General features: G+C 41.3%; 1 protein-coding gene across 8 annotated transcripts; it reads left to right on the top strand.

Moving 5' to 3' along the window:
* Positions 1-16,540: 16,540 nt before the first annotated feature.
* Positions 16,541-49,838, top strand: LOC143880301 (HAD superfamily, subfamily IIIB acid phosphatase). Of its 8 annotated transcripts, XM_077383171.1 has the most exons (6): positions 16,541-16,708; positions 18,310-18,387; positions 37,491-37,647; positions 42,343-42,744; positions 43,926-44,138; positions 49,515-49,838. In XM_077383171.1, exons 3-6 carry the CDS (start codon positions 37,520-37,522, stop codon positions 49,690-49,692), a joined length of 921 nt encoding a protein of 306 aa, XP_077239286.1. In that variant the 5' UTR covers positions 16,541-16,708; positions 18,310-18,387; positions 37,491-37,519; the 3' UTR covers positions 49,693-49,838. The 8 variants fall into 8 exon arrangements, with proteins under 8 accessions (XP_077239286.1, XP_077239287.1, XP_077239285.1 ...); XM_077383172.1 differs by lacking the exon at positions 37,491-37,647 and having other exon boundaries at positions 16,542-16,708; XM_077383170.1 differs by lacking the exons at positions 16,541-16,708; positions 18,310-18,387 and adding an exon at positions 36,536-36,704.
* The last annotated feature ends 22,251 nt before the right edge of the window (positions 49,839-72,089 follow it).

The raw sequence follows: 72,089 nt of genomic DNA, 5'->3' as shown, positions 1-72,089 counted from the left end.
GATCCATGCATAATATCATGAAAAATGGATACAAATTTTTGACTGCTACTTAGTATCGGCAATGGGTCTGAAAAAGTATCTAAAAGGGTGAAATTGAGATATTTGCACCCTGTCAAAGTAAGGTATCTAGACAGATGGATCTTATATGAATCGTATGATGAAGTACCTCATGAGTGGATATATAGGAATCCAAATCTACCGAATCACTCATGTTTTGATCTTATACATTCTAGGTCTCTTCGTTAATCTGGGTTTGAATCCTACTGAGAGGTCCACTAGAGATCAGAAAGTGTTGAAGAAACAACAAGATGTTTCTTTTGTCCGATCCAGTCGATCGGAAAATAAAAAAATGGTTGATATATTCAAGATAATTATGTATTTACAAAATATCGTCTCAATTCATCCTATTTCATTAGATCCGGGATGTGCTATGGTTCCGAAGGATGAACCGGATAGGGACAGTTCCAATAAGATTTCATTCTTGAACAAAAATCCATTTTTTGATTTATTTCATCTATTCCATGACCGGAACAAAGAGGGATACATGTTACACCACGATTTTGAATCAGAAGAGAGATGGTTGTAGGGGAACCCTACCTTCTCTGATCCATTCGACACGTGCAATTTCTTTTCCGTCGATACGCCCTGCAATTTGCACTTAAATTCATTTTGTATCAGTTTATTTAGTTAATTCAATAGCTTTTTTCATTGCCTTTCGAAACGATTGGGTTGTAGGTGTAACCAACCCGCTATTAAGGATATGGCAGAAAGAAATAATAGAAAAAGAGCTCCAGTATAAAGATCCTCATTGGTGCGTAAGCCAATTGTAGAATCCGTTACTTGAACGAAAAATAGATCTTGTGGAATCATATTGAATATTTGACGATATATTCTTTACCTTGCTAAAAAATCGATCCTTGTTTTCATAGAGTCCAATAAGCATATATTGGGTTGGTATGGAAATGGGATCCCCAATAGCTGGAGACAAGAGATTCATATGAGAGAACATAAGTAAATGAGCCTCTGCTTGAGCTTGGAGGAAAGAAAATCTTTTTCAAAGATTCTTTATGAATTTCTAAATGAAAATGAAACTGAGATAGTTACCTTTCATAAAATTCTAAGGATAGGGGGAATATCAATCAATGCTATATGATTCCAATATGTATGGTCTATGAGTCATCTCATAAAAGGCAGTGTGATAAAGCATCAATACGGATTCGTTTATAAGTAGATGAATCCGGTTAAGTTCTGAATTAGTTGATGGTGCAAAAGGGAGTGGCGATGCCATACGCAAAAAGGAAGAGACTCATAGAATGGCCTTTCAACCAATCAATACGACCTCGTAGAGCGGATTTTGCTAAAACTCGAGCAGTTTCTTGAAAACTCGCTTCGAATATGAAACTTTGAGTATTCAGAGATGCCCTGGTAATTCTTTGAAACAATTAAGGATCACCGAAGTAATGTCTAAACCCAATGATTCAAAGCAAAGATAAAGGATACCGGAACAAGGAAACACCATTTTCAATTGTCTCAACAATTTTTCTTTCAGTTTATGCCTATTGGTGTTCCAAAAGTACCTTTTCGGAGTCCTGGAGAGGAAGATGCAATTTGGGTTGACATATATTCTGTTTACTGAATATAAGCTGTTTTGTTTCACTCATATAACTATCTGGTTTAGTTCATCAACCTAAATGGTTAATAAAAAATCAAGATATCTATTCAATACATTCAACCTCCTTCCTAGAAATAAAAGTTAATGTTCCAATGAATCACACGTAGAGATATTGATAACACACATGGAGTTAATGGTATTTCATAACTAATACATTGAGCAACAGCTCGTAGACCACCTGAAAAGGAATATTTATTATTCGATCCATATCTTGACATAAGAGGTCCAATAGGAGCAATACTAGAAATGGCGATCCACAAAAAAACACCTATACCGAGATCGCTTGAACAAAGCGATAGCCAAAAGGAATTACTGAATAACTTAGTAGAATTGATATGACCGCTATGGATGGCTCGATACTGAATAAACGAATATGTCCTCTAGATGGGAGAAGATCCTCTTTGAAATGCAGTTTTGTCCAATCCGCTAGACCTTGAGGAGTTCCCAAGGGACCAGCATATTCAGGCCCAATATGTTGTTGTATCCCTGCAGATATTTCTCTTTCTAACCACACAATCATGAGTACCCCTATTGTGATCCCCGATACAGGAGTAAAAATAGGGACAAGCATCCCTATAAGGCCATAGCCTTCTTTTAAAGATTCTGATCTGTAAAAAGAATTGATAGCTTGACCCCTGGAACTGGAAGTGCATAATGCGGAAATTAGGTGATCCAGATTCATCGCAGCTATCAAAAAGCAAAAGAATTTCAATCTTTGAATCGAGGGTTCATATGTAACCGTTGGATACAAAAAGGGGGCGAGGCACCCATTTGTTTTTTTTTCAATAAATGGTTCAAATCATTTTATTGATATGAGTGTTCTATATTAGATAAATTGCCAACTCTCGAAATGTATTTATTGCTCATTTTGGTCGACTCTCCATCATCTTTCTTTGGCTGAGTGGTATGTACTTCTATGGCGCCTGTTTTTCCAATTATGAAGCGTGGCTAAGCGATCCTACTCACATCGGACCCAGTGCCTAGGTGGTTTGGCCATCCCATTTAATCCGATTGGCATGCCCCTGGCTCTGAAATGTCTCCTGGGAGAGGAAGAAGAAGAACATGAAGCTCAGAATTATGGGTGTATTCAATACTTCCAAATAAAGGGGGAATTGATCCATGGTTGATTCTGTAACATATAAATAGGAATTGCTACCTCGTGAAAAAAAATACTTCTTTCTTGGAATTAGCCACTCCATTTCTTTTAGGAATAAATTATGTGCTAATACCTAAAGCAGTGAACCAGATACCTACTACAGGCCAAGCAGCTAGGAAGAAATGTAAGAAACGAGAGTTGTTACTTATTCATCTATTTGTTTGACATCTCCTTCCTCCCTAATCAATTTGTTTGCCATCATCAAAAAGGGGGGAGAATGTAAACCCAAGGGTTCCCATGGGTTAATCATTCACCTTACCTTCTTGTTTTGATGCTAGCAAACCAAATTGATTAGCATTTTTGGACTAATGTGTTGCTTTGAGGTGTTGTGCTATATACAGGATTTTTTTGCCATAATCGTCATTACACAACTCATTTCAACACATGACTTGTGGATCAAGAAGCAAATGAACTAAGAGCCTGCATCTACAGTGAAGACATCCTCATTTAAAGATGTTCGAGTCAAGAAGCTCGAATATGAAGATCCCACAAGTTCCTAGCAAGTGTCAAGAAGGAGCTTGGAGTTGAACATGCCTTAGTGACACCTCATGTACCATTCAACATACATTGAAGATTGGAGGAGAAGTCATATGAGCCATATCAAGTTGAAGATGTTCACTCAAGCCAAAGAAGTCCAAGGAAGTGCAAAGGAGCGAATGCATTCCAAGAAGACTCATGATATACTCTTTTAGAATGTATTTAGAGTCCTCTTGATTTTATGTAAAATTGCACTTTCAATAGCTTTTCAAATGATTTTCATACCTAAATTTTTATATCTTTGGAAATCATTAACACACGTAAAATGTGTTTAAAAACCTAGGACTTAAGCCCAAAGACTATGGCCCAAAAGCCCATAATCTTTAAAATTACAATAGAATTTTACTCAAGGTCGGTCGACCGGGGTGTCCCGGGCCACTGCGGCAAGGTAGCTGGAAATCCAGCACTTGCAAGTAAATAGCGGGCCGATAGACCGGGGTGAGCCGGGCGACCACGAAAATGGTTTTGAGGAATCAAAACCATTCCGTCAAGGGTTTGGGAGGGCGATCGTCGTGGGTCAGTCGACCGCGATAGGTTTTTGCGCTTAAATGTTGAGCGGACAGGTAGCCCTCGTCGGGCGAGCGCCATGGGGCCGTTCTACCACGACGGTAAGAAATTTGAAAATATAAAAGTGCGCCTGATAGGGGCGGGCGACCGCTGTAGCCCGGTCGACTGCTAGGTCTGGCAAACTATCCGTTGGAGCTTTCACATGTTGACTTTTTCAACCCAGTTTTTTACAGTTTTACCCCCAAACGGTCAGTTTTTCAAATACACTATCAAAACCTATCTAAATAAGCTTCTGAACCATTTTGAAAGATCAAATCTTATCTTTTTTAGCTTAAACTTTTCTATCAAAAGCTAAACCTCTTTGAGCTTGTATTTTCACATCTTATCAAGAGGAACTCCATAGGCTTTACTTTCTATTCTTCCTTGGAGTGTTAGTGAGCTATAAAAGGTTGTAATCCGCCTATCAAGAGGCAATAGAGTTCTTTTATTTTTTTATTTGAGGGTCTACTCTTCGGCCCGTTAAGAAAGATGAAGACATTGAGAGGGTCTACTCTTCGGCCCGTTAAGAAAGGTGAAGACATTGTAAGAGGGTGTGACCCCTTCGTACAGAAAAGGGTTTGTTCCCTTTGGAGTTGGAGGAGTTGGGTGTATTGCTTGGAGATTCACCCTATTGAAGAATCTCACTATTTTAGTGGAGCGCCCAATGAGGTAAACTTGGAAGAGTGGAGTAGGTCTTGTGATAGACCGAACCACTACAAATCTTGTGCCTTGTGGATGCTTTCTCTGATCCTTTCCTTTGCACATTGTGGTGATTGGTAAACTCCACCCTTTTCTTGTATTTATATTTTATTAAAACAAGGGTTAGAGTATATAGGCTTAAAGTAACATCTAAACCCTAGACTTCATTATATTGATTATTTTAACAAGGGTTAGATTAACTAGTGCTTAATTAACAAATTAATTTCTAATAATCCAACTAATATCCCAAAATTTTTAATTGACCAATTCACCCCCCTCTTGAATTCTCACACCTACATTTTATATTGTTTCTTGTAAAGTTTTTGAATTTCCTTGTGAGGAGACAGATATCTTTTCTCATTGCGTTGAGATTCTCCTTTTCATTCTCACTTCCACTTCCATTGTCTTGTTGTTGAGCTTTGAAAGCTATACTCTTAGTGCGTGTTTGGCGTACCGTTTAAAACGCCGTTTGGCGTTTGAAACACCGTTTTGAGGCCAAACGGCCGTTTGGGAGTGTTTGGGTGCGCAGCCTCCGTTTGAAACGCCGTTTGAAACACCGTTTTGAACCCTCAAAACGGTGTTTTGCAAACGGAGGGGAAGAGGTCCGTTTGCAAAACGCCGTTTTGAACGGAGTTTTGGGTTTTGGGTTTTTACATGTTTACCCTCACCAAACCCATTTTTACACCTTTGTTTTTTTGGAAGAGCTTACATTACACCGTACAAAATCTCTGATTATGATTAATTTGGAAGGATATTATCATAAATTGTAAGTCTCTCTAAACAAAATTTGAATTGGGTTTGTTCCGATTATCTTTTTTTCAAGCCTAAAAAAAGTAAGAAATTTTAGAAATATTTTTCCTTCCCTAACTTTTCCACAAAATTCTTGCCATACAAATATGACCATAGGGGCCTTCTATACATGCACAATTCTTTGAAAAAAGACCTCTCTTTTACTGGATTACACGTCTCGTAATGGCTCCGTGAAAGATAGGCAGTGGGCGGAACCAGAGTTTATCGGCCGACCCACCGACAAATAATCTGGATGTGAAAGATAGTGGGGCCACCTGCAAAATTATGAGGATATCGTGTATTTATGAGTCAAAAGGTGGGTCCCACTTTTTTAAGATATGATAGTGGGACCCACTAGTCCACTACCCTACCCATCACCATGTGAGAAACTTGTCTGTTTTTTCCTGAATTGAAAATGATTTCCCACCTCCTCTTTAGCATACCCTATACCTTTTGTTTTGTATTTTTTTGGCAATGATGTTTAATTTTAGTAGTGTTTGAATGAGATCCTAATGACCTTTTAATATTTGGCCTAATGAGAGAGTAGTTGAGTTACATTGAGGCCAACCAAACAATGCCCTTTTTGGTCATTTTACCACTAAAACTCTGTTTTGTGGCATTTGTAACCAAACACACAATACATCCGTTTGCCGTTTAATATGCCGTTTTGATCTGGCCAACCAAACATGAAAACGCCGTTTGGCAAAACACCGTTTTGAACCAAAACACCGTTTTGCAAAACGGCGTTTTAAACGCTATTTCAAACGGTACGCCAAACACACCCTTAGTGTCCAAGTCTTTGGCTTCTTCAATGGTGGTTGTCGTTGGGTCCCAAGTCTTTGGGAGTGATCGGAGGATCTTGTTCACCATTTCTTCATTTGAGAATACTCTACCTAGACCTTCCAACTCATTCATGATATTAGTAAATCTAGTATACATTTCGGTGATGGACTCACCGTGTTTCATTTTAATAGCCTCTAGATCACTAAGAAGTAGATTAATTTTAGTTTTCTTCACTTGAGTGGTCCCTTCATGGGTTACTTCAAGTGTAAGCCAAATCTCTTTTGCGGTTTCAAGGGTGGAAACCCTATTAAACTCTTCCGGAGAGAGAGCGCAAATGATGGAATTCATAGCCTTATAATTCATAGTGAATTGGGCCTTTTTGGAGTCTTTCCAAGTCTCACTATCGGTGGAGGATTCAGTATACCCCTTCTCAATAATCTTCCAAAGGCCAAATTCTTGGCTCTTTAGATAAATCTTGATCCGGGCCTTCTAACAACCATAGTTGGATCCATTGAAGTATGGTGGCGTAGATGAGGATTGACCTTCAAGGTATTGTGAGGAAGAAGATGAGGTTTCCATGGATCTTTTCTCTTTTAGATTTCAATTTAAAAATCTTTAGTCAGAGCCTTAGCTCTTTTACCAATTGAAATCCCAAAGGGCAACCCAAGAGGGGGGTGAATTGGGTAATTTAAATTTTTACCTAAATTACAAGGGAGTGTGAGATTAATCCTAGATTATTCTAACCCTTGTTCGATTAATATTATAAAGCTAAGAAAGAGATTACCAATCACCAAGAGAAGGAAGATGAAGAGTAAAGAGACCACACAACGATTTATAGTGGTTTGGTCACAAACGGACCTACTCCACTACCAAAGTACTTGGTCTTTCCTTTGGATTTTCCTTCACTGTGTTGAACCTCCACTAAAGCCGAGTCCTAAGCCTTACAATAAATGGCCTCCAAGGAAACAAACCCTCTTCCCAATCCGCCTCCAAGAACACCAACCCTCTTTGCTAACAGAAGCAAAGGGAATGGCTTCTCTTCGCAAGTAAAAGATGAATACGGAAATGAAAATCTCTCAAGCCTCTTTAAGGCAAATACAAACAATAAGTTGCTCACCAATTAGTCCAAATGATTACAATTAAAAGTCCTATGAAGTGCCTCTTAACAAGAAGTATATGTACAAGTTTAAATGCACAAGAGGAAGAAGAAGAAATCATTTTGAATGCACAAGCTCTAGGTTCAATAAATGATGTGTCAAAATGTTCTTTTGGGTAAAAGATAGGGCATTTATAGCACAAGTAGTAATATTATTGTTTTGGGGCACAACCGTACTTAACTGGACAAGAATCTACAAGTCGCTCGAGCTCCAACGGTTATTTTTCCAGACAGGCGCGGTCGGCCAAGGTGTCACAGTTGCCCGCCCTTTCGAGCGCTCACTTTTTTCTTTTGAATTACTAAACCGTCGCGGTCGACCGAGGTATCGTGGTCGCCCGTCGTCAGCTTTCTGGACTTTTTATTTTTTGTCCAGAAACCTATCCACGGTCGGCCGAGCCTATGGCGGTCGACCGTCGTGAACTTTCTAGATGGGCTCTGAATTTTCCAAGAGCTTATCCGCGGTCGACCGGCTCTCTATTGTTGGGTAGGTGCTGGGTTTCCAACAACCATCCCGCGGTCGACCAGAGTATGGCGGTCGACCGGCCCTGTTTTAAAAACTTGGTTTTATATATCAAATCCTTAGGGCTTTGAGCCATGATCTTTGGGCTTTTGTCCTATGTTTTCAAATGCCTTTTTGAATTTGTTCAAATGCTTTTTGAAATCCCAAAGGGCAACCCAAGTGGGGGGTGAATTGGGTTATTAAAAGTTTCAATCAAATTTAATTAGGTGTTTGAAAACATTACAAGTTTAAATCTAACCCTTGTTCAATTAAGCATAATCATAAATAAAGGTTAGATGTTACCAAACACCCAAAGTAAGCAAGAAGGAGAGCAAGGAGACTACACAAAGATTTATAGTGGTTCGGTCACAAACGGACCTACTCCACTACCCAAGTACTTGGTCTTTCCTTAGGATTTTCCTTCACTATGATGGGATTCTTCAAATGTCGAATCCCCAAGCTTTGCAATGAACACCACCTCCAAGGGAACAAAACCTCTTTGCAAAAACACTTCCAAGAAGATCAACCCTCTTCGCACACCGCCTCCAAGGAAATCACCTCTCTTCGCAAACCGCCTCTATGAATTAACCCTCTTCGCTAACCGCCTCCAAGGGAATCACTCCTCTTTGCACCGGATTCACTTTTGGTGTAGTTGGGCCGAATCGTAGACCCCGATTACAATGAGAAGGAAGAAGATAAAGCTCACTCAATGCTTCTTGATAGGCTAATACAAACAATGAAAAGCTCACAATCTCTCCAAAAGATTACACCAATAAAGCCCTATGAAGATCCTCTTGTTGAATATAAATATACAAATCAAAGCATTGAAGAGAATTTTTAAAACAACCTTAGATTTCAAAGTTTAAGCTCTCAAGGATGTGAAATGATCTTGCAAAAGATTATTTAGAAGGTCAAGGATAGGGTATATATAGCCCAAGTAGTAATATGACCGTTTGGGGGCAAAACCGTAATAAACTGGGAGAGAAAAATCAAGTCGCGTAGGTCCCAACGGCTATTTTGCCAGACGGGCGCGGTCGACCGAGGTGTCATGGTCGCCCACCCTTTCGGGCGCTCACTTTTTATTTTGAATTTCTAATCCTCTGCACTCGATCGGGGGTATCGCGGTCGCCTGCCGTGAGCAATCTGGACAATTTATTTTTGGTCCAGAAACCTATCCGCGGTCGCCCGACCCTATAGCGGTCGACCGGCCTTGTAAGTTTGGGTAGGTGGTGGAGTTTCAGCACACTCCCCGTGGTCGCCCGGGAGACCCCGGTCGACCGGCCCTGTTTTGAAAACTTAGTTTTACATATTAAAATTTTAGGGCTTTGGGCTATGGTCTTTGGACTTTTGTCCAAGATTTTCAAACACATTTTAAGGTGTGTGGATGGTTTTCAAAGATGTCAATTTTGTTATGAAAACCATTTGAAAACATTGAAAGTGCTAAAATATTTAACAAGAGGACTCCAATACAATCTATAAAATGTAAAACCTCAAACTTGCTTGTGGTAGGTTCTGACCCTAACTGGAACATGATATATCTACAATTTCCTTTGTATTTATCATTGGTATCAGAGCCAATGGCAACTAACAAGGAAATAATCGAGAAACTAGAAAGCGATGTTCAAGAAATCAATGATGGCATTTGCCCGGTTGGATGCTCTGGCAAGAGTTGAAGCTCAAGTTACTTCCGAGCGATTCCAGCGTGTTGACGAGACACTGAAGGAAACAACACGAGACACTGAAGGAAATAATTGGAATGCTATCTGACCTACGCATTTAGCCTGAAAGATCATCACCCAGTGCATCTCACGTGGGATCTTCTACTCGACCCACAATTGATTAGCACGGGAGTACTGGCCACCATGTTGATCCTCGCTATATCAAGATAGATTTTCCACGTTACTCTGGCAAGAATCCAACAGAGTGTCTCAATAGGGTCTCACAATTCTTCAAGTATCAGGGCACACAAGAAAATCAACGGGTAACATTGGCTTCTTTTCATCTTGAAGGTGAGGTTAATCAATGGTTACAATGGCTGCAACGTTGTTATCAAGATGAAGGGGCAGATATCACATGGGGCATATTTGAAAAGGAATTGTTAACTCGATTTGGGCCTACTGACTATGAGGATTTCGACGAAGCGCTATATAAAATTAAGCAAACTGGCACCCTTAGAGAGTACCAACAAGAGTTTGAACGCTTAGCAAATCGTGTTGTGGGCTGGCCTCAAAAAGCTTTAATTGGTACATTCCTTGGTGGACTTAAGGAGGAAATTGCTGGTGAAGTTTGCATGTTTAAGCCAAAAACTGTACAGGAAACCATGGAATTTGCTCGAATGAGAGACAAGCATATCTCCCGTCAAGGCATTCTTCTAGGCCACCAAATCCAGTGGAGACAACCTCAGTTATTCCGCAACCAGCAACTCCTGCAGTGAAGAAGCTCTCGTGGGATGAAGTACAGCGTAAGCGTGACAAAGGATTATGCTTTTACTGTGAGGAGCGCTTCAGACCTGGTCATAAGTGCCGACCTCCACAGCTGCTATTAATTGAGAATATTCAGCCTGTAGAGGACAAGCTGGTTGTTGAAGATGACCTCGAGCACATCAAGGGTGACCCAAATACAGAAGAAATAAGCCAACTTCAGCACAGTTTTTCCAAACTTAAACCTTGAGGACAAGGTTCCGCTTGATGGGGGCAGGAATGATAGGTTCAGTTATGGAGTAAGTGGGTGTACAGGTGTCAAAGTCATGTCTAGTAGTTTAGTGAGGTGTGATGTTGTTACCTAGTCTTATGCGAGTAGTGGAGTCTGTTGAGTAGTGGTCTGTTTAGGAAAGTAGTGTCTAAGTGTTTGTATGTGTATATTAAGATGTGTTGGTGAATAAAAAGGCAGAATTGAAAACCCAACAAACTTGCTTGTGGTAGGTTCTGACCCGAACTGGAACAAGATATATCTACAATTTCCTTTGTATTTATCATCCATCCTCTCTGCTAGTACCCCTTAGGCAACCAAAGATTGGCAGTCAATCTCTGGTTCGCTCCCTGAAGCTAACAATTCCCTTCAAAATACACCGTGGAGCTCACTTTTTGCTCAACCAACTTCAAGCCTTTGTTAGAATCTGGATGAATTCGAAGACACATGGGCAGAGGAATTAGAAGTTTAATTTGAAGATGAAGTTATTTTGAAATCAGAAAAGAGGTGGGAAAACTCCTTGGTTGGATATTTTTTAGGGAAAAATCCTTATTTCATAGCTCTTCGAAATCATTTGCAGAGAGTGTGGAAAATTGGACCCCTGATATTTGCCTTGAGAGGCTCTCCTTGTCCTCTGTTCCCATTTGGGTCAGATTTCCTGAACTCCATTTAAAATTTTGGAGTCATCAGGGGAGAAGTAAAATTTTCCTGAACATGGACGCTCAGACAACCAACGGATCTAGGCTGAGTTACGTGTGTTTCTGCGTGGAAGTTGAAGCAGGTGCTAATCTCCCTCAGTATCTTGATCTCAAGACCTCTTCAGAAACAACCCGTCAAAAGATAGCTAATGATTGGCACCCTTTGTCGTGCCTCAAATGCAAAACATTTAATCATTCAAGTGCAAACTGTCCAACTCCCCATCCACAATAGGAGACTAGGAAAGAGTGGAAACATGTGGTTAAAACTAAAGCCTCGCTTGAAGCAAAGCTTGATGAAACTGAAAAAGGGAAAGAAAAGGTCGATCTTCAAGCAGAGCTAGAGGAATGGGCCAAAGATTTGAGGAATAAGAAAACCTCGAGTGCTGAGAGGGGGATTCAAGCAGAGGTAAAAGAAGAAAAAAGGAAAATCATAGTGCCAAGGATAGAACTTTTTGAATTGGTAATACATAATCACCTTCTTCTTTCGTTTCTTCTTTGAAATCCCACTAGGCAACCCAAAAGGGGGGTGAATTTGGTGCTTTATAAAAACTTTCCCTTTTGAATACTCTCACTAAAATCACCCTAGTTTTATACCTTTTTAATTAAATTGAAATAGTTAAGCTTAATCAAATATCACAAATTTATATAAGTTTAAAATCCCTTGTTAAACAACACACTTAATTAGGAGATTTAGTGGCCTAATTAGCAATGTAGAGATATTTAAGTAAAATACCAATGCTAACTTACTCAATTCTAAATATGTAATGCAAAGCATAAAAAAGAGAGTGAGAGAGGGGTGAGACATAGAGAAATATCATTACAAGTGACACAAAGATTTATAGTGGTTCGGCCAATGGCCTACTCCACTCTCCTCAATGTCGCACTTGAGGATTTCCACTATTGAAGTCTCCACCACGCTCTTCTCCAAGGCTTTTACAACCCAAGGGAATTAAATGAGGATGCCATTGCCACCTTTACACCGACTCTCCTACTTCACCGAGTTCTAAGCGCTTCACCCAAGGGAATTAAACACGGATGTCCTTGCCACCGATTCCAAACTCTTCAAGGAACTAACACGGGGTTCCTTTCGCCAAATTTACAACGATGAAGAAGTTAAAAGCTTTGCCTCTATGTAGGCTACAATGCAAGTTGAAGCTCACTACAAATCTCTCAAATAGATGTATATAGTATAGCCTAATCCACTCTCAAATGATTTCTCAAAATCAAGGCACAAAGAGAAGTGAGAGAGAGAAAACCCAAAAATGATGGCCAAATAATTTTTAAGGGTTTGTTAGAGTTTGACCATGTTCATTATCTCTTTTAGACCATTTGAATAGGTATATAAAGTCCCAACTCAATATGACTGTTTGGGGGGCAAAACAGTCAAAACTGTGTCAAACAGTCTACTTGGTTGCTCAAGGTGTTGAGAAGAAATGAGAGGAGAAAAAGGTTGGAGCAAATAGAGTGGTTTTCTCTTGGGCTCTTAGAAAGCTTTTTGTGGTGAAGCAAAAGGGGTTTTCCTCATCTTCTTGTTTACTCAAGGTGTTTTCTTCTTCCATTGTTTTTCTCCATAGAGTTTTCTTATATGCAAGAGAAGCATTGTATTTGAGGGTTTTCCAAATAGATTTTACTCATACTCGGTGTAGAGATTTGATGGTGTTTCGGGGTTGCATAGAAGGTTGGGAAGAATGGTTTTATCGGTGGATTTTACCGGTGGAGGTAACATTGTACTATTTTGGTTATAAATATTGGATTGAATGTTGCCTTGTCCGTGGAGTAGCCCATCGTGGTAAACCATGTATATTCTTGTCTTCTTGTTATTGTTTGTGATTTGCTCTCCTTTGTGGTTATGGCTTGTTGGCATATATTTTCTCCATCTTGTTGTGTAAGATCTTGGGTATTTTCGTGTGTTCGCTAAATTGGCGGATGTTATTGGCGGTGGGTCTTAGACCCTCAACAGAATTCAAGCCAAATACTCCAGCCTCCTTGGTCAAGAAATTCAAGATGAGCTAGTCGATTACTCTCTGATCTAAATGAAGATGAAGTCTTGTGAGAATTCCGCTTTCGGCTTGTTTTGACTGATGGGTATGGAGGCTGTTTTGCTATTGGATTCGCTTTTTCCAGGTCTCCTCTGTGTTGTTGGTTGCTTCTTGAAGCTGGTGGGTTGCCTCCATTTTTGTTTTAGTTTGTGGGCTATTTGGTGTTTTTCTTTGTTCTTTTGTTCTTGATGCTTCCTATTTGTTCCTTGTTGTTCTCCCCCTTTTCATTGTTGGGTTGCTGTTGATTTTTCTTGTTTGGCTTGTGCTTGTTCTCGCTATCTCGTGTGATAGGGGTTGCTCTCAATCTTCATGCTGTATCTTTCTTCTTTTTGTAATATATCTGGTAGGCTTCTGCCTAACCCCAGCTTAATTATTAAAAAAAAAATATCAAAGTCCTTCCATACATCCAATACCGCATTCACCATATAAATTTCTCCCATGTGATATATTGAACCACCATTATTCTAATTCATTGCCTCTAGTCTGGCAGAGATCGGGAATAAGAGGTCATGTTTGAAATCATGAAAAACAAACATTGGAATATCTCCTTATCCAACGTGAGATAGGGGCAAAGATGATGAGAGAGACCTTTTATTTTTTCCCCAGGTTCTTACCCCCTCTCACACTCAAGACTCTCCGTCACTCTCCCCCATTGGAGTCTCCTGCCGTCTCGACTCATCTCGAACTGTGGGTGTGGAAAATTTTCATGATTTTTTTTTGGGAAAAATACACTTAGACCCCCTATGGTTTCTGACACATTCAACTTAACCCATATTGTTTAAAAAGTTACAGTAGACCACCTGTGGTTTCAATTTGTGCAAGGTAGACCCACTCAATTGACGGGTTCGTCCACAGATTTAAGGGTTAGGATGATCCTATGGAGCTGATTTTTTGGGTACACCCTATCTATGTCAGGGCCCATCAAATGAACGCTTTGGATCATCCAAACAATGTGGGCCTACTGTGTTTTTGGTAGGCCCACATTGTTTGGATGATCCAAAGCGTTCATTTGATGGGCCCTGACATAGATAGGGTGTACCCAAAAAATCAGCTCCATAGGATCATCCTAACACTTCAATCTGTGGACGAACCGTCAACTGAGGGGGTCTACCTTGCACAAATTGAAACCACAGGGGGTCTAAGTGTATTTTTCCCTTTTTTTTCATGGTTGCCAAACCTATCCTGAGCTGTTGAAAAAAAAAATATGCCTTTATAAAAGGCATATTTTTTTTTTTCAACATATTAATTCGTCAATTCACCAATGACTATAGATCATCTGATAACAATAAGATAAATGCAATGAGTGTGATCTTATATGGTGTGTGGCCATATAATCCAGTATTTTTCAAAAGGTAGTGTACGAGCAACTTCATAGGATGATCTAAACTGTTCATTTCTTCGGCCATAACTTAAATAGGCTGTGCGCCAAAAGTCATTTACATAAGATATCCTAACTCTCCGATCTACAGGACTTCATATTTTGAAAACCTCCATAGATCGGAGGGTTACAATCATCCTATGAAAATAATTTTTGGGGCACATCCTATTTATCTTTTGGCCCAATAAATGAATGGTTTGGATCATCCTATGAAGTGGGCCCTACAATACTTTTTGAAAAACACTGAACTATACGGCTACACCTAGGGGTGCAAGTTTGGCCCTGTGAACCCTGACCCGCCCTGAGCCCCAACAGGGTCAGGGTTGGAAAATCCAACCCTAAGGGCAGGTTGGAAAATCCAACCCTGAGGGCGGGTTTGGGTGCATTTGTTAGGTCCTGACTCAGGGTCGAGGCGGGTCGGGCTCAGGGTTGATACCCTGGGCCAACCCGACCCGGCCCTGTTTACACTTTCCCCTGACCCGCCCTGACAGACCCGACCCGACCCTGCCCGACCCGGCCCTGTTTACACTTTACACCTGACCCGCCCTGACCCTACCCGGCCCTAATTCTGTTTTACACTTTACCCCTAACCTGGAAATGAATATTTGATGACCTGGGAAATGAATATCTAACACAGCTATGAGAAAAAACATGATGAAACTTTGAAGGAAAAAAGCTTGACCTTGCAAAGCCACTGCATTTGATGATAGAACAAAGACATCAAATTGAAACTCCCAAACCTGTACTACAAATTAGCACATGAGCTCAAAGATACAACTAGATGCAGGATGCAAGATGAATAAAATAACACTAAAAGAAATGGGCATAAAATGTTCCATTGATAGTATTTAATTCAAATGGAATCATTGATAGCCACTTGTACTACTGCAGCACTGCTCCTCATTTTTTTTTCTTAGAGAATTATTATAGTGAGAATAAGATCATGCACGAGATAACTACACCATATTATATAATATTAGATTTTGGGACATGGTCTTTGTCTGACTCGTAGGTGGGATTAAGAAGAATTGATATTTTATACTCTGTGTGGCTGTGTTGTCTAGCATTTAAAAAAAAAAATTGTATGCCCATTACTGTTTGGGGCAAAACCATCAAATGGACGGTAAGAATTGACATTTTATATGTTGTGTGGCTGTGTAGTCCAGCATTTTTCAAAAAAGAATTGTATGCCCATTACTGTTTGGGGCACAACCATCAAATGGATGGTTTGGATCATCCTATGGTGTGGGCTGTAGTCCCTAATTTTTCTAAAAGAGGGTATTTGCACTAGGGTCAATCAAGGCTGATCAGACCTGCGCCGAGCCCTACAGGCTACAGGGCAGGCATTGGGTTGAGTATTCTTAGGCCTGATAAGTGTCACGGCCAAGAAATTAGGATCCAGGGTTGGGCTAGGGTTTTGAAAAACCCGACCCAACCCGATCTGTTGCAGCCCTAGCCACACCCATAAAAAAATTGACAATACAAGCGGAGGTCGGCAAAATCAACATGTGTACCCATGGCACACACCTAAGTATATGGAAGACCATCTCAAAACTAAGAAAAAGAAACGCACACACAACTAAATTGATTTACGGAAATGATATCACAACAATGTTTTGATATTTTCGGTAACCTATCTTGTCTTTTAATATTTATTAAACAGCTGTCAAAAGGTTATTAAAGTTCCCAGAAAGCTCTCACAAGCCAATTAAAAAAGAACAGATTTGTAGATATGATTGACACGCCATAATACGGTGGGCTCACAAGTAGAATGCTCCAATCATCTAGAAACAAACGTAGGACAAAGTTATAGTCGCGTCAACCCCGCGAAGCTTCCTAGCAATTAACGCTCGTTGACGTGAACGACCCTCGTTATGATAATTATATGCCCCCGCACTCTCTTTCTCTCGTTGCATTCTGACGCTATTTCCACTTTCCGAATAAATTTCACAGAGCTTTTGCAGGTTTATTTTCCGGCATCACCTAGTGCTCCGGTCAGTGCTGTTTTCTGACACCTCCAATTTCTGATATCTGACGCCACCCGCACCACGGGAATTCACTTCATCTGGTAAAGAAACTTACTTTTGGACTACATAATGGGGTCTGAGATCCCCACCACCATATTTTGATAAGGGATTTGCTGAGCTCCATCGCAAGAGGGTTTTCGCGGCTGGTCTGTTGCACGTCCGACCAGCCACCTCGTTGATGAAGACAACATGTGCGAGAGACCAGCGGCGAAAACCCTTTTGCGATGGACGCTAGCAATTCCCTTTTGATAATGCCACTAATCACTTTGTTTACACTTTTCTAAGAAGAGTTTTTTTGGACTACGCAGAAAGCCAATTTCGGGCTCATTTTTGCATGAGAGGGTTCACTTTTTAATAAATTTTGTCCGATTAATGTGGCTTTTCTCTCTTGCAAAAGTAAGATGAGAATTGGCTTTCCGCAAAATTCCAAGCAAACACTTCGGAATAAGCTTGGAGAATGAAGAGAGTAGTATCATTATCAAAATCTGGATTTGCAGATATATCAGTTCTAGAATGCTAAAATGATATGGCTTCTAGGCTTGTTCCCTCTGTAGGCTCCCCTTATGCCATTATTAAGTGAATGGGTCCGTTTGTGGGACGATGACCACAAAGTCAAGAAATATGCAAAGAAAACGAGAACACCTTGATTACATGATCTAGACCCTTGTTCCAGCGAGCCTTATTTAGAGTTCTGCCAAAAAAAAAAAAAAACTTAACATTTGATTTTTGTAGCCCTTCATCTTAGGCATGGGATGTCAATTGGATATGAGATCAACACCATGTGGGTAGCTTCAAGATGTTCTATAAGATCTTTTTTTTTTTTTTCACATGCATGTACGCCTATGTGACCATCATATGTTACCATTAACCGAGGCCGTTTTGATACAAGGATTTTAAAATTCGGGATTGTAAAATCCTGAAATTTACAAGCTAAAACCGGATTTTATAAGCTAAACATGGACTAAATTTTCAATACTGCAAAATCCAGATTTTAGCTTGTAAAATTTATGATTTTACAATCGTAGATGGTTTGTCGCATGTGACCAGCCACCTCGTGAAATGGTCTGACATGCGACAAACCAGCCGCGAAATGTCTCATCCTAGATTAGAAAATCCATGTATCCAAAGGGCCCCGGGGTGACATTCAGCCTTGTCGTTGTCGGAATAAATTATAAAAACTAGTATGTTTACTTGACTCGTGGTACACATACTGTGGGATTAGGGCTGATGTCTTGGTGGGGTCACTGGGCGTGGGCCATATCCTCCAATTTCAATCATCTTAGCCATCGAATAAGTAGTCTTGAATCTTAACGAATATTTTCTTATTAGACAATAATGTTAGGTTGTTTTTTCCAAAAAAAGGCAAAAAATAATTTCTTATAACATATATAATTTTTATATGTTTTAGAATTCTAAAATTGAGGTTGCAAAGTAAAAAGTGTAATCACAGTTGAGCTCTAACATTTTGATAAACTTTTGTTTCATTTTTATTTTTATGCTTTTTTTAATGGTAGTATGCTTCTTTAATTATTATTATTAGTTCTTCCACTAAGTTATAGATTGCATTTCCTTTATTTTGTTTTTATGAAGAAATATTTTCTTCTAAATATTACCTTTTATTACCCTACGTTCTTGTAACCAGATTCTGCGTCATGCACATGGCACATGTGGACCATGACCAAATGAGATCCCCTCCACTCGATCAAGGGCTACTTTGGAGGTAAATTTGATAATCTTTTTTTTTTTCAAAATCAACGGATTAGGATTCAATCTTCATGTCCAATGTTTCTTTTCCCCCTATATAATGTAGGGATAATATCTGAACCCCCTTGTTTTGATATTGGCAATCCTTCCTCAAATTTGCTAAATAGATTTTAAACCTAGCTCTCTAATTGTTCAATGATAGTCATTTGGAAGTGTAATTTTAGCGTGGGAATTACAAAATATAGAGTGCTAATATAAAAAATGTTGAAAAAAATCTTCCAAGCAAATCCGATCCGATCATGCACAGGCAAACTGAAAAGTAAAAATAAACACAAACCACAAGATGAACACCGAGATTTTACGTGGTCAAGCCATGTTGCCTACATCCACGGGTGAGAACATGATCTTCTACTATAAGAAAGTAAAATTACAATGGATTATTCCGAAAACCACAAACTCTCAACCAAGACCGAACACAAGAGAAACCTGAGAGAAAAAACCCCCAAGAGAAACCCGAGGGAAAACTCTCTCTCTCTCTCTCTCTCTCTCTCTCTCTCTCTCTCTCTCTCTCTCTCTCTCCTCTATGTAGCCGCCACATAAAGAGACTCCCACCATTTTTTTTATCATGTGATAGAAAAACTTTTAGAACTAGATTTTTCAAAAACATAAATCAAGTTGTTTCTAATTTTGTATTCCACTGAATTCAACAAAACTGTGGGAAACAAGGCAATTTTCCCAACAATCTCCAACTTGACTTATTTCCCAAATTCTCCATTGATGTTGCCACTAGGTTGTTGTCGTCGCGAACCATCATTGGCCTATTCAAGTACAACACACCATCGAATCACCCTACTTTTGTCCCTACCTAATTTGATCAACATGGCCAATGCACATGTGTAGCTACCAACCTGTTGACTCACCCGATCAATCGTGGAGAGGGATCTCGATCTATCCTCCCCATCGCAGGTACCGTCACCTCCACACTATTGTCTACAACTTGGAAACCTGTCTTTGCACTAACTATGAAAGAGACCCTACATGTGTGCACGTTACTCTATTTCTAACCATCCATTGAGATCTTAGGAATACTAGTTACCATGTCCTTGACCATATGATAGCATCTGATACACTCGGTATCCGTCATCTTATCAGGCTTTCTATTTTTTCCCTTCAACGCCTTAGCCATGCTCCATTGAAAAGGGATGGCCTTCACCCTCATCTCCGTAGGGTGAAGCTAACCTTTCCATTAAACCTATCGATGTTAAATTGGGTAGAAACTGATTTTACCGTCATCTCAGATCACTCGTTCGACGATACTCCATTCGATGTTGCAGAGCTCCATCTCGAGCAAGAATTTCTCGAACAATATTTCTACCCTCAAAGATCGCTCTAACCTCGATCCAAGTTCTGCACCCACGATCGCTTCACCTAGCCATTACGATCGTTCCAACCTAAGCACAGATACCACTTATTGAGAAAATCCGTTAGGCAAATCTGATCATATCGTTCATAAGTAAACAGAAAAACAAAAATAAACACAAACCACAAGATGAACACCGAGATTTTACATGGTTTGTCCAATATGCCTACATCCACTAGTAAGAACACGATCTTCCATTCTGAGAAAGAAAAATTGCAAGGAGTACAATGTATTGATCCAAAATCCACAAACCCTCAACGCTTTCCCCTCCTTCTCATCCAAAGAACATACACAAGAGAAACTTGAGAGAAAACACACCAAGAGAAATCCAAGAAGAAACTCGAGAGAAAACTTACTCTCTATCCCTTTCTCTCTTTTCTCTAAGAGAAACCCGTACGCAAAGTGACTCCCTTTGTTTTTTATCGGGGAATAGAAGAGATTTTATAACTAGGTTTTTCCAAACACCAAAACCAAACCATTTCTGATTTTGTATTCCACCGAATCCCACAAAAATGTGGAGAACAAGGCAACTTCCCCAACAAAAATAATGGGAGTGCAAATATCATCTCCCTACAAATGGTTTTCGAAATGTTGCATTTTTGTTTTTTCAAGAAGTATTTATTTGACATGAAAATTGTATGTCACTAACAACCGCCCTCATCCACATTATCACAATCATTTGAAAATTAGTCAATTGCAAATGAAAATTTAAGAAAAAACCGACTAATAATTGAAACTGAGTTCTTCCCATTACATCTGATGAGTAGCAAAATCTTGATATGCCATGGTTGTTAAGAAAATCCATCGCGTAATATCTAACATGATCATGCACAAAGAAATGGAAAAGTAAAAATAAAACCAAACCAAAAGATGAACACTGAGATTTTACGTTGTTTAGCTAAGATGCCTACATCCCCGGGCGAGAGCACAATCTTCCATTACAAGAAAACAAAATTACAAGGATTATAACAATTTTAACCTGCAAAACCCACAAACCAGCAAACCACAACCTTTTCCCTTGCTTCTCAACCCTAAACCAAGTTCGTACATGAGAAACCCAAGAAAATCTAAGAGGAATCCAAGAGATCTCTCTTTATCTTCGTCTTTCTCTCACCATGTTCTTGTGCTTTCAAGAGAACACCCTCTATTGATTTATGTTGCCTCCACTCTATTTGTTGTCACACCCTTGATCGTGTGATATTAGGATACTTTTATATAAAGGTTTTACAAAACCTAAAAAACAACACATTTTCATGTTTTGCCTTCCCACCATATGCAGCCTACAATCCTAGTCAAAATAGGAAAATGGTGGCGTAAAACAAGGCAACTTTTCCAACAATCTCCAGGCTTATAGCCACCTAAAGATTTTTTGTTGATGTCATCACTGTTACCCTATCACCGCAAACCGCCATTGGCCTTCTAATATACTAGCTATACACCATCAAATCATCCTGGTTCCAATTCTATCTGACTTGACCAACACTGCCAATCCACATTTGTTGCTACCAACCAGTTGACTCACCAAGTAAACTCTGAAGAGGGATCTCGATTTGTCCTCCCCGTCATAGGAAGTGTCACCTCCTCACTATCGTTTGTAACCGAGAAACCCACTCTACACCAAATGCGAAAGAAACCCTGCGTAAGTATTTGAAATCCATGTGTCATTCCCAATTGCTCATCAAGATCTTAGGAATACTACTCATAGTATCCCAAACCAAATGATATAATCAGTCACACTTCTCTCATTTCATAAGAACCATACAGCCATGTGTGATTTTCATGGCTCCACCTTCAGTTGAATACCTACAACCCCTGGAGTCCAACTGACTAAGACCTTGGTTTGAAATTTTGGTTTCGGCATATATTGCGGACCTAGTCGAAACTGAAATTTCAGCCGAAATCCTGAAATTTAGGTCGAAATTGGGTAAACATGCTCGAAATGTCGGTTTTTGGGGCCTAAATTACCAGTACTTTTGGCTGAAATTTTGTCAAGGAATAAAAAATTAATATTTTATGTGAAATTTCTGAAATTTTGTACGTTTCAGATATTTCGGATTTCGGTCGTTTCGGTGTCGGTGTTACCGAAATCCAAAATTTCAGATTTCGGTCAAAATTTAAAACCATGACTAAGACACACTATATTCGTCCGCATCTTTGGTGCATATTCAACACCACCCGACATATGAACTGCTCTGTCGAAGATCTTGATCTTCACCGTCCCAATTCCCGTGACATCACAAGCTGACCCGTCACCCAAGGACACTACACCTGCCCATATATCTTAGAATGTATCAAAATATTACTTCTTGGAGCACACATGAACGAAACACCCTCAATCTAAAATCCACTCATCATGAAGAGAAGTATGATTACCTGTGAAGATTGTGAGAATGTCTTCAACCACTTCGCTCTGCTCATCCGTTACTTACCACCATATTGGTAGTTCAATTTTTCGACTTGTCATCTCACTAAGAATAATCCAGCTTGATGTGGTCATATTCTGTGAAACAATAACTTTGCACGCCTTTTCCGTTGACCCTATATCTTGACATGTATTTTCTTGATCCCCTATCAGACGACCTTCCTCTTTGATTCCCACTATGAACAATCAACCCATGCTCTTGAGTCCCATCAAGAATAAGTTTCTTCCTCATCTCATTCAATAAGAGTGACGATGTTGCCTCCTCTAGGGGCACTATATCCTTACCATATAATAAAGTCGTCACTAGGTTATCATACAAATACAGAAGTAAAGTCAGAAGAAAAAGGGCCTTATCTTCTTCTTTTAATTTTTCTGCCACCTTGTGGAGCTATTCTACAAGTTCTTTGAACACAGTAATGTCTTACAAAAGATTCTCTCGTTCCTGCACCTTCAACTTATACAATTGCAATCAGTTGCCCAAGTTTTACGACATGTAAATCTTTTCTAAGTTCTTCCATAATTTAGGCTTCGATTCTTATTCTATAACATTAAACATAATGTTATCTATCATATATATCCTAATTATGTTGACCGCCTTTGACTAAATGTCTTCTGATTCTGCTTCCGTCATTTTCTCTGATTTCTCACCATGTCCCTTCAACGCCTCAGCAAGGCTCTATTGAACAAAGATGTCATTCACCCTCATCTTCCATAGGATGAAACTACCCTTCCTGTCAAACCTCAATGTTGAACATGGTAAAAGTTGAGTTTACTGTCATCTAAGGTCACCCTTGATGCGAATCTCCACATAGAACGAGAACTCTCGAACAATCTTTCTACATCTAATTGAACACTCTAATTACGATCTAACAAGGACACCCACAATCGCTCCAACAGCGACCCAATGATGATCGCTCCAACTGCAGCTCTGATATCACATGCTGAGAAAAATCTTCCAAGAAATAATCGATCTACTGGTACAAAGACAAGCAGAAAATTAAAAATAAAGGCAAACCACAAGATGAACAATGAAGTTTTACATGTTTTGGCCAAGATGCCTACATCCACAAGCAAGAAAAAAATTACAAAGATTACAACAGGATGAACCTGCAAACCCATAAACCCGCAAACAATAGCTCTTTCCCTTGTTTCTCAACTAAGACTGTGTACAAGAGAAACCCTAGAAAACCCAAGAGAAAACTCGAGAAAATCCCAAAATCTCTCTCTCTCTCTCTCTCTCTCTCTCTCTCTCTCTCTCTCTCTTCTTGTGCCTCCAAGAGAACACCCTCTTTTACTTCAATGCAATGTGTGCGGTGTGTTTGTGTGTGAGCAGGCCAATGAGTAGAGTGAATTTCCAAAATTCAATTCGAGGGTAATAAATTTATTCCCTAGGTTTGGATTTTGGATTTCAGACAATTGAGAAGAAGAGGGCACCGTCACTTTTTCCGTGTGCTCTTAATGTCCTTAAAAGAAAGGGCGTTTCAAAACACTGCCAAAATGCAGGCTAAATGTCAGTGCATGTCGAATGCAAATGACGGGATGGAAATCGAAAATCGGTTAGTTAAATTCCCGAAAGAAGAACACAAACATGTGGCAAGGATATAGATTTGAAATTATAGAGAAATGCTCACTAGCTCCATTCCTTCAATGAATCAATTCTTGAAGTAAACCTACAATTAAGGGAAAGAAAAGTACGGTGTGGAAAAGTAAAGATAAATTATGACATGTTTTGAATTGGTCTGAGACCCTTTCTCCCAATGCAGTCATCTCCTTAGATAGTTTTCTCTCACAAATTGTTTGATAGTAGAGGAGAGAGAAAGGCACATGGGGAGTCGATTTAAGATATATGGGAGTCGATTTATCACTCCCCTAGTTATATGCTGCATAACTTCCACTTTAAATTTTGAATAAAACTAGGCACAACTACTTGCAACTTCCACTTTGAACTTTGAATTTCAAAGGTCACAACTAATGAGTTGTCGACACGTGGCCCCGGAAGGGCCCACCACGAATTCAACACCTGCCCAGGGGTAATCCGGTAATTACCTGAGAGTAGGTAAACCTAAACCCACAGAAGGGCCGACACTTGTCCTAGGGTAGGTAATCCAACCACCCCAGGCCTCCCTCTATAAAAGGCCTCTCAAGGCTCAAAGTAAGAGGGTAATAATTTCTAAGCTACAACTCTTAAATTTTTGGCTCCGCACTCCTGCTCATACTGACTTGAGTGTCGAAAGGCCCGTCCGGAACAACGACTCCGGGTTGGTCTTCTGACCTCGTGTGCTCTTGTGCAGGACTCAGTTCCTTCACTTTAGCTCCTTGGGTCCTCCAGCTCAGCTCTTACGTCACTGCCGTATCTGTTACCGATTTTAGGTCCAACAGATTGGCGCCATCCGTGAGACCCGAACTAAAAGCTGTTCGAATCCCCTATACAAAATGGCAGGGCGGAAGAGTGCTCGGGTACCAACTGCATGAACTACCCGAGCTGTAGTACATCGCGGGGTTTGAAGTGACCGAATCGCCTCGTAGGTAGTAGCTCCCTCTGCAACAGCAAAGCAGAGCCCGTCTCATTCGGAACACCTCAATCCCACTCCCAATCAGGATCAAGTGCAAGCTCTCTTTCAACAGATGACTGCTCTTGTCGATCAATACCAATATCTGATCCAAGCGCCTCCCCAGCATCCCCCAGAGGCCCCACGACCTGTACAGGAAAGGTCGAGTGCCCACAGGGGAGAGCCAGTGCGCCCTAGTGGAGACCGGACCCACCACTCCACAAGGCGAGTCCATCATTCCAAAACCAGGCATGCCCATACAGAGCCTCACCACCGCCGAAGGTCACGATCTCGCTCCGCGCAAAAGCACCAAGCCAAGGAAGATCGTGCACCGCGGGAAAGATCCCGACATCATCGAAGGAGTCCGGAAAGTCATTCTGGCTCTGCTGTGAGCCTCTCAGTAGAGAAAAACAAATCATTGGGCCAAGCAGACCAGAGGGCTGATCCAATGCTACGAAGGATAGAAGAGATAGACCACCGCATAGAAGAGCTGGCAAAGGATCAAGGCCGGCTCGCTGCGAAGACATACTCGAGCAAACATCCATTCACCGATAATGTTATGAACACGCCAGCACCCAGAGGGTTCAAAATGCTGACGGTTCCGCAATATGACGGAACCACCGACCCTGTAGACCACCTGGAGACGTTCAAGACTATGATGCTCCTCCACGGCGCCTCTGACGGGTTCCTCTACAGAGCATTCCCGACCACACTGACCGGTGCAGCCCGAGACTGGTACTCGAGGATCAAGCCGAACTCCATTAGCAACTTTGAGGACTTTTGGGACTACCTGGTCTGCCATTTTATGAGCAGCCGGAGGCCAAGGAAAACAACGGCATCCTTGATGGCCTTGCGGCAGGAGGATAATGAACCTCTGAAAACGTTCGTCAGCCGCTTCAACATAGAGGCTCTCCAAGTTTCAAATTTGGATCCTTCAGCCGCCATGAACGCACTTCTCGCAGGGACCAAATCCAATGATTTTCGCCGATCGGTGGCTTGCCAAAACCCGCGCTCACTGGCGGATCTGATGGCTGGAGCCGAGGAGTTCATAGCCGTGGAGGAGACTCTAGCGGCCTTAGACTCAAACCAGAGGAGAACCTCTAAAGAAAAGAACCCTACCAAGAAGCGTAGGGATGACAAGGCCCCCAGAAGAGAAAGATCTCCCCAGAGGAGGGAAGAGAACTTTACCCCTCTCAACACCTCCCAGAGACACATACTGGCAGCGATCAGAGGAGAAGAATTTGTAAGGTGGCCGACCAGGATGATCTCCAAGGAAAACAAGAGAGACAAGTCGAAGTATTGTCGGTTCCACAGAGACCACGGGCACGACACAGACGAGTGCTGGCAGCTCAAGGAAGAAATTGAGCTGTTGATCGATCGGGGATACTTGAAAAAAATAGGTCAAAGATGACGGCCACAGAAGAGAGCGAAGGGAGAAGAGTCTATAGGGCTAGAGCCCTCGGCTGTCACAGCCATCCCTTGCGCGGAAGCAATCTCCCCCACCATCGAGTCCACAGCCGGAGATACGCCGATCCCAGCCCAAGGGGGTCATCAACACAATTATGGGTGGACCGGCCGCCGGGGGCACATCATCTGCTGCTCAAAAAGCCTACGCACGCCGAGTCAATGCCGTGCACACATGCAGCAAAAAGATGAAGACGGAGAATGAAATCGCCTTTCAGATGCAGATCTCGACAACTTGATACTACCTCACGACGACGCCCTGGTCCTAACCATGCTCGTCGCGAACTGGGAGTTGAAGAAAATCTTTGTCGACAACGGGAGTTCGGCCGATATCCTGTACTATCATGCTTTTAAACAAATGATGATAGGAGACGACCGCTTAAGGCCAGCGAACTCCGATCTGTTCGGTTTCTCAGGGGAGATTGTGAAAGTAGAAGGACAGATTGAACTCCCAGTCCTCGTCGGGGAGCCACCCTGTCAAGCCTTCGCGATGGTCAACTTCCTGGTAGTGAGGGCCACTTCGGTCTATAACGCTATCTTGGGACGACCCGACCAGAATCTAATCCGCGTCGTTGCTTCAGCATATCACCAGAAAATAAAGTTTATAACGCCAAACGGCGTGGGAGAAGTCAGAGGAGATCAACCACAGTCCAGGGAGTGCTATGCCATGGCACTCAAGGGCAAAAATGCGTCAGAATTGCTGCCGATTGAGCTACTTGATCTGAGAGACGAAGCCCAGGGGACTCAGCCCGCCGAAGACCTTATCTCCATCCCTCTTTGCGAAGGCGATAGTAAGAAGGTCATTCCAATCGGTTCCTCTCTGGACAATAGCACCCGGTAGAACCTCACCCAGTTTCTTCAAGACAATGCAGACGTCTTCGCATGGGCTCCCGCAGACATGCCCGGCATAGACCCGAAGGTCAGCACGCACAGACTCGGCGTTGATCCAACCTGCAGGCCGGTGAAACAAAAAAGGAGACATTGCGGCAGGCGATCAAGGAAGAAGTGGAGAGGCTCTTGAGGGCCGACTTCATTCGAGAAATCCAATATCCGGACTGGCTGGCGAACGTGGTCTTAGTAAAGAAAGCCAATGGGAAGTGAAGGACCTGTGTTGATTTTACCGACATGAACAAAGCTTGTCTCAAGGACAGCTACCCGCTCCCAAAAATCTACCAGCTTATCGATGCCACCACAGGTCACGAACTATTGAGCTTCATGGACGCCTTCTCCGGGTACAACCAGATCAGAATGTATGAATCAGATATACCAAAGACTTCCTTCATAACAGATCAGGGAACGTACTGTTACCGCGTCATGCCTTTCGGCCTAAAGAATGCCGGGGCCACATATCAGAGGCTCGTGAACAGGCTCTTTAAGGAACAGATTGGCCGCAACATGGAAGTCTATGTAGACGACATGTTGGTCAAAAGACGAAGCGCACAAGATCATGTCTCCACCTGAAAGAGACATTCCAAGTCCTCCGGGAGCATAGCATAAAGCTCAACCCCACCAAGTGCACTTTCGGTGTCAGCTGGGGAAAATTTTTGGGATTCATGGTAAGCCGGAGAGGGATCGAAGCCAATCCAAAAAAGATCAAAGCCGTGGTGGAGCTCACTCCACCAAAGACCATTAGAGAAGTACAACGGCTAACCGGGATGGTGGCCGCACTGGGGCGCTTCATCTCAAAGTCCGCAGAGAGATGCTTGCCTTTCTTCAACGCTGTCAAAGGAATTAAAACAACACTCTGGACGCAGGAGTGCCAAGTCACATTCGAAGAGTTAAAACAGTATTTGTCTTCTCCACCACTGTTGACAAAGCCGGAGCCGGGGGAGGAGCTGCTTTTGTACTTATCTGTTAGCCCCCTGGCGCTGGCAGCTCTGCTGATCCGAGAAGAGTACAACCAGCAAAAATCGGTCTAGTATGTCAGCAAGGTCCTACACGATGCTGAGATAAGGTACCAGCGGGTCGAGAAATTGGCATACGCTCTGATTATGGTGGCTAGGACGCTGAGACCATATTTTCAAGCCCACACAATAAAGGTCCTTACCGATCAGCCGCTCAGACAGGTTCTCCACAGGCCAGACACCTCAGGACGACTTGTGAAATGGGCCGTGGAACTGAGCGAGTTTAATATCCAATACTTGCCTAGGCCGGCGATAAAAGCCCAAGTGCTTGCAGATTTCGTGGCCTAGTGCACCATCCACCAGCAAAGCATAGAATCCAAAGTTGTCCAAACCCCGATAATGGAGAAGGTAGCTACCACCGAGGAAAGAGCAGAGGCTGAGACTAAACTGGTAAGAACAAAAAGCATCCCTGTACCGGCAGAGCAGAGCCCATCGTCTAACGAACCACTCTGGGAAGTACATGTGGACGGATCTTCAAACAAGGTTGGTTGTGGAGCCGGTTTGATTCTCACCGGGCCCGATAATTTTGGTCTGGACTACGCGTTAAGGTTCGGATTCTGTGCGTCCAACAATGAAGCAGAATATGAGGCTCTCATCGCCGGAATGAACCTGGCAGTCCAGGCCAGCGCTCAAAGGCTGAAGGCGTACTACGACTCGCAGCTGGTCTCCAACCAGATCCGAGGAGTCTATGAGGCCCGTGACGAGCTCATGATCAAGTACCTCTCCAAGGTCCGCCAGTTGGCCGGTAAGTTCAAAGACTTCGAAGTCATCAGAATCCCTAGAACGGAAAATACAAAAGCAGATGTGCTGTCTAAGTTGGCAGCATCCGGGTACAACACTCTTGGGAGTATATCTATGGAGTTTCTGAAAGAATCCAGTACTGAAAAAGAGGTCGTCGAAGTAATGCAGGTCGAGCACACACCATGCTGGATGGACGAGATCATTGAGTACATGTGTAACGGGAAGCTTCCCGAAGTAAAGAAGGAAGCCCGCAAAGTGATACAGAGAGCAGCCCGATTTTCCCTCGATGGCGAGAGCCTGTACAAGAGATCGTACACCCTTCCATACCTAAAATGCCTCCGGCCAAGTAATGCCACATATGCTCTACAAGAAACGCACGAAGGAATTTGAGGAGAACACCTGGGGGGACAGGCCCAGGCCATCAAAGTACTGCTGAGAGGCCTGTACTGGCCAACCTTGAGACAAGACGCCCTGGGTCTGGTCAAGAGGTGCGAGAGATGCCAAAAGTTCTCTCCCACCATCCACCAACCTGCAGTATCCATGGCCCCGATCTTCAGCCCACTCCCTTTCGCAGTATGGGGGATGGACATCTTGGGCCCCTTTCCACCAGCCTCCGGATGACGCGAGTTCATTGTGGTGGCCATTGAATATTTTACCAAGTGGGTGGAAGCTGAACCTCTAGCCCAGATCACAGAGCAAAATGTGCAGACCTTATTCTGGAAGTCAGTCGTTTGCAGATTCGAGATACCCCGCGTCTTGATAACGGACAATGGCAGACAGTTCGACTGCCAGAACTTTTAAAAATTCTGCTCCGACTTGAAGATCGAACAAAGATTCACTTCTGTGGCGCACCCTCAGACGAATGGGCAAACTGAAGTAACGAACAGAACCCTACTTCAGGGGATTAAAAAGAGGCTGGACGAAAAGGCAGGCCGATGGGCAGATGAACTTTATCACGTCCTATGGGCGTATCGTACCACCCCGCGCATCGCGACAGGGGAATCGCCATTCAACTTATCCTTTGGGACGGAGGCCGTAATACCCGTCGATGTTGGCGTCCCGTCTCCCAGAGTCACCAACTTCAACGAGCAGCTCAATGGAGATGGGCTCCGTGCAAACCTTGACCTACTGGAAGAAGGTTGGGAAGAATCCCGGATCAGAGTCGCGGCCAACAAACAGAAAGTGTCCAATTATCATAACCTGAAGATACGCCCAAAAGAATTCCGAGCAGGGGACCTAGTCCTGAGAAAGGCTGCTATCTCCCAACCGAAGAAGGTAGGCAACTCTCCCCGACCTGGGAGGGGCCGTACCGAGTGAAAGAGGTAATTCGACCAGGGAGTTACAAACTAGAAACACTTGGTGAGCACCTACTACCCCACGCCTGGAATTCGAGGAACTTCCGAAAATACTATCAATAGCTGGCCGCTTGGCGCGAAAGCAAATACCGTTGTAAGATTCTGAATGTGAATGATGAAGGATAGTATTTCTTTGCAAATCTCTGAGCACTCCGCCTCAGAAACCTAGTTCACTAAAACTTAGGCACTCGCTGCTTGGTTCGCCTCGACTCGTCTCCACAAAGATCAGGAGCGTACTCCTGGTCAGGAACTGGCCCAGGCAAAAAACCCAAACCTACTCGGAAACCCAGTTCACTAAAACTTGGGTACCCGCTGCTTGGTTTGCCCCGGCTCGTCTCCATAAAGTCGGGAGCGCACTCCTGGTCAGGAACGGGCCCGGGCAGAAAAACCAAACCTACTCGGAAACCCAGTTCACTAAAACTTGGGTACTGGCTGCTTGGTTCGCCCCGCCTCGTCTCCACAAAGATCGGGAGCGCACTCCTGGTCAGGAACGGGGCCGGGCAGAAAAACCAAACCTACTCGGAAACCCAGTTCACTAAAACTTGGGTACTCGCTGCTTGGTTCACCCCGGCTCGTGTCCACAAAGATCGGGAGCACACTCCTAATCAGGAACGGGCCCGGGCAGAAAAACCCAACCTACTAGGAAACCCAGTTCACTAAAACTTGGGTACTCGCTGCTTGGTTCGCCCCGGCGTCTCCACAAAGATCGGGAATGCACTCCTGGTCAGGAACGGGCCCGGGCAGAAAAACCCAACCTACTCGGAAACCCAGTTCTCCAAAACTTGGGTACTCGTTGCTTGGTTCACCCCGGTTCGTCTCTACAAGGACCCGGGTCAGTAAAAACTTGAATGCCTGCTCGGAGTGCCGTTCTGTTTGGAAACAAATTGTTTTACAAATATCATTGGCCCACAGGGTTGAGTTAATCAATATTAGCCAAAGGAAGACATAAGCGGAAACAGTGGAAAGCGAAATGTAACTTCTATTCATGAAATGGTGGGCCTCGAAGGGCCATTACAAAAAGTAGAGCCTCCAAGGGCCATTACAAAAAGAATCAAGAAACTGTGCCAAAAAGGGGAAATGGGGAGCTCAAGACACCCCATGACCACCGTTCTGTGGGGGATCTGCCCCAGGGACCTCTGTTGCTGCAGTGGTGCCCTGCTCGTCGTCACCAGCCACCGGCGGATCAGGAAGGATGAGTCCCGTCAGGACGACAGCCGGGTTGGATCCCCTGACCTGCTCGAGGCAATCTATGAATCCCAGCTTGTAGGATTCAGTGGACAAACTAATGAGTTCGTCCTCTTTCTTCTGCACTGCCTCCTCGACGGCCGCTATCTGCCTCTCCCGAGCTCTTTCCCTCTGTGCATTAAGGGCTTCGATGGCCTTCTGCTTCTGGGCGGCCTTATCGGCCTTGAGCCACTGTATCTCCGCATCCTTCTCCCCGATGGACCTATGGAGCTCGGCTGCCTCTTGCATCAATTTGTCGTTCTCCTCCTCGGACTTGGTGATAGCGGCAGAGAACTTCCGACTCTTCTCGCGGAAGTCATTATAATACAATCCGATCTGATAAAGTAAGGAGAAAATGGCCTCATCAGCCGCATCGGGAGGCTCGTTCAAAACCCGGAGCTGGTCCTGGTTCAGTAGGCCTTTTGTGACAATCTCCATGGCCACCCAGCTATCACCCAAGCCGGTGTCGCTCTTCTGAACGGCCCAGTTAGGCCAGAAGACGTTGTCCCCGAACCTCGCGGGGGTGGGGCGGGCTCCGGTAGTTGCATCCCCTAACTTAGAGCTCCCCACTCCCCTGCCATAGGAGCCGACCAACTTCACAGTGGGCTTGCCCTTTGGGAGCAGCACGTCCTTAGTTGGCGCGGGACTTGAAATCTCAGGGGCTTCCCTTTTCTGGCCCTGCTGGCCTTGGCCCCTTGCCTCACCTTCTCCAACTTTGACTGCGTCTGCATTTCTAAAATTCAATAGTACAAACAAAAACCGGTCAGGGACAAAGAAGAGAAAAGAGGACTTAAAATCAAGACTCGCCACATACGTGGCGGGGTCGGAGTACTGATGTCGAGCCCGACCAGAACCTCTTTTCTAGAAAAGTTTGCACAGTGAATTACGCCCTCCCGGTGTAACTCATCATAGACTAGGGCGAACGTTCTCAAATCCTCACCCTCCAAGAGCGGCTTGCGGCTCAACGCAAGTGTATCCGGGGTGTCCCATTTCAAAGGAACCGGCCAGGGATCAGTGGGCTCGCCGTCCTCAACATAGAAGAACCTGTTCTTACATAGGTGTATGGAGGATGGAATGCCAGTAATCATTTTCACCTCGGGGCGTTGGCTGATATAAATCCAACCCCCATCCTTATGCCTCTTCAGGTGCGCACACATCTGAAACAGTGGTACGGACAAGCTCCTTTGGAGGCGGCCCTGGACGAGGTATATAAACCCGACCAGCGTCCTCCATGAGTTCGGCACAACCTGAGCTGGAGTCAGGCCGTAATATCGAAGGACTGCGACGAAGAATGGATGCAAAGGGAACCTGAGCCCGGCTCTTAACGACTTATCGTATATACAGATGTCGGTGCTGTCGTTGCAAGCCCTATCTCCCTCTATCGTAGCCCTCAGCCTAAACCTTTGGGGAATACAATACCTATCTCTAATGTCCCCTAATCTGGACTCATCAAGGATATTCTCCTCGTAAAGAGCCTAAATGTTATATTTAGGATTGGCGTCCATCCGAGCCCTAACAGTGACCTCAACGGCCCGGCCCGGAAGGAATGTGGTGGACGCCTCGGCGGCGTCACTACCTGCAGTCGCCTCTGTTCGGAAGTAGCTATCCGTTGGAGGCGGGGTGGTATTTAAATCCAAAATCACCTCGTCCCCACTATCTACGACCTCTACACTAACATCAGGACTCGCCATATAGGGACCGGGAGTCCTGGTCGGATTAGTTTGGGTCCTCTCCGACGAACTAGACTCTGAACTACTAGAAGATGCGGACTCTCCTGAAGAGGACCTAGAACCGGACTCGGAACTTGAAGCCCTACTAGACATAGAGAACGCTGAAAGAGAAATCAAATAGATACGATCTGAAAAGAAGATTACCGGCCTGAAGGGAAAGGCTCCTAAGCTTGCAGATGACCACAACCACGGGCTAGCAGAGCCGAACAGGCAGAGAAGTCAGAGAGAAGTAAAAGTAAAAGTGAAAAAATGAAAGGTGAATACCTCATTTTATAGCCTTGAGGCTAAAGGCGGTTCGCATTCGCGAACAAGATGATGCCACGTGTCCCTCATTAATGAAGGGCACACACTTCGAAGCAAGGGCATGAGTAAATGCGCGCGTTAAAAAAAAAAACTCGAAGTGGTTAAGGGTTGTCCAATTAAGCGCTTGAGTACATGATACCTTCTAAGTGAGTGGCCCGTCTAGAAAATCTGCCCGGCCCACGCCAAACAGCATATGACGCGTCCGCTAGATGACAAAAATGTGTCTGTCCCAAGCCGGCCAGAATATGACGCGTCCGCTAAAAGACAAAAATCTGCCCGACCCAGGCCGAACAGAATATGACGCGTCCGCTACAAGACAAAAATCTGCCTGACCCCAACCGGACAGAATATGACGCGTCCACTACAAGACAAAAGTCTGTCCGGCCCAAGCCGCCCAGATAACTTGGCCAGACAGATTTCACTCCAAGTTTCTGCCCGTCCCAGGCCGCCCAGATGGCTTGGCCGGACAGATTTCACTCCAAGTTTCTGCCCGTCCCAGGCCGCCCAGATAGCTTGGCCGGACAGATTTCACTCCAAGTTTCTGCCCGTCCCAGGTCGCCCAGATGGCTTGGCCGGACAGATTTCACTCCAACTTTCTGCCCGTCCCAGGCCGCCCAGATAGCTTGGCCGGACAGATTTCACTCCAAGTTTCTGCCCGTCCCAGGCCGCGCAGATGGCTTGGCCGGACAGATTTCGCTCTAAGTTTCTGCCCGTCCCAGGCTGCCCAGATGGCTTGGCCGGACATATTTCACTCCAAGTTTCTGCCCGTCCCAGGCCGGACAGATTTCACTCTAAGTTTCTGGCCATCCTAGGCCGCCCAGATGGCTCGACCAGACAGATCCTTTCGCTTCATTTTCCCAGCCGCCTCAGAGCACAGCCTCACACTTCCCCAAATCATCACAATGACTTGGAGAACTGGGGGGCAACTGATGGGGTATGAAAAACAACAACTAATGAGTTGTCGACACGTGGCTCCGGAAGGGCCCACCACGAATTCAACACCTGCCCAGGGGTAATCCGGTAATTACCTGAGAGTTGGTAAACCTAAACTCACAGAAGGGCCGACACCTGTCTTGGGATAGGTAATCCAACCACCCCAGGCCTCCTTCTATAAAAGGCCTCTCAAGGCTCAAAGTAAGAGGGTAATAATTTCTAAGCTATCACTCTTAAATTTTTGGCTCCGCACTCTTGCTCATACTGACTTGAGTATCGAAGGGCCCGTCCGGAGTAACAACTCCGAGTTGGTCTTCTGACCTCGTGTGCTCTTGTGCAAGACTCAGTTCCTTCACTTCAGCTCATCGGGTCAACCAGCTCAGCTCTTACGTCACTACCATATCTGTTACCGATTTTAGGTCCAACAACAACTACTTCGAAGCTCCAGTTTGAATTTTGAATTTAAAGGTCACCACATTAGAAAATAACCAACACCATTAATTTATTGGAGAAGAAAAAAACGGGTGTAAACAATATGCAACATACAATCCTAGTCGATATAAAATAAGGGCTGCTAGCAAAATGGGATTCCGTTCGGAGAAAAAAAAAACGGTGTCCTTCGATGTGGCACATGTGCAAGAAGATGAGAATGTAAGCTCGCATCCCATGAAATGTAGAAAATACTTGAAAATGACAAAATCGTCCGTCATTTTCATAGTGGTCTTTATTTTTGAACGGGATCCCGTTTTAGAAGTGTTCTCCATTTAAATTGTGCACTAGCAAACAAGACAGCATTCCCGTCACATGTTGTCCTTAGGATGGGGCCCACAAGATGAATGGGTCAGACCATACTTACATCGGATAAGTGGCCCAAATCATAAAGCGAATGGTTGGTGATAACACTGAAATTTTTTCCCCTAAAAAGTCCGTTATGTCTAAATTAGGGCTGCAACTCGAGCCGGGTTTTAACCGACCCGCATCGACCCGACCCGAAAATACCCTGGGTTGGGTTCAGGTTTCATGGGTTTAGCATTCAAAAGCCCACATGAATCTTGGGTCGAGCCGGGTTTGAAGGGGCCCGACCCGAGTTACATAAGTTATAGTATGTACATTTTTTTTCTATTGTTAGTTAAAAGTTAAAAGTGAAAACCCACGCACCCACTGTTACTGTATGTGAGTGTAATTTTTGCTTCTATGAGCTGAGTTGATTCAAGTGTTTCATTTAGCATTGTTTGATTGTAATTACAACATTGTTTGATTACAGCATTGTTTGATTCAAGTGTAATGTGAGTGTAATTACATCACTGTTTGATTCAAGTATAATGTGAGTGTAATTTCTGCTTCTATGAGTTGAGTTGCCTTGCCAAACAAGAATTTTCCTTAAAAAATTGCGTCAATGTGAAAAAACCCGACCCAACCCGAACCGACCCGAGATTTATCATGGGTAGGGCCGGGTTTGGGAATCGTGGGTTTTCTGGAAAAAAACCCGACCCGACCCGACCCGAGATATTTCTCGGGTAGGGTTGGGTTCTCCAAAACCCGACCCGAGATATTTCTCGGGTAGGGTTGGGTTCTCCAAAACCCGACCCGAGTTGCAGCCCTAGTCTAAATCAAAATTTCCGAAGTTTCAAAAATCTATTTTTTTCAGTTAAAAATACTTTTTTAATAAAAATTTCACACCAAAAGACCTTAAAAAGAACAATTACTGCTATGGCTGTGTTTATTTTCCTTGAAAATAATTTCACTGAAAAAAAAATCTAAGGAAAAACTTCATAATTTTTTTTTTTCATGATTATCTTGTATAGGTGGATATCATATCACAACAGCATTACTCTTTTCCACGTATGGGTACTTTTGCAAACATCATCCTATAAGTTCCTTTGCAATATTATTAACTATTATTTTACTTTTTCTTTTAAAATTTAATCCCAAAGATATCATGCCACGTGGAGCACTAGGTTCCATCAGTTTCCACCGCCCCATGAAATCCTATTCCTCCATTGTCTTCTTTCTTTTATTCTATGATGATTCTCTACTCTTCCTTTTTCTCACACTAACTACTCTACTTTTCTTCCTATAAATGGTCTTTTTGGTTTTGTCATCTCATCCTTCACTTGTGAACATGTTAAGAAGCACCCACTTTCCTTCTTGTGCGTGTTATCTCTTTCTATTGCCCACGAGTATCTAATCTCCAAAGATCAAATCCTTTTGAGGCATGTCATTGTCTGTTGTGCTTCTACATGAAGTCGATGCCATGGGTTGTCATTTTCTGCTAAAACAAACATTTGGTACTCTCTCTCTCTTTCTCATAGGGTTGTCATTTTCTGCTAAAACAAACATTTGGTACTCTCTCTCTCTCTATATATATATAGAGAGAAAACTGTTGGTGAGCTTAAGCACACCATTTTTTTGGTGCGCTAAAGTTGTTATAACGCCTTCCATTGGTGCGCTTAAGCGGGACCCAAACATTTAAACGAATGGGATGCGTTATAACAACTTAAGAACACCAAAAAATTGGTGAGCACCAACAGTTTTCTCACATATATATATAATGAACAATCAATCGATCAATCGATCAATTGAAATCTCATACGATCTGATCAATCAATTTAAACTCTAATGTTTTTTGAATTAAATGAGAATTTTTCAAATTAAATGTGATTTTTATGAATAGTTTGTTAATTTCTCATATAGTTTCTAAACCTTGCATTGAATTCAAAATTATTGAAAATACATCGTGGGGGAACCAAAACTCGCATTAAAATCTACTAAATACTTAACCATTCTTCCATAGTTATGACGTGTCTTATTTAGAAAAATAGGTTAAAAATTTTTAAAACAAAAGGGACTTTTACGTTCCTTCCTAAAACAAACTAGGCCCACTTCTGCCTCGTGTATGTGATTAGATCCATTTAATTTGTCGACGACTATAAGTTTGGCCAATTGCATTGAGAACACCTTGATCGAATGATCCTAGACCCTTATCCATCAAGCCACATTTTGGGGTTCCAATGGGAAAAACTAAAGCATTGGTTTTTGTTGTTGTTGATCTTGTTCATGGCATTTCCATTTAGGATGCGACCAAAACCAGGTGACTCACATCATGATATTCTACAAGATCAACGGTCTTGATTTCGAATACATGAACCTTTGGGGACCCACAAAGTATCTTTTACCATTGGTCGGAAAAGTGGCTTTTTGCATAGTGACACTATTTGGCTCTGCTCCAAGGTAAAAAAGGGCGAATGTATCATTTCCCATTTTGAATACGTGCATATTCTCTGATTTTTTTTCCCAAACTTTTTCCTAAAATTCCCAACTTTTTGAATATTTGTTTCACCGCATTATCATCTGGCCCCTGGTTTGGCATAAGCAATGAGACCCGGCCACGCTTGGACGAGGTCAAATCTGTTGAAAGTGTTTTAAATTAAAAAAATAAAGAAAGTGATTTTCAAAATAACCTCTGTCACAGTTTAGTTTTCTAAAGGCCGTGATCTTTCTTATTGGGGATTTGCCAAGGACCATTGCACAAGGCATTTCTTGGACTGGCTGTTGCATGAGAGAGCAGCCACATGGGGTGAATTAAATGAATAAGACAAAAAGTGAGCCCATGTGGCTGCTCTCTTATGCAACAATCGGTCCGCAAAATGCCTTCTGCGAATTAGATGCCTACACCAACGAGTAAGAACGCGATCTTCCACTGTAAGAAGAAAAAAAAAGGATTACAATGGGAACACCTTACAAACATGCAAACCCACAAACCACAATACTTTCCTTCCCCTCCAACCAAGACTGTACCCGAGAGTAACCCCGGAAGAAAACCCGAGAGAAATCTCTCTCTCTCTCTCTCTCTCTCTCTCTCTCTCTCTCTTCCCAAGCCTACTCTTGCCACCACACTTTGGTTGTAGGAGAAGGTATCTGTTTATATCATCTAAGTTTTGGAAAACTTTAAAAAAAAAAAAAAACTCTCCTCCCAAGCCTACTCTTGCCGCCACACTTTGATCGTAGGAGAAGGTATCCGTTTTTATCATCTAAGTTTCGGAAAACTTAAAAAAAAAACTTTCTCGTTTTGCTTCTCACACAAGTCGTGGGAAACAAAGCAACTTTCCTAATAATCTCCACCTTTGACTTGTTTCCCAGCCACATGAGGATTTCCCATTGATGTCGTCACCGGTCTACTGTCGCCGCAAACCTCTATTGGCCTTCCGAAGTACCAGCTACAGACCCTCGAATTATTCTGGTTTTAACTCCACCTAACTAGATCAACACGACCAATGCACATGTGTAGCTGCTAACCCGTTGACTCACCTAGTCAACCATGGAGAGGGATTTTGATCGATCATCCCAACACACAGGTACCATCATCTCCTCACCATCGTCTGTAACCTGAAAACCCATCTTTGCACCAACTACGAAAGAGAGACTATACGTGTGTATGTCACCACTCTGTTTCCAATTAGTCATCAAGATCTCAAGAACACTAGTCATTGTGTCCCCTACCAGACAACATAATCTGTTGCATTTCTCTCCTTTCATTAGAGCCATACAATTATATGTGATTTTCATAAGTAGACCTGTAGATAGGGGTGCAACTTGGGTCGGGTCGGGTTGAGCATTTGGTAAAAAATGAATTGGAATCAACCCGAACCCAACCCAATTTTAAGGCAAAGCTCAACCCGAATTCCCAAAAATCGACCCGAGTTGCATCCCTACACATGCCCCCCCCCCCCTCTCAGTGTCCAACCAGCCAAGTGACAATAGATTCTTTGGTACCTTTTGGACATACGCTACACCACTCAAAGTACGAACACGCCATTGAACATCTTCATCTTCACTGTTCCAATCCTCATGACGTCACAGCAGACCTGTCATCTAAAGACACTACACCTACCCTTATCTCTTGGAACGTATCAAAATATTCCCCCATAGATCATATATGAACACAGCACCCAGAATCTAAAATCCACTCATTATGAGAATTGTGATTACCTATGGACACTGTGAGAATGTCTCCAACTATTTCGCTTCACTCAATTGTTACCGCTACCATTATATTTGAAGCAACAATTGTCCAACGTGCCAGCTTGCTTCAGACAATCTCGCTTGAAGGGGCAATATTGCTTGCAATGATAATATTGCACGCCCTTTCCACTGGCTCTTGATCTTGACTTGACCTCCCTCTTTGATTCTCCCCACGAACAATTAAACCATGCTCTTGACCAATATTTTATTAGGCCTTGTCCTCGTCTCATTTGATAATAGCATCGTTGTGACTTCTTCCACTTTCACGGTATTCTTAAGATTCTTACTGAATAATAACGTAGTCACTAGATTTTTGCATGAATCCAGAAGCGAAGTAAGAAGCAAAAGGGTCTTGCCTTATCTGTTGGCTCTTAGTATCCCTGGTTCCTATGGATGTTCTCTCTTGACCTGGCTTCAATCCCTCCTGGTTCTGTCCTGAGTGTGAACCCACCACCTTTAATCTCCTCCCCAGTTTGCCCTTTGGGTCCACCTAGGATTTCTGATCACGTTCCTCCCTTCCATGGCTCGGAGGTGGAGGATAGCCCCTTGCCGAACCCCTCCTTTGCCAGTCTAAGTCTCTGGTCTCCAAGGATTGACCCTTCAAATCCTTCTCTTCCCCCTTCTCTTCCCTCTTCAGATAGCATAGAGATGAACCCCTCTTTCCCTCAACTGATCCCGCAAAATTGATTCCACTCCTTTCCCAAATGATCAACTTCTGGGTCTTAAAAGTAGGGTGGCCAATGGAGATTTCGATAACTTTAGTGGCTCCATCCCTGAGAAGATGAAATTCCTTAAATCGTTGGATAAAGAGATTAGCTCATCCTCATCAGTTGAAATCAGCGGGTCGGCCAAACGAAAGAAGAAAGTCAGAACAAAAGCCAGATTTCAAATTGAAGATGATGAATAACTCTTCTCAATTCTACAGATCAACCAAAGAATCCTTTCCGATTCAGATGATCTCTATCCCCCTGATAGGGATCCGGTAACTGCATTCGGCTCTGTTTGGTTAGATGAGATTTTAGAGGAAGTAGTAGTCAACAAGGAGGTGACAAGGGTGGGATATGTGTAGACTTGTCAAGAGAAGATTAGAGAGAATTTTGGGGAATTTTGTAGTGTGTTTGGTTAGATGTCAAAGCATGTGGGAGAATGGAGGGGTGTCATTAACAAAATAAATAGTAGAAGAGAGAGCAAGAGGAGAGAGAAAGAGAGAAAAAAGTAATGATTACATATGGTATATCATATTCTACTCTTCTCCCCTCTAAAATTTACCAAAAACAAGGTTTGGCATTGGAAAAGTAGGGGAGGGGACAATCCCGCCACATAAGCGCCACCTAAGCAAAAAGCTAATAATGATGTCTCTTCCATATCTAGTAGTCAAATGGGATTTGAGCTAAAAAATGACAACCAAACAACATTTGGTATTTCATATTCTTAGAAATGCTCAGCGTCTTCCCTACTTTTTGCAACCAAACAGAGCCGAAGGTAAACTCACCTCTGAAAACCAGATAGCAGATTCTTCGTTTTCCAATACCTCCTCGGGATTAGACAAGGTGACATCCAAGGAGAACCTACACTCCTCTAGCCACCAGTGTCCTATGTCCTATGCTAAAAAGCAGTCAAAAGAGACTGAAACTATTAATGAGACAGTCTATGAAGACGTAATTCACGTTTTTTTCCCTCTGCTTTCTCAAAGCATCAACCCAATCAAAGGCTTCTGTGGGACTGATCTGTCCTCTCCCATTTCTAGTAATCCGGCTTTGATATCAAGGGAAAGTCCAAATGAAAAAGAGCATCTTTTGAGCCCATCAAAATCTTCCCAACTTGAGCTAATTCAAATTAATGAGAGCCTCTCTCCCATCAAGTTTGACGTACTGATGTGTTATCCAATGTCAGATCTAATGTTATGGCCTTTAAATCTTCTTGTTGGAGTCCTCTTCCCATCCAGGCTCTGAAAGACTTAATGGCAGTCCAAATTCTTCATATTCTGATGCTATGGAAGGTAACTTGCAACTAGTTCAACGGAATAAGGGAAAGGCTCCGGCAATGCTTATTCGTCCTCTCCCTTCTTGCATTCTGCGCATTGAGGGTGGCCTCCAGCTCTTTGTTGTGTTTGGTTTTTGTTTTGTTCTTTGTGGGTTTTTCCTGCTTTTTGAGCTTTTTCGTTTTGCTGTTGTTTGTTTTTGTCAGCTCTCTGTTGCTGATCTTTTGTTTCCCCTCCATATTCCTGTTGGAGTCGTGTTGTGCTTCATGTCCACTCTTTCTGTTTTAATATATCTGGTAGGGCTCATGCCTAACCCCACCTTACCCATCAAAAAAAAAAAAAACGGGTCTTGCCTTCTTCCTTCATGTTGTTTTCAACCTTATGAAGCCGATCCAAAAGCCCATTGAACACAATCATACATTAAATTTACCATCTCAATTAAGGTTCTATTTTTTTCCTTTATGTGACACCATTTTGATAAGGAGTATAAGGTACCGCCACATGATGAATTATTTCATGTTTTTCACAGAATTAACTAAATTTGTTTGAGATAAATTCACCTCCCATATCAAGCCTTAAAACTTCATTTTCTTTTCTCATTGATTTTTCGACTTCTGTTTTAATAGGCAATGAATTTTTCAAAAGATTCATTCTTACTTTTTATTAGATACATAGTACAAAACCTAAAACATTAAATTTAATTCTTTGGTTAAATCATTATTCTTGGTGATTAAACAGTATATATTTAACATATTAGCGATTTATGCGTAAAAAACCATACTCTGAGATTGATTTTTGGGCTATGGTGGCCCAACCGATTATATGTGGATGATTATGCTCTAAAGTCTCTACAAAACAAGGAGAATTCTTTACTTATTTTAACATTTAGCTAAATTGTGAAAAATTCACCTCTTTTGTCACAGATCTTACTCTAGTCGAGGGATCGAATCCATGTTTTCTATGATGCGGGCATTGTGGGAGATCTTTCTTGTTATGCTCATATCCATTTTCTCAAAGACCGTAGATGCAAAGCCTAGCTCGAGGATTAGCAACACAGCAAACAACAGTTATTGCTTGAGCTGGAGGGTGGCCGTGGAGGCTAACAACATTCGTGGATGGCGAACCGTCCCGGTTCAATGCCTTCACTATGTAGAGAATTATATGCTTGGTGGGCAATATGAGCGAGATATAGACATGGTCGTGGAACAGATATCTGCCTATATGAAGGACATCATCCCAGCAAATGATTGCAAGGATGCATGGATTTTGGACGTCGATGATACCTGCATCTCCAATCTCATTTATTACAAAGGAAAGCGATTTGGGTAACTAATTTTAGGCTTAATTATATATCTCTAGTACTAGATTTCCTTTAATCACAACCAATTCTCCATTAGGCTTTGTTTCTTTCAATGTAAAATGTGCTTAAAAAAATTTATGCCCATTTCTCCGGTCAAATTGGGCGTAACATTTGATTTACGCCCATTTTAGGTCGAAATAAGCGGTGCCTTAAATTAACACATTTCCTATCATCTTTTACATTGGGAAAAATGTATGGGAATGTTAATATTAGATGGACTTATCTAGGGTCATGTTTGGCAACCATGAAGTTTTTTCGACTCAAAATATGATTTATTTTTCCCTGTTTTGAGCCCACTTCTCACCCTCTCCTCACTTATGCCCTCTCAAGTCTCTCCTCCAACCCTCCCAAGTCATCATCTCTCACAACTTTATTAAACTAAAATTCCATTGAAATTCATGGTTGCCAAACATGGCCTTAGACTGCCATGAGATGCATGGATTGGGCCCACCCATATGATCTCAGCATGATCTAGTGAGTTTCTCGAGAAAAATATTGGGTTTTTCAAGGGCTTTTCATTCTCCCATCAGTCCCACCCTCTTAAGTCTCTCCCTCTATGTCAATCTCTCACAAGTGGTGATGTAGAGACATCGAGCAGGCTACAAGTAAAATGACGAAAATAGAAGATAAAGAATAAAAGATGTGTTTCACGTCTCACGTTCTGCATTAATTCGCCCCACTAATAATATTCCATATAAAAAAATTTCATGGTTGCCAAACGTACCCCAAGGCCATGTCTGGCAACCAGGCTTTCTTTTCCTTTTTCATGATAAATCGGTGTCTCCATGTGGTGAGAGAGGGGGAGGGCAGTAGGAGGAGAGGGATCTGAGAGGGCACGATTGAGATGAGAGGGAAAAGGGGCTAAAAATCAGGAAAAAGTTGATCTCCTGATTTTTAGCCATTTCTCATTGAGACACTGGTTTCTTGATTTTTGTTTTTTTGATATTTAACCACTTCACCCTCAACTCCACTTGGAGACACTGACTTTTATTCATGAAAAAACTTTATGGTAGCGAAACGTGCCCTAAATGTATATAGATTTTCACACTACTTTAAATTTTAAAATAATGTAATTCGCATTTATATATTTTTCTTGTGCAAACATAAATATATCAGATGATTAAAAAAATATAATTGTTACTTTAGGGGAGATCCCTTTGATTCAGCAGGGTATAAGGCGTGGGCACAGAAAGGAAGCTGCCCTGCAATCCCTGCAATCCTTCAACTGTTCAAGAAGTTAATAGAAGGTGGTTTTAAGGTTTTCCTTCTCACTGGCAGAGATGAAGAGTTACTTGGCCAAATCACCACCGAAAATTTGCATAATCAAGGTTTCATTGGCTACGAAAGATTGATTTTGAGGTATGATAGCAATAATCTTTTTTTTTAAAAATAGTGATTGCATTAAAAAGAACCGAGATGGTTCAATAATTACAGAGAAGAAAAGGGAAATAACGGAAATAACACATACAATTATGGTGGGAGATGATCGAACCACTCCAAGCTAGATCTGCTAACCCTAGATGTGGCGAGAGAGTCAGCTTCACCATTAGCCGATCTCCTCAATAAAACTGAGAAATCTCCAAGGAGGGGGGCCAAAATCGGACAGCCACTGTACTACATTTGAATAATCTCCTTCCACTATCACCTTGTTCAAACAACTTTCATCTAGATGCAAGATACCTGAATAGGCCGCTCTTACTTCTGCCTCATTTGAATCACTAATACCATTAGGACCCGAGAACGCCCAAATCACCTCTCATTTCTCATTCCTAAGAAGACCTCCAATTCCCGCCGTGCTTGGATTTCCAAAACAAGCACCATCAAAGTTTAATTTTAGGAATCGAATTGGAGGCGGATTCCATTTTGGAGTGACTTTCCTTCTCATTGTCGCCTCATTACAAATAATTTGCCACCTTTCCCACAAATCATAGGCTGACACTGATTTGAATTGAGGGTAGCTCCTTGCCCATTGGATGGTTACGGCTACAATACACAAATAAAGCCCATAGGATGACTTGGATTTTCCTTCAAAAACTCTATTGTTTCTTTCTTTCCAAATGGACCACCACAGGGCTAAAAGAGATTCTCCATAGCATCTTTCCCTTCTTCCAAGGAACACAGTCCCAACACTCAATTAGTTGAAGTATAGTTTTCGGGAAAACCCATCGGAGGCCAAATCTCCCCAATAGCAACCCCCAAATTTCTCTTACATACTTACAGTGCATAAATAAATGGTCTATGGATTCCCCATCCTCCATATATAATGAACAATGATCAACTAACCACATGCCTCTCTTTCTCAGAAATTCAATAGTTTGGATACGGCCATTGCAGACAGACCAAGCAAAGAAACAGGCTCGTAGAGGGCAATGAAAAGACCAGCTTTTTCCCGATAAGGATTCCACATTCTCTGAGGGATCCCGATCATAAAAAGATTTTACCAAAAAAATTCCAGACCAGTTCCTCATACAAATCCTTTTATCCGTTCCTGACCTCTTAATATAGCATTTTTCAATTAGATCAAATAATTGCGACAAAGATGCCAATTCTTTTTTGAAGAAGTTTCTTCTAAATTGAGGACACCACACCACCTTCTGATTAACCCTTTCGAAACAATCAAATACCAAGACTTCCTTCTCTGCTGACACAAGGAGTAAATCTGGGAACATTAGACCCAACGGATCCTTTGAACACCAAGAATCAAGCCAAAACCTAATCCAATGACCCGAATAAACCTTAAAATGACATCCTCTTTTGAATTCCTGATTCATTTTAAGGATATCCCGCCAAGTGGTAACTCCCTTTCTCTCATACCAGTCATTTGATTCCCAATTTCCAGATAGACAGCCATATTTACTCCTTATTACCCTCACCCACAAAGCTGATTCCTCCTCTCCAAACTCCAGAGGATTGGTAACTTGCCAGCAAGGAAATTAAAATAGGGCATACCCCCATCAAATTCTTCCAGTCTGATCTCGATACAAGAGTTACATAGATACCCCGATCCCTCCCGTTGGAGTGAAAAGTTTGCCTGATTATACTTCTTCCGTCTAGAACCCCCTTCAAAAAATTATCATATCTTCAGCTTTTGACCGCATATTATAGCCCTCCTGCTCAGCCAACAAGTGCTCATCGTCCCGATTATTAGATTCTGCAAACTCATCTGCAGATTCAAAATCCAGACGAGAGACTAATTGTAAAAGAATCTCCTTCGGAAAGTAACCTCCCCGCTGCAGTTTTCCGGGATCAGCTGAGATGATCTCGGCTTAATTTTAAGAGAAAAGTGCCTTTTATCTTCCAGCCCTTACTTGAGTAAGATAGCATAGAGGATCTTTTGGTATTGTGGAGACTCAATGTGGATCCTGAATTAAAGTAAATAGAGAGAGCTGCTGGGCTTTTCTCCAACCCATGGGCTTCTTAATTTACCTGGGTATCCAAAATCCACGAGCTATTTTCACTTACTAGGCCCACAAAATTCAAGGCCTGGAGATTGCCATCTGGAGAAAATATTTCCTGCAGAGGACACCTGGACGCAACGAAGTTTAAATCTTCAAGATAATTATTAAAAATTTGCATGGGGTCTGCAACCGCCCTTTCCAGGACTACACCCAATAATACTCCTCCATATGAAATTTGCAGGCAAAACGTCATTTCGAATTTCAAAAACACCGCCAGAAGCCCTAGTGCTATCCTGCACCAAAAGAGTTGGATAGCCTTCTCTGCTAACCTTCACATCTTCGGTTATTCCGCCAACCGCTGGTTCAGCCAATCCTCCTGCGGCACCATTCTCCACCTCTAGGAAACCACTTTCTGACCCTAGCTCTTCACCTTCTTGATAACTACTTGAATCAGCCATACTTCTTGACCCTTCACTTTCAAAAACATCCGACTTCTCATCATCTGTAAGGATCCTTTCCTTCATCTCTTTAAACAACATCACCCATCTCGAAGAGCCCTTTAGAGAGACCTCCAAGGAGATTTCTTTTCCCAAGGCTCCTTCAGAGGAAATCAGAACGTTTGCATCTGAGTAACCCTCCCCAGCTTTACAAGAAGGCCCCAACTCCACAACTTTGCCAACCCTTTCTCCAATCCTTCTAAAATTTTCTCCACACTATACCTCAGGAGGCACCGCTTCAATATTCCACCACTGGCAACTGCCTTCTTCCACAAACTTTTCCATCCACAGACAAAGTTCAGAAAACGGAGAATTGGTAGCCCTTTTCCACGCCTCCATTATTTGAGCTCTATCCACCCCTATTTCCAGGATAATTAAGATTTTCAGCTTAGATATTTTAAACACTACTACCTCACCCTTAGAAATATTTCTCCTTGAGAGCCAACTCTCAATAGCTTGAAGATCTCCTGACCATCCTGGTTTGATTTTTTCCCCATATACTCAGATCAGCATTACAAATAGATTGTAATGGGATTACTTCAACGTAAGGGTGTCAATTTTGGCTCGAGCTCGGCTCGAATCCTTAACTAGCCGAGCCGGCTCGCCGGGCTCGGCTCGTTAAGAATTTAATATATATATATATATATATATATATATATATATATATATATATATGTATAAAGGCAGTGATAAATCGACTCCCCATGTGATCTCTCTCGTCTTTCTCTCTCTAACCTAGAGGAGAGAGAAAGACGCATGGGGAGTCGATTTATCACTCCCTTATATATATTATATATTAATATATACATTAAAAGGGTGTCCAGGGAGTGAAAGGGGGAGGCAAAATATGTCACTTCATTTTTGGAACCTTATTTGTTACTTGGACCACCCCCATGGTGTAAAAAAAGTAGTCAAATTACACTAGATAGGGCTGTCCAGGGAAGATGAGGGGTGTGAACTTTAATATAACCCGAGTTCAGTAAGGCTCGCGAGCCGCTCTCGAGCCTGACCTATCCAAGCCAAGCTTTTGAGCTTAACGTGCTGAGCCGAGCTTGGCCAAGCTCGGCTCGGCTCGTTTACGGTACTTCAACGTTATAAGCGACTCCCTCTGAAGTCATCGGAGAAACCCTTCTAGAATTGCTCTCAACTACCCTAGCCCCTTCTAAAATACCAGGATTAACACCCACCATCTCTTTCTGTACCGGAAAGTTAAAATCCCTTCCGGACCAAACCTTTTTACAGCTCCAGCATTCCAACCTTCTTTTTAAATTTTTGAAGCCACATCTACAACAATACCAATCCCATAACGTCTCATTCCTTTTCCTAATCGCAACACTGTCAATCCTCTTTGCCCTTTTTACCTTTAGCTTTTACCCAACCATCCTTCCTTCTTGGACCATCACCTACTGCAATTCCATTCTCAGCCTCTCTCACAATTCCCAGGGGAACTACATTAGCCCCACTGACTACATTGATAGCAATAATCTTCTGGTAGAAAGATGATAAGATGCAACATTATTGAACCATATTAATGTGCAACTCTCATGTATTGGACAAATGGACGGTCGGATCACCGATCTGAACCTCTCTTCATTGCGCCCAATTGCGGATGGGCCACTGTTCAAAGGTCAGATTGATTGGATAAGCATTAGGCCATGCTTGGCTGGTAGGAAAAGTTTTTCCATCGAATCTTAGTTTATCAAGTGGTGAGAGAGGGCCAGCGCTAGGGACATTACGAGAGGGGGAGACTAGAGAGGGCATGACTGAGGGGTGGATGAGAAAAGGTTAAAAACAAGGAAAATAAAAACTCTAAGGCCATGTCTGGCAGCGAGGAATTTTTTTTCATGGTAGTGTCTCCAAGTGGTGAGAGAGGGGTAGCATGGGTGGGTGGGAGGAGAGAGTTTTGGGAGGGCACAATTGAGATGAGAGTAAGAAGTGGTTTGGGATCGGGACACTAGTTTATCATGAAAAAAACAAATCAAGATAGCCAAATGTGAGTAGAGTTTTTGTTTCCTAAGTTTTAGCCACTTAACACCACTTAAAGACAATAGTTTCGTGATTTTTGTTTCCTGATTCTTAGCCACTTCACCCTCCGACCTCTCTCACCGCTTGGTGACACTAGTTTAACATGAAAAAAAAATCATGATAGCCAAATGTGCCGTAAAAGTACAATCTATTTTTTGTCTTATTTTTAGCCACTTTTTACCTTCTCCTCAGTCATATGGTCTTAAATCTCTTCATCTCCCACTCTCCCTCCCCCTTCTCACCACATGATAAACTAATATTCCATGGAAAAACGAGTCACGGTTGCAGTTGCCAAACATGGCCATAGAGTAATAGGAAAATCCGTGGAAAGGAACAATGCATCGGTTGATATGTCCAACACACTGGTGTTGCACCCTAATACAGAGCGGACAAGTTGAACTCGAGAAATATTTAAAAGTTTAATTTTCCCAATTTTATTTTTTATTATTTGGGTCCAATGGATGTAGATTAAGAAAAAAATTTAATGAACTAGTTATCAATTGTTGTAGTTGTGATTATATTTTATGCCATTGGGTTTATCAGGAATTTATGAAATTACTGAACTTAAGCACTTGGACATTGGAAATGTCTTCATAAATTCTCTGAAGAAACTTCCTTAATTACAATATAATTTCATTCTTTCTGAATGTTTACTTCTTTTTTTCCAATTCAATTTCAAACTGGAGAACATTGAACAATGTGAATTTAACTGAGATGTTGATGAAAATCAATATCAATTACAAATGTTTTAGAGGTGACGATAATAAATCTAATTGATTTTACTGTTGCTGTTGTTGCTCTTTCGAATGACTCAGAAGTCCGGCCTATAGGGGTCAAAGGGCGGTGCCCTTTAAGTCAGAGATGCGTAAGCAACTTGCTGTGGAGGGCTACAGAATACGAGGGAATGTAGGAGACCAATGGAGCGACCTCATGGGAGATTATTTGGGTGATCGTACGTTTAAGCTCCCTAATCCCATGTACTTTGTTCCTTAAAACTTATGTGGTAGCCCTAAATTCTAAGGGACACCCACGCCCTTCTTCATCTATTTCATCTATCAAGTGATGGAAATTGTGTTATTGCTATGAACTAATTGTTGGCCTTAGCCTGAACAACAAAGTGATTAATCAGGTTATGATCATGAGTTCTCAACATAATGGATAGTTTTAGACAAAATAATTGAGAGATAGGGGGAATATGAAGATCCTAAGAAAAAATAAACCCCCTTAAATGGATATATGTGAATAGATTAAAAACTATAGGGAAGGATTTCGTTACCCATCGTGGAGATGCTATAGCCTATGCTAGCATTTGGATGCGTGTAACAATATTCTTGATAAAATAGATTTCCAAAAAATCATTTGACACAATTTGGATTGGTTGAATCTCGTAAAAATCTATATGATAGGCTCTAATGTTTTTCATCAATTTTTGGATTAAGAGGCTAACTTGGATTAATTGGAATTTAATTCTCAAGTTATCAGGTTGTTTCCTTCCAAAACTTAACACCACTCCCTCTCTAAATTAAAATGAGAGAAATCTTTGAGAATATGATTCTGTTTTCACAAGTAAAACAAGGGTGAGAGTGATAAAAAAAAGCCCAGTCTCAAAGGAAATGAGAAAATGCCCCTATTTAGGTTTTTCTTTTAACCCAGAAATTTATCTAGGAACCCGGGGGCAGCACCTTGAATTTTATTGATGGAAGAAAAAAAATTAATAGAGGGAGACATTCGGCCTTACCTGAAAGCCTAAATTAAATACAGCTTACTTACAACCCGATATTTGGAATACCCAAAGCATCACATCTAGTAACACCCCTAGCATTAGTAGGAAGATTCATCCATCTGCTAAAGTTTTGAAACGAAAAGCCCCTATCTAGGGTTTCAAAACAACACCAATTGGAGCATCGAAGAAGAGTATAGACCCAAGGAAATTACTGTCTGTCATTAGAAAATCAATCTAAAACCAAAACAAAAATTATTTGTTTATTCTATGAGGGATGAATTTTTATGGGAAGTGATATATATTCGCCCCATTTTTGTTTACTAGGGACAGCCCTCTCTAGTGTATTATGGATATTCTTTTTCACTAGAGGGGGATGTCCCAAATAATAAAAGGCGAATATAACATTTCCCACTTTTATCCGATTCTATGTTAGCCCAGTGGCTATGACTAGTTGGGATTGGTGTTGTTGTCTATCTATTGGATAGGACTTTTCCACTCTTGAAAATTAATTCGTTGAGTAATGAAATTTGAGGAATGATAGATGCAAGGGAGCCCTTGCATAAAGAGCCAAAAAAGGGCTCTTGCTTGGATCCACAGCATCAAATGTAACTGATTTTACTTTTTCAACCGAATTAAAATGTAACTGAAAATGATGTGGATCCAATGAAGAGCCCTTTTGCAGCTCTTTATGCAAGGGCTCCCTTGTATCTATCATTGCTCATGAAATTTTTGTCCTTTCAATTTTTGGACAAAAGCAACGGGTGAAAGAAGATCAAACCATAATAATGAAATATAGGAGTTAGTACACCACCTTCCAAAAAAAAAAAAGTATCACCACCTTCTAGCCGAACTCTAGTTGGATGAAGGTGAGCCTAAAAGATGGATTACAGGGTGGATGAGACTATTGAAAGGTACAAGGCACGCTAAGTGGCAAAAGGGTACAACCCTGTAATCAAATTACATGCATACAAACAAACAAGGCACGCTAAGTGGCAAAAGGGTACAACCCTGTAATCAAATTACATACATACAAACAAACAATCCCTAATGTTGTAGGCATAGAAGATTCTAAGTGTGTTGGGATGTGTTCCCTTCCGGGAGTTATGTTGTGGTATGGGCGACAAATAGAAAAGGGGCGTAGCAACATGCTGGGATTAAATAAGTTGGTTGGCTTTGTGATCTATATATAGATTACAAATCCAACCCAATAAAGACATCTCCAAGTAATAACTCCCACATTAGCTGAGCGTAGCCCTCTTCCAAAATCATCTTCCTATATTCCTTGATCTCGATATAGAGATCCTTCATTGGTATCAGAGCACTAAGGCTGATCCGTGTCTTTCCACTATCTCTGCATTAATTCCCTTAAGTGTAAATCATCCGTCGGGAACCCTCTCTTGCTCGGCAAAGCACTTTCTCGCCGGCTTGCTATTGAAACGACAACCTTTGTGGTTCATTCAACTCTCTCAAGCCAACCAAAGCTATCTCATCCCGGAGAAACAACGTGACTCAGCAAAGTGCAAGCCATGGAACCATGTTTGTGTGGTGGTAGCTACAACTAGCTCCTTCAAGATCCCTGGAAAAGTTGTGGTTTCTGCAAATCTGCCCTTCTCTTGGTCGCAACTCCCCCACAAGGACCGCAACCCCAATCAACACCCAACAAATTGCTGTGTGCCTATATGACATTAGATTATAATCAATTTATATAGTCTTTTTCCTTGGCTACTTTGGTAGAAGAAAGTGTAAGGATTAGCTGCTTGGTATCCCCTCATATGCTATATCCTCGGTATCCCCTCTGGTTCTTTCCCCATCCGTTACCTCGGGCGCCCCCTCATTACCTCCAGGCTCACAGCCAAAGATTGTTCTCCCCTAGTTTCCAAAATAAGAAAAAGACTAGCTGCTTGGAATAATCACACCTTGTCTAGAGCTGGGAGGATTGAGTTGATCAAATTGGTTCTAACCTCCTTCCAAGTCTATTGGTCGGCTGCATTCAATGTGCCTATTCAAATCTTGGAGGAAATTGAGAAAATCTTCAAAAAATTTATCTGGTCTGGGTCTAATCACTCCAATAATATCCACCTCATTGCCTTGGATAATCTCTGCAAACCAAAAGCTGAGGGAGGAGTAGGTATTAGACACCTCAGAGATATCAACCTGGTGGGCCAGATGACACAGTTTTGGGCTTTAGCCTCCGGTAAGCCTTCCCTCTGGAAAGAATGGATCTCCCGCAAATATATCAGATCTCAGAACCTTTGGACTATTCCAATGCCTTCCTCCGCCTCGTGGGGATTCAGGGGGATCCTACAAACTAGGGAGACAATGAAGAAGCTCGTCTGTTATGCTATTGGTGTTGGTAAAGGCATCGATTTCTGGAAGCAACCTTGGCACCCTAATGGCGCTATTTCTGATCTCGTTTCTGATGGCTCCTTCAACATCCATCCAAAGAATGTTCAGGTAAGTCATCTTCTCTGGCAACTCCCGGCATCCTCATCTCCAGATCTTGAAACAGATAACTTCTTCGGCCATCATCATCCCTGCTCCCTCAAACATGGCTATTTGGAAGCCATCTTCCTCAGGAGATTTCAACTCCAAGTCTGCGTGGAACTCGATCCAGAAGAAATCTCCTCAGATCAATTGGGCATCCTCCATTTGGTTTTCCGGTCATGTGCCCAAATTTGCCATTACTGCTTGGCTGGCTCTGCAAGGAAGATTAACTACTAGAGATAGGCTCGGATTCCTTGGCCTGAACAGAGATCTCAAATGCAATCTTTGCCACACCGCAAACGAATCAATTGACCACATTTTCTTTCGATGTTCATACTCAAGATGGGTCTGGAACTCCATTCTATGGAGATTCAACATCAGGAAAAACCCAAAAAGAACGTTGCTCCTTGAACAGTAATGGCTCTGGAGCCACCGCTCTAAGATTAGCATTTCAAACTGCAATCTTCTTCCTCTGGTTTGAGAGAAACAAAAGATTCCATGAGAAGATTGAAACTCACAATCAATCTGTCCTCAAGCACATCCTTCACTCAGTGAGATCCCGCATTTGTTTTCTGAATCTGAATGATGGAGATCTTCCACAATCCAAATTCTTCTCTGAAAACTTCAACCTCCCAATCTTTCAGAAAAAAGGATAAAATCCAGTTCTGCATCTGGCAAAAACCAGATCCAGGGTGGTCAAAACTGAATTATGATGCGTCGCTCTCTGACTCAGATGGTTCTATTGGAGGCATCATCAGAGACCACACCGGCACGGTAACAGCTCTATTCTCGTCTCTGAAAGCTAAATCAGATATCAACATGGGCTCGAGTTAGCCAGATCCAAAAACATTTGTAAAATCTGGGTGGAATCTGATTCCCTATCTGCTATTGAAACCTCTCTAAGGAATCTAAATGACCCTGGAAAGCTAGCATGCTTCTTAGTCGTATTGAATCCCTTCTTAAAACCTTCAAGGATTGGAAGATTACTCACCTTTGGAGGGAAGGAAACCAGACTGCTGATTTTCTTCAAAGCCGGATTGCCTCTGCAAAGGAGATGATATTCAAGTTCAAGACATCCCGCCTCATCTACTGGATCTTATTGCTCGTGACTCCTCTGGAGCTCCTCATTATAGATTGTAATTTATTTTTTCCATGTTTAATGCCTCTATAAAGGCCCTCTCTCTTGGCCTTCGATGTCTTGGGGAGCTTGTTCCCCCTTGCTTGGCTTTTAAGCCCCCTTGAATTTTGTAATCCTCTTCTTTCTTAATATATCTAGTAGGGGTCCTGCCTAACCCCAACTTACCTACCAAAAAAAAAGATATATCATTTATTATATAAGGGAGGGAGATAAAGAATTTACTGTGATTCAACAATAGCCAAATTTCTATGAGTCACAGTAGATTCATGTTGCCCTAAGCTTGCATTTGGTGGTGCACTGGAACTCACTGGGTTATTTGAGTTACTTGGATTGACTCAGTGAGTCAACTTGGCCATATCTCTTTACAATCCAGTGTATGTAGAAATGCTCTAGAACTGAAATAGGAACCGGATAGCTATCCCAACAGCAGGGACAAGCATAAATTTGTTCCATGTTAATATTTTCTATGATAGTGTTTATCTTAGAATAAAGTGTATTCAAAGAACAAAAATTAGAAAGGGGAAAAGCTTATTCCAAAATAAGAAAATAATTGATTTAAGAACAAAATCAATTTAAGAACATAGGAATAAACTATTATTGGAATAATTAAATTCTGGAATTTAGGAATTAAAAAAAATCAGTTTGTGTCCTTTTGGACTATCTTTGTCCGTTCTTGATCATACTTACCCCATTTTTGACATGGTCAGAAAAGTTTGACTCAAAATTGAGATGGTGATCACCATAAATTGTAAATTGAACAAATTTTGTTTTTCGTTCAAATTTACTTTAAATGGCTAGTAGACTCATCTCGGCCGAGTTAGCTAGGATTGAACATCTTAATGGCATAAACTATGACATGTGGTGTCGGAAAATAAACTATGCTCTTATTAACGAGGGCAAAGCATATGTAACCAAAGGCGAGAAGCCTCAGTTACGGGAGAATCCGACGGCTGCAGAAAAAAAGGGAATATGCCAAGTGGTTGGAAGATGATGAGATCACAAGAAGCATTATGCTCATGTACATGGATAATCATCTAATCCGAGTCTTTGAGCATCACGGGACTGCGAAAGAAATGCTAGAAGCTATAAAGAGTAAATATGACACCACATCTGAACTAAGCGTTCAAGTGCTTCTCCAAAGCTATCATGATTGTAAGATAGAAGAAGGAGAGAATGTAATTGAACAAGTTAATAAGATGATAGTCATGGCAAAAGATCTCGCAGCAGTTGGAAGTGAGCTTCCAAAGAAGTTAAAAGTATTAACCATCCTAAACAGTTTGCCTCCTTCATGGAGCACCGTCACCACTTCAATCAGATGTAGTGGAACTCAAAAAAGTTTGAAAGATCTGCCTTTGACACTCGCATCGGAATAAGAATGCATGCAACATAACAAGAGTCATGGGCTACTTTTGACTCAAAGTGTTCCAAAATATCAAGGCGAGTAAAGTGATAGCAAGAACAGACTAAAGGGACAGGCTAAGTGTCCTTTCAAAGGAAGGAAGAAAGGAAAACAATTTTCAAAGGGAGCATGCTTCAATTGTGGGAAGTTCGGTCACTTCAAGATCAACTGCCTGAAAAAGCAGGGATCAGGTGATGACCGTGATCCTCCGGCTAGTAGTGGGAGCCATAGAAGGCAGTTTGCACGGACCGTTGAGTGCAACCTTAGTGGTGAGCAATTTGAAGCTGGTGGGTGGATTCCGGAGCCACCAAACACATAGCCTGGACCAGGAAGGGGCTCATCAAAATGGAGGAGCTACCAAAATCAGAACAGAGAATCTTCATGGGAAATAATACCTACAGCAATGTGCGAGGTATTGGAACATACTGCTTAAACGTTGGACAAAGCAATATGGTGCTTCTTGATGTGTTGTATGCACCAGACATGAGGCGTAACCTTCTTTCCATTCCAGCACTATTCAAGAAGCAGTTGGAGGTCCGTTTCTACAACAAACGGGTTACCATAGGAAAGAAAGGGTATGTTCTTCCTGAGGGGCGTTTGGTCCAGAACATTGTCTGTTTTTACTTAATGTAATTGAAGACAATGTCTTAATGACTGAAAATAATGAAGCTTCTAGTTCTGCTTATTTTGATAGTGTTTACATTGTGGATGATTATCTGTGGCATGCTAGGTTAGGGCATCATGGTAAAAAGAAAATGAATGAAATAATTCAAAGGGAACTAATTTCCGGATTAACTAAAGTTAATTATAAAACGTGTGAACACTGTTTGGTCGGTATAATGGCCAGAAAGCCTTTTCCAGTGGGAGAGAGGGCAAGAGAACTACTTGAAGTAGTTCATTCTGATATTTGTGGGCCCTTAAGTGTTAAGACTCACAGGCAAAAGGAGTACTTTATAACATTTACCGATGACTTTTCCAAATATGGAAACGTATACCTGCTAAGTAAGAAATCCGAGGCCTCAGGAATCTTCAAAATCTACAAAACTAAGGTAGAAAATCAGTTAGGTAGAAAAATTAAGGTTCTTAGAACTAATAGGGGTGGTGAGTATAATTCTAGAGAATTTGATGAATATTGTCAAGACTTTGGAATTAAGAGACAAACCACCATACCTTTTATGCCACAACAAAACGGTGTAGCTGAAAGGAGAAATAGAACGTTACTTAACATTGTGAGGTGCATGTTATCCCACTCCAGTCTTCCTAAGATATTTTGGGGAGAGGCACTGAGTACATCAATGTACATATTAAATATAATTCCGACTAAAACAATCGAAACAACCCCCTATGAACTATGGACTGAAAGAAAACCAGATCTAAGAACCTTAAGAAAATGGGGTTGTACAGCTCATGTAATGATTCTGGCATAACAAAGGAACAAATTAGATCTATGGGCTTGGAAATGTAAGTTCATTGGATACCCTAAACAAGCTAAGGGTTATCGATTCTTTCATAAAGAAAGAGGGTTGATTGAAAGTCGGGATGCATAATTTTTAGAGGATCTAGAAAAGGAACAACCTCAATCAGAAAGTGAACAACCTCTAGTAATAGTGGGAGATGATAACGACAGGTCTGAAGGGCCTACAGAAGATCCCAATACACTTGATATGTATCCAGACTTAGTAATTCCTAATCAAGATCCCATGATGTCTGGCAACAAGAGGCCTCGAGCACCACCATCCTATTTAGACAATTATCATCTTAATCTGTGTATGGAATGCGCCTATTCGGCTGACATAGACACAGATGAAATCATAGATCCCTTGAATTTTGATGATGCGATAAAATCGTGAGAGTCGAAAAAATGGCTAAATGCCATGAAAGAGGAAATTGATTCTATTGAAAAGAATCAAGTATGGAAACTATGTGATTTACCTGAGGGAAGAAATGCCATAGGATGTAAATGGGTGTTGAGGAAGAAATATAAATTGGATGGGACCATTGACAAGTTCAAGGCCTGGTTAGTTGCCAAGGGGTTTACACAAAGAAAGGGAATAGATTATCAAGAAACTTACTCACCAGTTGCCAAGTTTGCTTCAATAAGGATAATATTGGAATTGGTGGCTCATTTGGATTTAGAGCTCTTCCAGATGGATGTAAAAATTGTTTTTCTCAACAGAGAGTTGAAGGAAACCATTTATATGAACCAATCTGACAGTTTTCAGGTGACAGATCAGGAAGATAAAGTATATAGATTGAAGAAATCTTTATACGGTTTAAAACAATCTTCAGGTCAATGGTATTTGACATTGCACCAGTTCATTATCCAATTGGGCTATGAAGTTAACAAGCTTGATTATTGTGTATATGTCCAGAAGAGTGGGAGCAAGTTTACTATCTTATCCCTATACGTGGATGATATACTCATAGCTAGAAATGACTTAGAAATGATTGAAAGAACTAAGTCAGAACTTAGCTTAAGATTTGAGATGAAGGACATGGGAGAAGCATCTTCTGTGCTCGGGATTAAAATCAATAGGGACATGAATAACAAAATGTTGTGTTTAAGCCAGGAAATGTACTTAAATTCAGTACTTAAACGTTTTGAAATGCAAAATTGTAATCCTGCGCAAACGCACCTAGTGGCAGGTAAGAAATTATCTTTGAGTCAATGTCCAGGTGAAGGACATGAAAGACTCAATGTTCCGTATGCTCAAGCGGTTGGCAGCTTGATGTATGCGATGTTGTGTACTGGGCCGGATTTGGCCTATCCTGTGAGCCTAGTAAGTAGATATCAAAGTAATCTCGGTCCTGCTCATTGGGAAGCAGTGAAAAGAATATTGAAATATATCAAAGGTACAAAGCACCTCAAATTGTGTTTTTAGGTGGAAGAGCTTGAGGTTCTTGGTTACTCTTATGCGGATTTCGCAGGTGATATAGATGACGGAAAGTCCACTTCTAAACATGTCTTCTTATTTGGAGGTGCAACTGTTTCTTGGTCTAGTAAGAAACAGGGTTGTGTGGCAAGATACACACAGGAAGCTGAGTATATAGCCTGTAACATGGCAACTACTCATGCCGTCTGGATTAGACAATTTTTTCCGATCTGGACCTTGGTCCGGTTGAAGGACCAATAGAAATGTATTGTGACAATCAGGCTGCAATAAGCCTGATATACAGTGGAGTGAATATCTCTAAGGGAATACATATACGCGTGGAATATCACTATACTAGATATATAGTGGAAAAGCAGGAATTGAAGGTAAGTTACATACCTACCTATGATATGATTGTTGTAACGACCCGATCCGAAGGGTCGCTACGAGCAGAAGCGAACCTGTTCAACTTACCATGTAAGAATTTTTTTTAAAAAAACATAAACATTCTAACCACTATCAAGACCATCTAAAATCTTATTCCAAAGTTAAAACACAAATCCCATTACAATTATTCAACTTTAAATGTCTAAAATAAAGGAATAACCAAAAGTCCATCAACTAAACATTTCTCCAACTAATCTAAGCTAAAGAGATCATCAGTATTCTTGTGATTCACTCTTAGATCAAATGTTTAAAATAACTAAAGACACCCTTCTCGGATGGGAATGTTGACGAAATTTCTCTAGAGATCTGAAACATGGTCAAACGAGAGGAAAAGCGTCGAGCATAGCCACTCAAAGAAGAAATTGAAGTTATCGATAGTGGTATCGAAATCCAAACATGGGAAAGATGGATTGGCAAAATTTTATCTCCCGAGGAGCGCGAGGAATTGATAAACCTATTTAGAGGGGTTCGAGGTAGTCCTGCTTGATCTTATAAGGATAAACTGGGTGAATACCCTGTCGTTGAGCAAAGCAAGACTCCATCATCTTTAGATATTTGGTTGAAAAGCTAAATTCAAGAGAGATGAACATCAAGCATCAAGTGAAGTTGATGAGAACGTTGAGAGAAGACTTTCAAATAGTGAAGTCATGTTCACAAGACTTGAGCCCTAAAAAATGAGAGAGAACACTTGGGCTGCCTATATTTGATGAGACTCCAAGGTGGAATATTTCATGAGAAATGATAGTTCTTATGTCCCAAAAGAAAGAGAACGTCGAATAGAAAGAAAAGTGCGAGAGAAAGACAAAAGGAGAAGGGAATGTGTCCCTACGACAACTCCTTGGAAATAACAAGGACCTAGATGATGGGGTCAATGAGAAAGATTGCATACAAGAATTATCTTCAACATTTGGAGACTCATGAAAGTTGTGGAATCTTATACAGAGATTCAAGATCTCAAAGATAAGTGTGAAATCAAGTTAAGCATTATGGTTGAAGTCTTGCCAACAAAACCGCCAGACTACTCGATAAAAACATTCAAAGTCGTTGAACCTTATTCCTCAAAAAGCTTGTCCGTCAAAACACTAGGAGGCCATCCTTGGACGTTTGAGCCATTATAGCCAAAATCCCGACGTCTAACAATCCTTTGTGAACCCTTTGAGCCAAAAATCTAAAATCAAACATTTCTTTCATACACATAATAAAGCAGGGGCATTATGCACCCGAACTACGCCGAACCTGATCCCTAGCTCTTCTGGGGTACGTAGGCAACCTGATCAATTCAGGTTCGGTCAACCTTTGGGAAAAAGTCAAATTATTCCCTTTCAACATTTGAAGCTAAAAGCTAAACCATTCCTTATTAAACCTTAAAACGAACTACGCGAACCTGATCCTCCATTTTTGGGGTACGTAGGCAATCTGGCCAGACCAGATACGGTCCAAATCGTTTGAACTAACGAAACATCCAACCCTTTGGAACCTAAGCCCACCTATAAAGTCCTTCTGGTGAAACAAGCAGAAGTTCAAGCAAACAAAAGCAAAAATAGAAAAGAAAAGAAAAACGAGAGTCTGATGGCCCACTAGGTTGAAAACCCAAAAGAGCGGCATAGGCAAAAGCGATGATCATTTACTTGCTAAGTCGACAATAAAAAAAAATGTTGGCTTATGCAGGAGTTAGGGTAGCGGTTGTTGGATCAAAAATTTGAAAAAGGCGATCCAGTCAGGGGCAAGGACTTCTCATAAAGATGAAGTTTATGAGATGCAGAAGGAGTTCCTCAGCCAGGAAGAATTCCAAAATACAAGTGGTACGGACAATCCAAGCAGAAGCTGAGATAAGTGGTTTACTAGACCAAAAACCTGGAAAGCAAGAGTCATGAGTACATGTAAGGAATGAACCGATGAGCTGAAATCAATCTCTTAGCAGGGTAGGATCCTACAAACAGAAAGTTGATGGGATATAGAAGGAGTTCCTTAGTCATGAAGAATTCCAAAGCTTGAGTAATACAAGTGATCCAGGCAAATGTCAAGAGAAGTGGTCTTCAAGACCAAAACCCCGGAAGAGATCAGTTGTGACTCTTGCAAAGAGAGAAATCAATGAGATGGACAAGCAGTCTTCACACAGGGCAGGATCCCGAAATCCAAGTAGTGTCAGCAAGACCTACTTTGATGCCTTTCTAAACTAGGGGCATTGAAACTGAGCAATCCGAAGGGGGTAATAACCATGACGAAATTCCTGATGGAGGAAATTAGAACCTTTTGACACGGTCTTCGAGATTACTCTGAGAGCAGCTAGCCTTACCATAAAAAATAATAAAATATCAGATCTGAGAGTGACTCAAAAGTTAGTCGAGTTCTTGAAATAAAGGTTGAGTCTCTTCAAAGTGAGTCAACTTTATTGAAAATCTGAATCCTCCTTAATCGAGCCCTTGGAAGTTTGTTCCTCATTCGTATCTGTTTTCCTTCAAGGTCCAAAGTGTCTGGCACTGGAAGAGTAGAAGTACGCTTTCCGAAATGAAAAAAAAATATAGAGTAGATCCTGGCTTAGGAACTAAAGAAGGGTAAGAGACATCTTGTTCAGACTTGCTAAAGACATCAGAGTATCAAGCAGTGAGCAGTAACAAAAAAAAAATTCTCAGATTCAGTCATTGTGGAGATTGCCTTATTCAAATACCAAAGAAAGAACCCATGCAAATACAAAATTTCTCTACTTATCCTGGTTCTGCTTTCTTAATACTTTCGTCATGAAAATACATCACACTAGGGGCATCTTTTATGACCTGATAGGTCATAAAAGATATCAAGCGCACAATGATTACTGGGATAGCTATTCTCAGCGGATATAGACAAGAGATGCTTGAGTACATTACTTTGAGTCAAATTTCTCAATTGAAATCATCCTCAGCAAAGTCAATTTTCAAAAAGTCCATTTCCCCAACGGAGTCTAGAATTAGCTCCCGTAGTCTCCAAAACTTAAGCAGAATGATGTTCACCTTTTGGAAAGAGTCAATACCTGAAAAAACTGTCAAGTTACATGAATTCTGTTCTCAGCACTGTGGGACCCGATCCAGGATGGCTTCACCAGAGGGCCATCCATAGGATATTCCAACAAGGCACACCATTCTTCAAAAGTAGGACACATTTCTTGGTTGCCAAAACGGAAGACATGATGATCGGGGTTCCAACACTCTGATGCAGCATAGAGTAATCCCCAATCGAGCTTAATGGTTGCTATGTAGCCGAAGAGATTTTTCTCTTGCTCACCTATGGCATAGATGTGTGATTTCTTTAATGTACCACGGATCCAATCGAGAATTTTACGAGTAGACATGGTGCCTGTAAGTCAAGAGAAGGGATACAAGAAGGATCAAGATTACATAAACATGAGATTGGGACAAGTTCCTACCAGTTTAAAGAAAGTATGAAGACATGATCGAATCACATGATAGAAGAATGAAAGGCATATGATCAAAAGATTAGATGAGATTGCATAGGATTGCTTTCAACGGATAGATCAAGAATAGACCAATCCTATGAGATCTTGGGAAAGATGAGATTTATATCATAATCCCAAAGGGAAAGTTTTTTAATCTTCGTACATTTTGACAGTGTTACCTGAAGGCATCAAACCCTAATCCTAATCTAGCGGAGTGGAGAGAGGATCTCGACTCAAGACTTTGTTAGTGTACCTAAGGACCGATCGTAGCCATTGGAAGATGGACTACGGCCTAATATAGACACAAATGGGTAGGATATCCTAAGCTAGGCTCACACACGTGATGGACGTGTGTTCGTATACTACATGCATGTGTGGGTTAATCTAGGGGTAAGGCCAAGAGTTCACTTAGCGCGAATCCGTGCTCAATATACTGTACCAGTATCCGGCGTATCAGTATGTGAACAAGAGATCCGTTTACGCACCATAAAGGTACTAGGCTAAGAGTGGAATGCTTCTCTAGCACAGAGGCACCAGGTGATGAAATCCCAGTCAACCATGCTAGATAACACTCCGGGTTCCTAAAATATGATATGTGTGCATGTGAGATGCAAGGGTTTAGATGCAGGTGATGTAAGTGTGTGCAATATGTTTGCTCAATCTATTATGCCTTCGGGTTTTGTTAGATTAAGTTTGAGTATTATGTGATGAGAAAGTAAACAAACTAATCTACCAAGCATATAAGAGATAGAGTTTTTATGAGCCAGTTAAATTAAATTCAAATGAGTTATCCTTTGAAGTTTTAATAAAGTTAGGTCGTCCCCAGCAGAGTCGCCAAATTGTGGGACCCGATCCCACGAGAGGGGTCACGAGCGTGCGAGGCGCTACACTCTCTCTTGGTCTCTCGTACCCACGCGATTGGCGTGTGCTTTTTATTATTGATTTTAATTACCCGACCAAGCAGGCAGCAACCAAGCCATAGGGTGCAAACAAACGTGCAACCCATAAGGGCAGGGGTAAGCCGCCGAGCCTAGCAATGTGTGATTTAATTCATCTTTTCCGTGAACTTGGGATCACTAAGGCAATCCGAATTCCACGCAAAAGAGAGTGACAGAGTCGCCACCTAGATGAGGGATCTAGGACCCATAATTGACCGGAAATCTAGACTCGTTACCTGATTACTAGAATGGAAGGTATAGGGAGTTGCCACCACATGCACCATTCCTGCCCGATAATCGGTCTTCAATTCAAAAAGTTAACTCTTCTAAATTTCTTTTAAATGGCTCATTTAGCTCTATATTAATGTGTGAACTACGTGACATGCATCCTAAGATCTAATTTTAATGTAATTCCTAAATATGTATCTTGATTTTCTTAATTTGTTTGCATTCAATCTAAGTGAAAGTTCTTCTAAAATTCTAATTTCATGAAAAGTCCTAAGTGATTTAATTACTTTTAATTTAAGGATTAATATACGAAATCCCACCACTTATGTGTGGAGCCGACTCGGGCTTGGTATGCCACTCAAGTATCCAAGTTGCCTACGTATCCCAGCCTCACTGGAATCAGAGTCAATCGTAGTTCGGTGCACCTGAACTAAGCTACTTATGCCTAACTCATCTAGGACACCGTTCTAGACTGGATTGACTGTTTCAACAGTTTTAAGAGAGAGATTATTTAGTTCAAGTTGAAGATTTTATTATCCTAGGACTTCATCTAAGATGCTATATGATCCTAGCTAAGTGCATGACGTCCCTTAGACTAATGCAGGTTAACCTAAATCCTAGGTAACTAGGCCTGTCTTATGAAAAAATTGCGTTACTAGTGTAACTAGATCTATGGCACGGTTGATATCCAAAGCAAATGGCCGTGATGAGGCTGGACTCCTAACTCTAAGACACCCTAAAACCTAGAACACGACATGACATAAGTGTTCCTAAAGGGGGCTCTAAAGGTTCTTACGATGGAGACCGCAATCCAACGGTTCCGAAAGACATGGGATAAATTGATTCAATTTGTTGGAGTTAATGATTTTCAGTTCCTTAAAGGTTTCTGAATCCTAAAATCTAAGGAACAGCAATGGCTCTAATATTGGCAAGTTTCAGCCTTGAGTTGCATCCATGGAAGGGAATCGTGCGCTCTTCCCTTGCGCAATTTAATACTTAAGTTATAGCACGTTATTGCGTGGCATGTTTCTCAGGATTTTCGTGGACAGTGGACCTCGGAGCCAATAACATACTATAATTTAAATACTCAAATTGTCAAGGATCAATTGCAAATGGGATACGATTATGGATACAGTCTCGGCATCAAAATTATCTTAGCATGTTATTTTACAGAGGAAATCTATTACTCCTAAGATTTCTGTTTCAGATGGCTTAGTGATTGAATACATGATGAAAAGTTAGAGTTCTCTGAAAATTTTCAAGGTGCTTTGAATTAATTTGGATTTTTAAATGAATTTATCACAATTGGATCAGATTAATGATTTTGCAAAGCATCCTATAACTAATTAAGTTATCTGTTCCAGAAAATTTAAGATATAATGTGCTCTTTCAAAATATATTCTTCTTGAATTTTTCATGATTTTAAAGATTGAAATTCGATTTTTAATTGATTTTTCACTTTCGAGTCGGATTGATGACATTACACTAAACTATACAGCAAACGAATTCCAAATCCAACTGAACTTTTACTAGAACATTCTCAGACATATAGAAAATTATGAGAAAACTTTTAGACATTATTTCGATAATTGTCTATTTTTAACAGATATATTTATGTTCTGGTCAGACCAATTAAAAATCAATAACAAATATTAAAATATGCCCAAAATTTCCGAGAAATTCACAATATGATTCTGACTGGTCAGTGCATTTTTCTACCAAATTTAAGCTTTTAAGGGATTTGCTTAGTGATATGTCCTTCATATACGTGAAAATCAGTGACTTTGCCAAAACAATTTCAGTGAAAATAATAAATAAACTCCAATCTTTTGAAAAATTTTGTATGATATTCAAACATTAAAAATCTTCTGAGGACCAAATCTCAATCAATTTTGAATTGTTTTGTTATATGAGCGATTTTTAGAACCATCAAAATCTTATTTCTGGGTATTTTTTGATCAAATTTTTGAGCCATCAAAACAAGTGAAATCTACCGAAATTTTTAGAATTTTAGTGTTCTTTTAACCTAATTAAGACTCAGAAAACATAGCTTCATGAAAAACCCTTGGTTTTAAAACACTCACTTTGTAAAATGATTCGAAAGCCACTAGATGTCACAATCGGTTAAACACCCAATTTTCTCATATAATGATTCCTTTTTTTTTACCAAAATCGATAATCAAATAAACTGACCCACGAAAATCATATTAGATCATGCATGGTAGCTTTTACGAAAATCATGAAGAAAACAAAGAAGAAGCGGCCCTAAGCATGCTTTTCTACCTTTGATATTATAAAAAATGGAGGAACCTACCGTTAATCGCGCTCCTTGTCTCTAGGGTGCGTAAATCCGAGGTATACTCTTTGTCGCACCCTTTTATACGCTCTAGAAAACCCTTCTGATAACGCTTCGATAGGAAGCCAAGAGTACGTTGATCCGAGAATGCGATTTGATGCCGAAATTTCGAGAGCTTAAATTGTGAATATTGAGAGAGAGGATGACCAAAAACACGTTAATTGTAGTCACCAATAAATCGATCCACCCAGCAGATTCGATTCCGAATTTGCGCCAACTAAAAATTTGTACCAAATTTGTACTAAAGAGGTTTCGGATATACTTGGGAGAAGGTAAGAAAGAGATGAGAAACAAATGAGATGAGATGTTACAAACACTTGAAAGGAATACAAGCATGCAATTCTCCAACAGTGAGAGAGAGAGAGAGACCCAAAAAATCCGAGATGTGGGAGAGCCCTAAGAAATTAAACGTTCTCCCCTTTTTTTTTTCAAAAACGTGATTCTCGTCCCAATATATGGCAGAGAAAGACTTCGGCCATTTCCTCTTGGCAAAATTTGCAACTTCTATTCCTAAAATGGGTTTCCTCAATTATCACTTTCTATGTATATCACAAGGTTGAACAAAATTTAGCAATAGTAGCTATACGTGGGATTTACCTTTTCAAAATATCAACATACTTGCCCAAATGAGTCACTGCCTATGCAAATCAGCCATGATGTCACGCCTATGCTCTAGTGGACCCCACAAATGTTAAATGAATATACTAGATTATCCCCCTGTATATAAAGAAACTACTGTTTCAACTTTTCTTATTCCCACGTTTCACAAGAAAAATAGCAAGTGGCTAATTTTTAGTGTGTACATGCCATTCAATATTCATCCCATCTATATATAAAAAGCTACTGTTATTGCTTCCGCACACGTTTCATGGTTGCCTTGGAATAATTCAATCCATGCAATGGAAATAATAATAAAAAAATGGCAATAGTATTTTGTTTCAACTCAAGATGGTTGGATGAGCATGCATGCATGTGGATGTGCCATGTGTATCAATCATCTCATCTAGAATCAACCGAACATGCTTCCATTCTATATAGTATGCAGGTTGTGTATAAAACCAAAGTGAAATGGATGGGGCCTTCATGTGTTACACTCAAGTGGCCGAAACCCATGGGCAATTAATTTCTAAACTTGGTGGGCCCCATTCATTGTAGCCAAAATTCCATCTGATCCAAATCATCCAATTGATTGGTCACAACATAAATTAATTGTGCGCCGCAAATTATTTCGGTAGAACGATCCGAACCATTGATTTGTTCGGCCACTATGTAAATTGGTTGTCCCTCTAAAACCATTTTCATAGGATGATCCGATATATCCATTGGATATGGCCACGGCGCAAACAAATTGCGCCCCTTAAATTATGTCCACAGGTGTGGACCCCGATCTTGAGAGAGGGGCGGCGGTGAGGGAACGGGCCCCACACTAAGTCTCAGGATCATCCACGTGAATGGAGAGCTCTACCAAGGAACTCTCGAAAGAAGTGCCCCTCACAACATGAGTGGCGATACAAAAGGTGAGATACCTCTCGATTCGGGGACTAGCCCAGATTCGAGGCGTACCTTAAACAAAGAAGAGTCGCCATCCAAGGAAAAAGGCAAATGGGCCTTGGATCCCATGCTATGCTCTGTTGCAACGGATAACCAGAGATATAAAATAAGGTTCGTGCCTGGTTACGAATTCGGAAGGTCTAAAGAGCACCTCATCCGCCCAAGTGCAAACACCTGGTCTCTTATGCCATTTACTTAATAATTTTGAAGAGCTTTGGGGGAAAATCATATGAAATGGGAATGAATATCTCCGAGAAGACGTCTATCTAATCATGCATGTCTCGGAGATGAAATCAAAGGCACACAAGATAAAATAAAAGAAAAACAAGTGTCACCTAAGCATAGCTAGGTTATAAGTGACATGCCTAATGGGTGTCTAAGTTCTGATGAACAAACACATGCACGACACACCAAAAAAGTATAAGGTCTGCGCAATAAAGTAAGAAAACACTGCAAAACATAGAAAATGACTCGATACCATACAACCCTAAAACTCTAATCTATACCTAGGCCCGAGTCTTTAGATGATCTGATGTTCATCCAAAGAAGCCTACGTATCCCCGCCTCCACGAGAATCAAGGCAACGTAGTTCTTCGCACCTATTCTAAGCTATGATGCCTAAGACATCTAGACCTCTATCCTAGACTCGATCTAAAAGACCGGACTAGTTCTTAAAGCTTCTTGTGTGATTATTAAAATTCCAATGGATTGTAGATTTTAGGACACCCTATATGCCCTAACTAAATGCAGGTTAGTCCTAAACTAATGCAGGTGATTCCTATAATCTAAGTGTAGCTAGGCTGTACGCCCTAAGGGAAACAATGGGATCACTAGCGTATCCAAGACTTAATCATCACTCGGCGATATGAATCGCCAACTGACTGGACGGAGGCGCTCCTATAACTCTAGGACAAACTCCTAACTCTAACACAAACACAAACAAACTACACAACACATCAAAGACAAACTCAAAACTCTAAAACTCTTTAACTAGGACAAACTCCTAACTCTAGAGGAAGATCTTGTTGAAAACAAGGTTTTGAAGATTTTTGGTATTTTTTCTTAAAATGGGTAAATGATTTATTTACAAAGGTTTGGCTGGACCTGAGATAAGAATCTCAAGCTGCACTACGTACCTCGTGGAAGAGGATCAAGCCAACGTAGTTCGAAACAGATTTCCTAACTACTCCTAATGACTCAAGATTTTTTTGAGATTTTTGGTTTTTCAGATGTTTTTGTTGTTTTTAAGTATTTTTGACTCAAGGGGGACAAATCCTATCATCATAAGGGGAGGACAGACTCCTGATATCCCGCAAAGGTTGGACAGCATCATATGCTTTGCGGAGGGAAATGAACAGAATAACAACTCTGCAAGGGTTGGACAGCATCCTATACCTTACAAGAGCGGATAGAAAAAACACAAGATTTGATGAGAGGTTGGATAAAATCCTAACCCCTATGATGATAGGACTGACTCCTGAAAGAAAAACAGACTCTCTAGCTAAGGACAGACTCCTAGGCTAAGGACTGACTCTGAAAATAGGATTCTTAAGAAGGAGGTGCTAATGAGACAAAGCCTGTCTCCTAAAAGAAAAAGAGATAAAGAAGGGTGATAGTGAGACTATCAAGCTAAGATAAAACTCACAAATAACAAGGAAAAAAAAGAGACCTTGCGCATATTTAGCAAAGGTAAAACATCCAGCCGGGCCGGACAGCTACCTAGCCCTAGGGTGCAACAAATGTGCAACCCAATACCCATAAGGGTAAGGGGTATGTTGCCAAGCCGAGTAGGATGTTCTCCCAAAACCAAATGATGCGCAAAGAGGAGGTTTAGCAAGAAAATGAGACTAGGTAAGTCTCTTAGACACAGAGGTAGGATAGAGAAAAATACTAATAAGGAAAAAGAGACCTTGTGCATATTTGGCAAAGGTAAAACACCCAGCCGGGCCGGACAGCTACCTAGCCCTAGGGTGCAACAAATGTGCAACCCAATACCCATAAGGGTAAGGGGTATGTTGCCAAGCCGGGTAGGGTGTTCTCCCAAAACCAAACAACACACAAAAAGGAGGGTTTAAGACCTATGAGACTAGAGGTAGTCTTCTAGAGGTTAACTCAGGTTGATTCATTAATGAGACAATGCCTGTCTCCAAAGATTTGGATCTAAAAGACTAGGCAAGTCTTTTGAGAAAATAGAATGCTATTTGGACTATGCAAGTCCCCTAGAGATAGGCTTGGGCTAGCGCCTTCATCGCCTTACAAGAAAAGGGGATTCTAATATCTAAAGAAAATTAACAACAATCTATAAGACTGTGTTAGTCTATCAAAGAGAGAAGAAAAAACTGCCAGATAATTGCAAATTTCACTCTATTTTTATAAAAATAAATCAAGTGCTAAACAAAGAAGAATTTTCAATAAAAAAACAATACACAATCTAAAGCAATCATAAAATGATAAACAACATTAATTAGTCCAGACCAGCCGCTGGATAGCCTAATAAAGTAAAATAAAACAATATCAAACACTTCTAAACCAACCACAAACCCCAATACGGGGACTCCAATGAAATCAGATGATGCCAAAGTAATCATCTGATATCATATACACATGATAATATTTCTAATCCCGCCTTGAGATCAGACAGTACTCATGTCGATAATATCGAACAGAGTAGTCATCTGATCTCCTTCTTCCTATTAAACAATTCATTTAAATAAAAGAGAGACAAGTATAATAAGCTTTGAGATAATCTCACCTGAACAATCCATTTATTACCGTCTTCAAAACCTAACTCAAAGCTTAGTATAAAAGAGAAGTAGTAAATTTCCAATAGATTATAGAAACACATTAAATGATATTTTCAATTTGTACAAATTTTAATACATAACAGGGCATCAACTTGTGTAACTATTACATGCAATGTTTATACTGAAAAGGGAAATTGAACTCGTGTGACCGTCCTAAGATTTTCCAAGGCTAATGGACTGAATCTTAACATCTCAAAACAGGGACAGCACTATGGACTAACTCTTATGTTAAAACAAAGGCTGATTCACGGACAAAATTTTATGCCAAAATTGAGCTGAATTATGAGCAAAATGTACCAGCTATGCCCCGAGGAGAAAGGACATATTGTGTTTGAATGCAATCAAGATACAATAGACATCCAACAGATCTAAAATAATCTTGTCAAATTGTGACTGTTACAGATATATGACAACAAGCACTAGTTCTCACAAGAAAAGAATAAAATGACAGAATAGAAAAATAATTGGGAAACAGAAAGTCTCAATCAAATTCACCCCTGTTCGAATTTTAGTGATGATCACATCAGTAATTTAAGGTACCAATAAAGTCAGGCTAATTTTAACAATCATATCAAAACTACTTCAATTCACATCATCAGATGACCATAGGATTGAGAATTATAGCCCAATAAGGATAAGATTTTGGTAATCCTATAATTCACATTTTACCTGGAAGTGCTAAAATCTAATAAAAAAAAAACACGCATGATTTAGAACTAAGCTGACGATCATAGTCATAAATCCTTGAAAATGAGGTTCTAAAGTCCTTTACAATCTATTTGAACTGGGCTTTAACATGAATATAATCTCACAGACAACAGAGCACCATGAAATTGGGAAATGGCAGAAGAAGGCATTACTCCAACTGATAACAATGGAGTCTAGCTGTTCAGATCATATTTATGATCCAAACTTCTAGATTTCCAAGTTATGCCTATTATAAACAGAGGGACATCCAAACTTCTAATTAACAAGAGAATGCAACAATTAAACACCTCAACTTACTTTGATTTGAATTTAATTCTTGAATTTAAAAGAAAGAATAGGGTTACCTGAATTGAAGTACAGAGACGCCGCAATTCCAAAATCAGTGATGACAAACACAAGTCATAAAAGTAGCCAGATAAAATGAAGGCCAGAGATCAAGATGATAACGGCGGAATTGACAGATCTGACCGGAGAAGGAATGAATTCGCCGGAGATTTAATACCAGAGATAGTAGAATTAGCCAAAACTTGTGAAAATAGATTGAATCTGTGGTGAATCTCCCAAATCATCGGATCGAAAATGAAACTGATGACAAAGCCGTGATGAAGAAAGGAAGCTAGATTCCAGCAATAATCGCCGGTGAAGATGGACCTTTGATCGGAGGATATGATGAAATTGCCGGAGAGGATCGGAAAAAATGGAAAAAGATAAAGGATGGACGAGTGCGGTGGCTAACCGGAGGTGAAGGAGGTGATGTAGAGAAACTTCGGCGGTCGAATTTTATGTGAAACTCATCGGAATCTAAGAGATTCCGTTCGAAAAATTAGTTAGGGTTTGGATCTGTGATCGAAGCTTGCTGGAGAAGAAGAAGGAGAAAGAGTCGGCAAATAGCCGAGGCTTGACCGGAGCTATACAGAGCATGATCGGAGTCGCGGAGTTGCCGGAACTCAAGCTCACCGGAGGAGGTGGATTTGCCGGAGAAGATGACTTCGGTTAGGGTTTGAGGTGAAAAAATGGTGGAAAAAGATAAAAGGGATGGATGTTTGGAAGATGGGAAGAAGAAAGAGTCGGCAATTAGCCGGAGCTATGACCGGAGCTATGCCGAAATCCGGCATATTCGATCGGAGAAGGAGAAGGAGAAGAAAAGAAAAGGGTTTCACAGATCTCGTTCTCTCTCCCTCTGAAACGAAAAATTTCCCCTTTTTTTTTTAGCCTTTAATCCTTTATAAAGGGAAATGAGATATTAATGCTCCCCCCTCTTTGACTTGGGACAACCCCCTCTAGGATAATCCACCCCCCTTTTGCCGGTTT

This window comes from Tasmannia lanceolata, unplaced genomic scaffold (assembly GCF_043159265.1).
Source record: "Tasmannia lanceolata isolate RefF3 unplaced genomic scaffold, GAP_Taslan_0.1 ptg000006l, whole genome shotgun sequence".
In the NCBI taxonomy this organism is placed as follows: Eukaryota; Viridiplantae; Streptophyta; class Magnoliopsida; order Canellales; family Winteraceae; genus Tasmannia; species Tasmannia lanceolata.
Note: the sequence above shows the minus strand (reverse complement) of the source record. Positions and strands in the feature narration are given on the sequence as shown.

Excerpts from the sequence above, each read along its gene's own strand:
- LOC143880301 (XM_077383170.1), top strand. The coding sequence starts at position 36,632 with ATGTCATTGTCTGTTGTGCTTCTACATGAAGTCGATGCCATGGGTTGT. Across the intron at positions 42,745-43,925 it reads TACAAAGGAAAGCGATTTGG|GGGAGATCCCTTTGATTCAG; the intron begins GTAACTAATTTT and ends TTGTTACTTTAG. Across the intron at positions 44,139-49,514 it reads TACGAAAGATTGATTTTGAG|AAGTCCGGCCTATAGGGGTC; the intron begins GTATGATAGCAA and ends CGAATGACTCAG.